The sequence below is a fragment of the Pelobates fuscus genome, chromosome 3, assembly GCF_036172605.1.
Source record: "Pelobates fuscus isolate aPelFus1 chromosome 3, aPelFus1.pri, whole genome shotgun sequence".
Classification (NCBI taxonomy): Eukaryota; Metazoa; Chordata; class Amphibia; order Anura; family Pelobatidae; genus Pelobates; species Pelobates fuscus.
Genome location: NC_086319.1, coordinates 395546745 through 395618833, shown reverse-complemented (window position 1 = coordinate 395618833; position 72089 = coordinate 395546745). Strand labels below are relative to the sequence as shown.

General features: G+C 40.1%; 1 protein-coding gene across 1 annotated transcript; it reads right to left on the bottom strand.

Annotated features, from left to right (window-relative positions):
- Positions 1–13595: 13595 nt before the first annotated feature.
- Positions 13596–70933, bottom strand: LOC134601889 (uncharacterized). The gene is made up of 14 exons (XM_063446393.1): positions 70683–70933; positions 65724–65933; positions 60923–61211; positions 55119–55919; positions 50697–50924; positions 44449–44572; positions 38996–39911; positions 38270–38317; positions 30007–30216; positions 26123–26411; positions 24187–25005; positions 19721–19948; positions 15965–16088; positions 13596–14533 (listed from the first exon to the last, which is right to left on the bottom strand). The coding sequence occupies exons 1-14, from the start codon at positions 70931–70933 to the stop codon at positions 13608–13610; spliced, it is 5463 nt and encodes a 1820-aa protein (XP_063302463.1). The 3' UTR covers positions 13596–13607.
- Positions 70934–72089: the final 1156 nt, after the last annotated feature.

Genomic DNA, 72089 nt, shown 5'->3' with positions numbered 1-72089 from the left:
AAAGTCCCAATCTGTTCATAGATGATTTTAAAGGGCCAGTAGCAGCCATATACATTATTACATGCCCAAATATAGTTTTTATAGAGCAATATGTCCAGGGGCCGTAGTCCAAAGGCAGCAGGCGGGCAACCAGGCTCCTCCAATCCAATGTGGCGAGATTGGTTTCGTCACATCTCTCCCCCTTTCCAAAAAGACTAACAGGGTACCTGACATCCTGCCGGTCAGTGCCCTTGTTAGTCCAGCAACCCACCCATAAAGCAAAAAAAACAGTACAGCCCACCCACAATAAATAGTTACTACACCTGGGTAGAGGAGAAGTTTGTCCATGTCCAGGTGCCTCACCACGGCTGTGTAGGGGACTGGTAGGCTGCCTTGGTGGGTTGCTGAGTGGGCAGAGACCAGCGGTACTCTGTCCTGGTGCCAGCACTACCACCGGAGTAGTCTGGTTGGAGCCTGGTTGCTGGAGACGGACTGTCTCCCCCTTAGTTGCATAGCTCTGCTGCTGAGTGGGGAGACCGGTTGTCTCCCCCTTGGATACACAGCTCTGTCGTGGGGGGGTAGGACCGACCGTCCCTACCCCCTGTGTGGTAAGTGCAGAGACCACGGTCCCATCTGCACTGGTGGGGGGTTTACAGTCTCCCCCTGGTACATTAAGCTGCCGCTGGGGAGAGGGGGTAACAAGCTCCTCTCCCGATAGAACACTCTGCCCATTAATGATCCGCCGCTGGGGAGAGGTGGTAACAAGCTCCTCTCCCATACATATTCCTAGTCTTTGCGGAGGGAGACCGACTGTCTCTCCTCCCAATACAGAGTCCTGCCGCTGGGGAAAGGAGACAGGGCTCTCTATTCCCTGCTGGATACTCTGCCGCTGGAGAATGGAGACTGGGCTCCCAATTCCCGAAAACTCACGCTGCCGCTGGGGAGGGAGGACGCTGCTCTCCTCTCCCTGTATTCCACATTGCCCTCCTGGCATATCACTCTGCTGCTGGGGGGCAGGAACAACTACCTCTGCCCCCTGTAACTCAGCCTGCCGCTGGGGAGGGAGGCCACTGCTCTCCTCTCCCTGCACTTCACATTGCCCTCCTGGCATATCACTCTGCTGCTGGGGGGCAGGAACAACTACCTCTGCCCCCTGTAACTCAGCCTGCCGCTGGGGAGGGAGGACGCTGCTCTCCTCTCCCTGCACTTCACATTGTCCTCCTGGCATATCACTCTGCTGCTGGGGGGCAGGAACAACTACCTCTGCCCCCTGTAACTCAGCCTGCTGCTGGGGAGGGAGGACGCTGCTCTCCTCTCCCTGCACTTCACATTGCCCTCCTGGCATATCACTCTGCTGCTGGGGGGCAGGAACAACTACCTCTGCCCCCTGTAACTCAGCCTGCCGCTGGGGAGGGAGGACGCTGCTCTCCTCTCCCTCCACTTCACACTGCCGCTGGGGAATGGAGACTGGGCTCCCAATTCCCTGCAGGCTCGGTGGAGAGACCTCGGTCCCATCTCCACTGGCCACCTGGGGTTCTTCCCAGTAAAATTGTACAATATCTTCCCAGCTGAAGGGGTCTGGATCTGGGTCTGCGCTTCCCTGTTGAGCCTTCTCACTGGAGTGGAACAGATTTTGGTAGTCCTGTTCCAGCTCCATCTCTCGGGTTACTAGGTGGACCAGGTCTTGCTCAATTTCATGAGTGTCGTCCCAGTCATACCTGCTCTCCCTCCACTCAAAGAGATCACTGAACCGGGCTTGTGTGGGGCTCCCAAATTCAGGCTCTGAGAAAGACTCCCATAACAAGCCAGGACCATCAAACTCCTCTCCCTCTGGCTTGTCATGCTCGGCTGTCCAGGGCAGGTGCTGTGCAACATACCACCAAAGCGCCTGGTAGGCATCCTCCAGCCACATCTCCTGCCATACCCGGAGCTCCAATTCTTTTACCCATTCCTCCCTGGGCTGCTCTCCCAGGAAGGGCATCCGCAGGGCTAGTCGCTCCTGCAAACGCTGATCTTCCTTGGGAAGTCTCTCACCTCGTTGGTATTCCACAATGTCCAGTGCCTGGTACCAGATGCCTTTCCTTAATGCCTCCCGGTCATCCATGTCACCCTCATCGTACTCCACTGCTGGTTCCATGCTGTTGCTTTTAGGGTCGCTGTACTGGGACATGCGTTGCCCTCAAATTGTAAAAATCCAAAGCAATGGTGTTCTGTAGCTGTCCTTCTGGCTGTAGGAACGATCCCGCCGCTTGCCACCAATTGTTACGGACCGTTTCAGCATAAAAGGGGAAAAATCCGTTTAGGCGATAATCCCCTTTTTCCCAAAAAGGCACAGCTACTGTAAAAGCACCAAAACTCACGAACTGGATATAGATGAATAAGGTAGCACTCCAGCTGGAACCTCACGAATAGCTGCTAGCAGATGAATAGGAAAAGCAGACATCAGCTTACACTCCTTAGCAATCAATCTCCAACAGCATACAGTGAATCCCCCCAAGAACGAGACAAGGCTCCGTGTTGAGGGTCAAGCAGTGGTCTGAGGTGCTGGGCACCCAGCCTGGTTTTTATTACATGAGTACACATACAGGCCACACCCAGGGGGAGGCATAAAATAACCAATCACATACATGGTTCAGCCCACACATCCCCTCCCCTCAGATAACATTAAACCCAATTATCCGGTACACTTTTCCAGACAAGTTCTGGATGTACCCCAAAAACAGGGGGTACACCTTTAAATCCAGCATCGCTGGATAGCCCTTATTCAGGGGGGAAACATATCCAAAATTCAAGTCATTCGGATGAACAGTTCGGCAGATATGGGTTTCCAAAGATTTGACCGACCGCATGGGTAAAGTATCCGAAAACAGTTCCATGCATTTTGGCCCTGCGGTCGGTCACAAACAAGGGAATGAAAACAGACGAATTGCCTGTGTTATAGAGCCTGGAGAGGGTTTGAATGAATTCCCTTGTTTGTGGGGTTCTTTCTACCGAACGGCGGGTCATTCGGTAGTTTCCATACGAATTTCTGGAAGTATGGAGGTCTCAGCGGTGTTTTCCTAGTCAAGTGTCCGATTTTAGTTCCAGACACTCGACGGCAAAACACCGCTGTTCGGTAGTTTAAGATGGCCGCCGCCACGTGTTTGTTTCCCGAATGGCGGCCACCCAGAGGACAAAGGATACATTACATGGATTGCCAATTACCCGTTTGCAACATTGTTGCAAACGGTAATTGGAGGCACACTTATTCCTGGGTGGTCTGGTTCGGTAGTTTCACTCAATATAATGAATGGAGTGATTCTACCGAACAATCAGCTGAATGCTGCATACATATCGCCCAGGTTAAACTTAACACATGAATACATATACAATATTACAGGCAGTACACTAGAATATGCTTCACAGTCTTAAAGGGACAGTAGTCCCAAAAGTCCCAATCTGTTCATAGATGATTTTAAAGGGCCAGTAGCAGCCATATACATTATTACATGCCCAAATATAGTTTTTATAGAGCAATATGTCCAGGGGCCGTAGTCCAAAGGCAGCAGGCGGGCAACCAGGCTCCTCCAATCCAATGTGGCGAGATTGGTTTCGTCACATCTCTCCCCCTTTCCAAAAAGACTAACAGGGTACCTGACATCCTGCCGGTCAGTGCCCTTGTTAGTCCAGCAACCCACCCATAAAGCAAAAAAAACAGTACAGCCCACCCACAATAAATAGTTACTACACCTGGGTAGAGGAGAAGTTTGTCCATGTCCAGGTGCCTCACCACGGCTGTGTAGGGGACTGGTAGGCTGCCTTGGTGGGTTGCTGAGTGGGCAGAGACCAGCGGTACTCTGTCCTGGTGCCAGCACTACCACCGGAGTAGTCTGGTTGGAGCCTGGTTGCTGGAGACGGACTGTCTCCCCCTTAGTTGCATAGCTCTGCTGCTGAGTGGGGAGACCGGTTGTCTCCCCCTTGGATACACAGCTCTGTCGTGGGGGGGTAGGACCGACCGTCCCTACCCCCTGTGTGGTAAGTGCAGAGACCACGGTCCCATCTGCACTGGTGGGGGGTTTACAGTCTCCCCCTGGTACATTAAGCTGCCGCTGGGGAGAGGGGGTAACAAGCTCCTCTCCCGATAGAACACTCTGCCCATTAATGATCCGCCGCTGGGGAGAGGTGGTAACAAGCTCCTCTCCCATACATATTCCTAGTCTTTGCGGAGGGAGACCGACTGTCTCTCCTCCCAATACAGAGTCCTGCCGCTGGGGAAAGGAGACAGGGCTCTCTATTCCCTGCTGGATACTCTGCCGCTGGAGAATGGAGACTGGGCTCCCAATTCCCGAAAACTCACGCTGCCGCTGGGGAGGGAGGACGCTGCTCTCCTCTCCCTGTATTCCACATTGCCCTCCTGGCATATCACTCTGCTGCTGGGGGGCAGGAACAACTACCTCTGCCCCCTGTAACTCAGCCTGCCGCTGGGGAGGGAGGCCACTGCTCTCCTCTCCCTGCACTTCACATTGCCCTCCTGGCATATCACTCTGCTGCTGGGGGGCAGGAACAACTACCTCTGCCCCCTGTAACTCAGCCTGCCGCTGGGGAGGGAGGACGCTGCTCTCCTCTCCCTGCACTTCACATTGTCCTCCTGGCATATCACTCTGCTGCTGGGGGGCAGGAACAACTACCTCTGCCCCCTGTAACTCAGCCTGCTGCTGGGGAGGGAGGACGCTGCTCTCCTCTCCCTGCACTTCACATTGCCCTCCTGGCATATCACTCTGCTGCTGGGGGGCAGGAACAACTACCTCTGCCCCCTGTAACTCAGCCTGCCGCTGGGGAGGGAGGACGCTGCTCTCCTCTCCCTCCACTTCACACTGCCGCTGGGGAATGGAGACTGGGCTCCCAATTCCCTGCAGGCTCGGTGGAGAGACCTCGGTCCCATCTCCACTGGCCACCTGGGGTTCTTCCCAGTAAAATTGTACAATATCTTCCCAGCTGAAGGGGTCTGGATCTGGGTCTGCGCTTCCCTGTTGAGCCTTCTCACTGGAGTGGAACAGATTTTGGTAGTCCTGTTCCAGCTCCATCTCTCGGGTTACTAGGTGGACCAGGTCTTGCTCAATTTCATGAGTGTCGTCCCAGTCATACCTGCTCTCCCTCCACTCAAAGAGATCACTGAACCGGGCTTGTGTGGGGCTCCCAAATTCAGGCTCTGAGAAAGACTCCCATAACAAGCCAGGACCATCAAACTCCTCTCCCTCTGGCTTGTCATGCTCGGCTGTCCAGGGCAGGTGCTGTGCAACATACCACCAAAGCGCCTGGTAGGCATCCTCCAGCCACATCTCCTGCCATACCCGGAGCTCCAATTCTTTTACCCATTCCTCCCTGGGCTGCTCTCCCAGGAAGGGCATCCGCAGGGCTAGTCGCTCCTGCAAACGCTGATCTTCCTTGGGAAGTCTCTCACCTCGTTGGTATTCCACAATGTCCAGTGCCTGGTACCAGATGCCTTTCCTTAATGCCTCCCGGTCATCCATGTCACCCTCATCGTACTCCACTGCTGGTTCCATGCTGTTGCTTTTAGGGTCGCTGTACTGGGACATGCGTTGCCCTCAAATTGTAAAAATCCAAAGCAATGGTGTTCTGTAGCTGTCCTTCTGGCTGTAGGAACGATCCCGCCGCTTGCCACCAATTGTTACGGACCGTTTCAGCATAAAAGGGGAAAAATCCGTTTAGGCGATAATCCCCTTTTTCCCAAAAAGGCACAGCTACTGTAAAAGCACCAAAACTCACGAACTGGATATAGATGAATAAGGTAGCACTCCAGCTGGAACCTCACGAATAGCTGCTAGCAGATGAATAGGAAAAGCAGACATCAGCTTACACTCCTTAGCAATCAATCTCCAACAGCATACAGTGAATCCCCCCAAGAACGAGACAAGGCTCCGTGTTGAGGGTCAAGCAGTGGTCTGAGGTGCTGGGCACCCAGCCTGGTTTTTATTACATGAGTACACATACAGGCCACACCCAGGGGGAGGCATAAAATAACCAATCACATACATGGTTCAGCCCACACATCCCCTCCCCTCAGATAACATTAAACCCAATTATCCGGTACACTTTTCCAGACAAGTTCTGGATGTACCCCAAAAACAGGGGGTACACCTTTAAATCCAGCATCGCTGGATAGCCCTTATTCAGGGGGGAAACATATCCAAAATTCAAGTCATTCGGATGAACAGTTCGGCAGATATGGGTTTCCAAAGATTTGACCGACCGCATGGGTAAAGTATCCGAAAACAGTTCCATGCATTTTGGCCCTGCGGTCGGTCACAAACAAGGGAATGAAAACAGACGAATTGCCTGTGTTATAGAGCCTGGAGAGGGTTTGAATGAATTCCCTTGTTTGTGGGGTTCTTTCTACCGAACGGCGGGTCATTCGGTAGTTTCCATACGAATTTCTGGAAGTATGGAGGTCTCAGCGGTGTTTGCCTAGTCAAGTGTCCGATTTTAGTTCCAGACACTCGACGGCAAAACACCGCTGTTCGGTAGTTTAAGATGGCCGCCGCCACGTGTTTGTTTCCCGAATGGCGGCCACCCAGAGGACAAAGGATACATTACATGGATTGCCAATTACCCGTTTGCAACATTGTTGCAAACGGTAATTGGAGGCACACTTATTCCTGGGTGGTCTGGTTCGGTAGTTTCACTCAATATAATGAATGGAGTGATTCTACCGAACAATCAGCTGAATGCTGCATACATATCGCCCAGGTTAAACTTAACACATGAATACATATACAATATTACAGGCAGTACACTAGAATATGCTTCACAGTCTTAAAGGGACAGTAGTCCCAAAAGTCCCAATCTGTTCATAGATGATTTTAAAGGGCCAGTAGCAGCCATATACATTATTACATGCCCAAATATAGTTTTTATAGAGCAATATGTCCAGGGGCCGTAGTCCAAAGGCAGCAGGCGGGCAACCAGGCTCCTCCAATCCAATGTGGCGAGATTGGTTTCGTCACAGTTTTGAATCAACATATTTATAGTATTCGCTTGTTTTTTGGTTTGGATTTTAATCATTAGTGTTTACGCAAGGAGACACTAAAAAGGATCTGCATTTTTGTGTGCAATTTTCACTCTGCTCTTTATTAGTGATGTCGCGAACATAAAATTTTTGGTTCGCGAGCGGTGAACGCGAACTTCCGCAAATGTCCGCGAACCGGCGAACCGGGTGAACCGCCATAGACTTCAATGGGCAGGGGAATTTTAAAACCCACAGCGACTCTTTCTGGCCACAATATTGATGGAAAAGTTGTTTCAAGAGGATTAACACTTGGACTGTGGCATGCCTGAGGGGGATCCATGGCAAAACTCCCATGGAAAATTACACAGTTGATGCAGTCTGGTTTTAATCCATAAAGGGCATAAATCACCTAACATTCCTAAATCACAATGGATATGGATTGACACCTGACATATGACATATTGACACCTTGACATATGGATTGACACCTGTCCTCAGAGACCCTGATACACACTGACACAGAGCAGAATAGGGACTGTTCCTCCTACATAGGGTCACTTGGCAGATATGGATTGACACCTGTCCTCAGAGACCCTGTACACACTGACACAGAGCAGAATAGGGAATATTCACTAAATGCCAAACATTGTTATACAGGGGAATATTCAGTAAATAAGGATAAGGGAGGGGGATTTACTGTTCTCCCCCCCGGCACCCACCCCTGCGCGGTGGGTGGGGGCCATAAATCACAATGGGGGGACCTACTGTCCTCCCGCCCGCCCCCACCCATGAGTGGTGGGTGGGGGCCATAAAAATAATGAGGAGGAGGATCGACTGTATGATGTTGTATTGATCAGGTAGTGTAAGGGTTTCGCCCGCTTCACAGTGACAGACCAAACTCCCCGTTTAACGCACCGCAAACAACCGCAAACAATCCATTTGCACAACCGCAAACTCCCCATTTGCACAAGGTTGGATACCAAGCTAGCCATGTCCCGTTCCTTGTCCTCACTGATGTCATTGAAGGTCTCTTCCTCCACCCAGCCCCGTACAACACCAAGGGTCCCCAAAAGGTAACAACAAGCCCCCTGGGACGCCTGCTGTGTTTGGTCTTCCACCTCCTCAAAGCCACCTTCCTTCTTTGACTCCTCTTCTTCAGACTCCTCTCTCTGCGTTGAATCTTTCTGCGTTATTATAAGGTGTGTTAAGTAATACTATTCTTATCAGTTTAATCCCTGTTACGAGTAGAGGACTATTTCATTGTTTCGCCAAACCCCTTCAAAGATGGAAAAAGCGGTATGAGTGGAAGAAACGAGGAAATGTGGTCAGGTGGTGGTGCCAGCCCCACCGAGGGCTTGTACCCAGGTATGCCTACAAACTGAAAAAAGAAAAAATCTCCCAAGAAGGAGATCTAAACCTTGCATAGGAAAAGGTTAGACAACTATAATAAAAAGGTACCTACAAATCCTAGTGAGCATAGGTGTATAATAGAGGGAGAAAGGGAAAGCAGAGTAATGCTTCCTAATACCGTGGTTAGTACCCTTTGTTAAAGTAAATTGAGTAATGGACAAAAGTCTTTATCGTATCATTTATAAATAAAAAAGGGATACTATACTCATTCCCCTATAGTGGCTAATTGTGTAATAATGGTAATACTATTACCTATTATATAATATTGGCAGGTGCAAGGACATCCCCTCTAAATAGATGGGTATAGGCAGAGAGTATGAAGACCGGAGTGATAAAGTGTCAATAAGGTGATATAAAGTTAAATGTATCACAGACACACAGACACCCTTTCTCTTAGCTAGTTCCCAGAAATGATGGATAGGTAGAAGGGCTATAAAGACCCAGAGAGGTCTAAGAAGAATCCTCTAAACTAGCCCTAATCTCCTTAAACACCTTCAAGGGTGTTGTAAGCTAAAGCTCAATCTAAACGTTTAGATGACTGCCTGATTTCCCATCACAGATGCTGGCTAGGAATAACAGTGTGCAAGACAAAGAGTGGGTCTAAGTGCCCATAGTGCAGTAAAGTGTCCCTAGTGAAGTGAAAAAGAGAATAACGAGCTGGCGCCCAAGAGAATAACAAGCTGGCGCCCTATCAGGGGACGTGTATATGGTATCGATTTTAGGAACCGGGAGATGGAAAAAGATGCTTGGTCGGTCCTCCTACTTCAAATTTGGGGCACTGCGCGTGGCCAAAATGAATGTAATTTGAGGTTCACTATATGCGGTGTTATCCAAAAAGAATCTGCATGCTCGTAGGCCTGCCTCATGTGGAATATTTGTATACAATGCGACCACGTCCAGACTTGCCAACAGAGTATATGGTGGAACTGTCATGTCCTGTAGTTTTCGAAGTGTCGATTTGGTGTCTTGTAGGTAGGACGGTAATGTAAGGACCATTGGATGAAGAATTTTCTCAATAAATTTACTGAGAGCTTCGGTAAGGCAGTTGTTCCCAGAAACAATCGGTCTGCCAGGAGGGGGACGAATCCCTTTATGTAGCTTTGGCAGGCAATAAAATGTCGCGATAGTGGGATTTTTGTGCAGTAACAGATACCGGAATTCGTCTTGATTAATGACCTGTTTACCCAGAGCGTCGTTTAAGAGTATCTCTAGTTCACTTATAAACAGACTTGTGGGATCAGAGGGAAGAGTTTTATAGTGAGTAGAGTCACTAAGATGTGCCATGCACATGTTGACATATTCAGACCTGTTCATAAGAACTATGTTGCCCCCCTTGTCAGCTGGTTTGATGATGACCTCTGTCTGTTGTTGTAAGTTTGTTAGAGCCTTACGTTCCATATAGCTTAAATTGCTCCCAGTGGAAGCTTGATCAACTGTATCTTCAAATTCGTCCAAAGAGATTTGGACGAAAAGGTCAACATGGGGGGTATCAACAAACTTTGGAGTGAAATAACTCGGAGGTCTTACTTGCTACAATTTGTCTGACTACCGGATAAACCGTTTACTTTTTGAGAACTACAATTATAGTGTACTACCGATACATATGATCCTACTCAGCACTGGAGTAATAGTCCACGTAACGGACCGACTTCATTATCCCTGTTAGGTGTTAACACTACATTGGCTTAGTGCCACATTGACAGATTTGTTACATTCTATTTGACTTTCCGACATTATTATGCTTCCATTTGTGTATACACTAACATCTGATACAATTGTGTCAATGAAGCAAGCTAACTAGATTTAAAGTCAACTCTTTAGTGACCCCTAGTGGTCAATTACCATATTGCGCTATTAGTACACTGTAAGAATTGAAATGAGTTTTTTCCTCTAGGCACTGTATATTTCACTTAGCCTAGTTTCTTTTACCCATTTCCCCCTCCCCTTTCCCCTATACTCGCTCTTCCCTTCCTATTGCCACTGTCCATTACACTGGATTAGACTAGGAGCAAAGGATAGGGTGGATTGATTATTATTTATTATTTTTGTGTTTGTGCTCTAGTCTCTACACTATGTGTTTTTATTATTAAGAAAGTGTTATTACCTTTTGACTACCTCCCTACCTTTGTTTGTATATATACACCTATTTAGGTGAGTGACAGATGTCTCCTCTCTTCTTTTCACCAATCTAACTAGGGTTACCCCCTCATCTGTCCTCCTGTATATATTATCATTTGGCCATTCTCTCTCTTTCTATGCAATCTAATGTGCCACCAGATAGGAGTGGTGTGTTAAGTAGTATTCCTATTCCTATCAGTTTAATCCCTGTTATGTGCCTTTTTTTTGGTTTGGTTTTTGAAGCCACAGTGCAGCACCAGAGGCCCGAAAAATTAGGCATGTACACATGCCTGAAAAATTAGGTATTGTTGCAGCCGCTACTGTAGCAGCAGCCAGAAAATGTGATGTTTGTTTCCCAGGCAGAAAGTTCCCTAAAACATTGCGGCTTGAACCCTAGTTGGTGGCGGATAAGTTACGCAAGTCAACCAGAATTCAGAGCTAAAATACAGCAGTGTGTGGACCATTTGTAGCCCAAGGCAGCTCATCTCATCATTGCTTTTTTAGTCGAATGTATCGCCCACTGTCAGTCACTTTGGGATCCATCCCTCATTCATCTTAATAAAGGTGAGGTAATCTAGACTTTTTTGACCTAGGCGACTTCTCTTCTCAGTGTCAATACCTCCTGCTGCACTGAAGGTCCTTTCTGACAGGACACTTAAAGCGGGGCAGGCCAGAAGTTCTATCGCAAATTGGGATAGCTCAGGCCACAGGTCAGGCCTGCACAACCAGTAGTGAAGGGGTTCATCGCTCCTCAGAGTGTCGATATTTGCAGTTAAGGCGAGGTAGTCTGCTACCTGTCGGTCGAGTCGTTCTCTGAGGGTGGATCCCGAAGGGCTGTGGCGATGCGTAGGACTTAAAAAGCTCCGCATGTTCTCTATCATCAACACGTCTGTCCCCTCACTATTGCTATGTAGATTTCTTTTATTTGGGGTGTGTCTAGGGGATAGGGTACCACTAGCCATCCCAAGGTGAGGAGACTGGCATGCCAACTCCTCCTTATATCATTAATAGCCCCCATCTAAAGCCCAAAGCACAATTATTAAATACACCTTACCCACTGTTACCCTTTACCCCACCTGCTGGTTAATGGGGGTTAATTTTTAGAGCCCACACCAATTGGCAAGGTTTTAAAACATTTATTAAATAAAATAATGCTGCCTATGAGTAGGGTATTGGGGACAGTCTGGTTAATTTTTAGAGCCCCACCTTCGCTCATGAATTTGGCCCGGGGGATGCTGTTGAAAATAATAATAGTAATAATAATAATAATAATTAATAATAGCACTTCTGTATTCTTCTCTCTTTCTCTGTATCAACTCCCACTCTGCATTATGTTTTTTTTTGTTTCTTCTTCTTCTTATTATTATTTCTGTACCCCTTCTCCAAGCACTCACGAATCTTGGTACCAATGGTTCCATACAGATGCCAGTCCTGGCCCAGTGAATCAGTTTACCAGAATATACAGGCACAGGAATATACAAACTTGGTACTTTCAGGAGAGTAACTTTTATTCAGAAAACTGCCCAGGACTTGGTACAAAACTGCAGAATTTGTTCAATGGCAATATTGATTAACAGCAATCAGGTTACAGTAGTCCATCTTCACTATAACAACAGGATCCTGACAATATGTTTTTCTACGGTCACTGATGATACTCCTGTGACATCCCCTCCCCCTCAGTTGTAATATTATTATTATAACACACTCTGAATTAAAAAGATATGTTTACATTTTACAGAGCTCTATTTTCTTCCAGTCGTCATCCTTTAATAAAACAAGTCAAATTAAACTAATTATATACTTTAGTGCAAAGGTGGACAAGAGCAGTACTAATATCCAGTAGACTAGTGTGCCCCTAGTAGTCATTTTATCATGGGAAACACAGATTCAATATGCATGGGTTATGGGAACACCTGTCTCCCAAGGTAATCCTAAGATTGTCACCCCTTAGGAAAGTGTCTAGTGATAACATTGATATCCGTAGCACATATTGCTGATACAATAACCCCTAAATCTGATCTGTCTCTCTCTTGAGCTAAAACACCTTTAAGATGAAAACTTCAGGATCAGGCCTCGGGATCTTACTTCGGTGTTGGCTCCCCAGAATCTCAACCTTCATTTGTTTATTTCTGGTATTTATAAAGGGTCAACATATTCTGTACAATTGGGAAAAAGACAACACGATAAGAACAGACCAATACAACAGGTAGAGGGTCCTGCCTGTGAACTTACAATCTAAAGGTTAAAATGGGGAGGTGAGACAAGAGGTAGCAGAGGAATTTGTATGTGATGGCAGAGAGAGTTAATAGGATGATTGCAGTAACTGATAACATGTGGAGGGAATGAGGAGGTGATTGAATGTGGTCCCAAACAGATGGAAGATCATGCTATATAGTTAGAAGAAACCAGGGTGAGTGGGCAGAGCTGAGTATAATTAAGTGGCGTTGGTGCAGGGATGGATGCAAAATGTATGACTGTTTATGTTAGGCCTAGCTGTCTGTGATGGACATATAAGATTTAACAGCCATGTAACCATAAGGATATAGTCCTGGTGAAAATGATCAAATCAGAGCTACAGTTCCACCCATCCTTTTCAAAGCCTACAATGAACAATTAATTATCACAACACAGAATTTATAAAAATATTATTACACACTAAAAATTACTAAAAATTACTTTATTTCTAACATATTTGACGCTCTTGGAGGATGTATGCTGCTTGCGAATCTTTCTAAGAAAATGCCTTCCAATACATGACTTGTTAACTAGGGAGTATTATTGTGATTGTAAACAACACCCATTGAACTACAAGATACCATCTCTGGAAGAACGCTCAGCTCTAATGTAGTAGTTGACAGTCCAGCTCCTTTATGTATAGGTATAATTCAATTTCTGCAAATCTGTATCCACAATTGCATTAGTGTTTTCACATTTATTGCCATTATATATTATCTGTTATATATAAAATGATTCACCATACTTGATCTCAAATGCTTACATTTTGGATTTCGACAGCATTAAGTTATATATTCACTTATATTATCTGCTGGTGAATTATCTGTGACTTTCAGATAAAGTGAAGGTGATTCCACTGCTATGAAAACGTGCTTGTTTTCTGCGATGACCCTTTGCCAAGAAGTTGTCCTCGTGTATTAAGATCAGGTCTGAATATTATAATGTAAGATTTAGGGAGGAATATACAAACTAGGACTCCAGCACTAGATGATATGATGGCAAATATTTCTACGGAGACCATGTATTTACCCTGAGTGCTTAGATACGCAGGAACGAATGAGATCCAAACACTCAGGAATATCAACATGGAAAATGTGATCCATTTGGCTTCATTGAAGTTATCAGGTAATCTCCTGGCCAGAAAAGCTACCAAGAAGCTGACACATGCCAAGAATGCCATATATCCCAGCATGCACCATAGCAAGGTGTCTGAACACTCATTACATTGGAACACAATGACCCCTGTCTTGATTCTAATATTTCTTTCAGGGAAGGAGGGGCAGCTAAGTATCCAGTAAAGGCTGATGAGTAATTGGATGAGGGTACAGGTCGAAATAATTAAAGCAGGTATTTGGGGGCCCAAACACTTCCTCATGTTGCTATTAGGCTTGGTAGCTGTGAAGGCAATGACAACCATGATAGTTTTGGCTAAGACAGAAGATACACTTAGGACAAAAATGACACCAAATGCCCCTTGGCGAAAAATGCAAGTATATCTTTGGGGTTCTCCAATAAAAAGCAGTGGACAGAGAAAATTCAATGACAGGGAAGCCAGAAGGAGGTAGGCAATATCACGATTATTGGCTTTTACAATGGCTGTGTCTTTATTTCTCAAGAATATGTACAAGATGCTAATGGTGATGAAGGAAAATGCCATGGTTACCAAAGTAAGTATGATTCCCAAGGGTTCCCAGAAAGACAAGAACTCAACAACCTTTGGGATGCAGTTAGTATTGTTCTCATTGGGCCAAGTCTCAGGAGAGCATGCGAAACAGTTATTTAAATCTTGAAAGGAAAAGAAAAAATAGATAAAAAACATTTTAAAGAATAAATATGACATTGTTTTGTAAACTTCACATATAAATCAAAGCTAGGTAAGCTAAAGTTCTACTCTTATACTAGAAGAACATAAACCACTTTGGCCAAAAAAATGAACGTTCCTTCTTTTGTTTCTCTAGATCACTGTTTGGCTACTAAATATACTAGCCACAAAGGAGATCGAGCTAAAATAAAAGTACACAGAAACAGAACAAGTAGATAGGATAGATTTAAAGATGTTCTGGGCATTTTGTTCTTTAAGCTCAACGATATACTCAAAGAGGTGGTTTCTGATTTGAGTGATAGATTTATTGTTTTTGCATATATATTGTGTCAAAAATATAGTAAAGGCAATTTTGTATTCATATAATATTTCAGACAAAGATGGGTCTTTCTTCACCTTACATATTGATTTTATTAAAGTGAGTTAGGAATGTTGAATGAAAAATCCTAAAAAGTCTGCATTTTTTTCTATAATATTCGCACCATTTTTATCAGAACTGCCCAACTAAATGTAAGTTTATCAAAGGGCAAGAAAGTGTGCTCTATAGTGCAGTTTTTTTTTCCCACCCTGGGATAGATGTGACCTTGTGTGCAATTTGCAATTTGGGCCCTGATTTAACAAACTTTCCAAATTATTCAATACTGGTCCTGATTTGATCATTTTCGATAACCTATTCAAATAATCTAAAAAAAAAACATTTTAAAAAAACTTTTAAAAATATGTATATATTTTTTTCAAAATATTAAAATATTACATCATTTTAATACTTCATCCAAAAATCTGAAATCATTTGAATGGCTTATTTAAAAATATTAAATTGGGTCCTCTATAATTGGTGAATAAGCATGATTTAAGCAAAAAAAAGTGGTGACTTTTCCCTTCACTTCTTGAAAATACTCAGCTGCTGTGCGCAAATAAAAGAGTAAATGCCAGGTTGCAAGTACGTTACATTTTACAGCTTCATGGTATAACATGACATACAATCGTGTATATACAATCTTTGGAAGGACCATATATCTGCAGCCAAGAAAAAGAAAATAGTTTGGGGAACAGTGTGACAACAAATGATGAGGTTCGGAATCCTAGCACCATAGCTTGCCCGTACACCTCAAACAAAGACCTCAATTTAATAAGCTTTCCAAATGTTTCAATACTATTAGAATAACTTTTCAAATAATTACATTACAGAAGTCATTATTTTTGTCAATAAACCATTTGGAAAGCTTATTAAATTGAGGCATTGGTTAATAAAGAAACAGTTTGATCAGAAACTCACATTTTATAATTTATATCTGCATATTGATAATGTGAGAGTAGACATTTGATAGTGTAGGTACAATGTGGCTATTGAGGATACAGTCTAGGGAGATGTATAGGTATAACTGTGCTATCACCTATTTCATTGGATATTTCTCCCTCTGAACATGGGATACAGTCAAAGCAGCAAGGGGGCTGACCTTCCTGAGTAGCTTTCCGAAATCCCGGGGAACAACTCTCACTGCACACAGAGCGAGGGATCTGGGGAACATGGATATTAAGCAGTATTTAGCGGTGATAAATAATTAGAGACATTAGAAGGATGTGCTAAATCAATTCAAAGATTTAAATAGACTAAATCAAATAAGACTAGTGTCTGTGGTGTAAAAAGTAGAAATGTATAAGAAACAATGTCATGTATTATTGCTTTGTGTCTTTCATTCTCTCTTTCTTTCTTTCTTTCTTTCTTTCTTTCTTTCTTTCTTTTTATTATAATGAATAATAATAATGATCTGATTTTGACAAAATGTTTGTGTCATTTTCCATGGTGCTTTTCTGCCATCTAGTGTTCAGTTTCCAGATATAATATTTAATATTTCAACGAATGAGTTGTGAATTGAATTTCTCCATAAAGAAGAAAATTATTCATATTAACTAAATTAACCCTTGAAACATTTTTTCTCTTTCTTTCTTTCTTTCTTTCTTTCTTTCTTTCTTTTTTTCTCCCTTAAAAAACAATGTTTCGTATAGATAAAATCTTTATGGAATGCTAATAAATTTTGAGTTGGAATTTCACAGTCAAAACATATGATTTGGGGTATTCCTAGTTATTTCACCCCATATGTTATCTAAGATAGCAATGTAGCAAACGATAGCAAAGACCCAAGGGTTTGGAAAAAAATGTACCTGTAGGCATTATAATAGTATTCCTTCTGACGAGGGTTTCATTTTTAATTAGAGGATACGTTCAACATGCATGCATGAACAATACTCTCCTTCCTTTTGAAAGGACCTCATATCATATATGTGTCAATGACATATCTATTAGTGCACCCAAGGTACAGCGCTACAGAGTTTTTTTTTTGGCACTTTATAAATAATAAAATAACAATTATAATATGCAGTCAAGAAATAAAAAATGGTGAATCAATTTGGCAACAAATATGGAGGTTGGGAATCATAGCACCATTGCTTGCCTTTTTATTTCTAACCAAGATCTTAATTAAAAAGCTTTCCAAATGATTCAATTTATCTAGAAATTATTCCAAATTATTTATCTAAAGAAGTCACCATTAAATGGGAATTCTATGGGAATTTTTGTAGATAAAATATTTGGAAGTTTTTCGAACACTATTCAATCATTTGGATAGCTTATTAAATCAAGGTTCAAGTAGGAGCTATTCAGACCCTGGTATTAGTATTGGTGATGCTGTTTTAGGACTCTGCAACGAGGGGACACATGATTTCTGTACCCTATTTGAAAAGAAAGGCAAATTAGAGTGAATAACACAAATAATAAGGTGACATCTTTTTTTTGCCCTACTTTTGGTAAGTTAAGTAGGTCAGCGCTACTAAATGTGACAGAGCCTTGACTGAGGTCTCTCTGGAGCTTTTCAACCCAAGCCAAGCAAACACGTGCTCTCCATCCTCATTCTCTGCCTCTAATGACACAAAGAGTAGGGTTTGGTAGTGACTAGTCCCTGGGTTGCCTACTTTTATAGATTCTATGCCATGATGGGGGTAATTCTCATTCATGGGCTGCCATAAAGTCTCAAAGGCAACATAGGCCCAGCAAGCCAATCTGGCAAACTGAAATGGGCAAGCCCTACATTTGACCCTGCAAATTTCCAAAATACCATTAAACCTATACACCTGTACACGGGGGAGAGGGGGAGGGGGGTACTGTTGCACTTTTGAGACATCACTGAATATAAATATGGTTGTTTTGGAGCAGTAAAATGTATAATGACGATTATATCATCTATAAAAGGCAGTTTTTTCTGAGTAATGCAAAAAACTAATGTGAACACTAACTTTGGCCAGGATTTGTGACTGAGTATTAAAAAAGACTAGACATATCCCATTTTGAATATTCCGTGTTGTCTACTTTGCAAATAGTATGCCATGATGGAGGAAATTTTCATTCCTGGGCTACCATAAGGTTTCAAAGGCCACATAAGCCCAGCAAACCAACCTGGCAAATTTCAATGTGTAAAAATTGAAGTAGGCAAGCACTGTATTTGGCTATGTAACCTTCTAAAACACTATGAAACCTGTACATGGGGGAGATCATTGTACTCATGGGACATCACAGCATACAAATATGTGTGTTTTATTGCAGAAAAAGTATTATGACATTCACAGTTAAAATGCAATGCTAAAGTTAGAAAATAACATTTCTTTATTTTTCTCTTTTTTTTAGATTATATACATAGCAAATTGTGTTCCATATTGTTACAAAGTTCCTCTGTCTGCTACCTTTTGCTGCTTTGTTTGCTACTTTGTTGTTAAAAACCCACGAAAAACCTTCCCAGGACCGATCACCCGACCCTGGCGTGTGCCGCCACTTAACCTTGTTCACCTCTAAAATACCGAACAAACTATGAAATGACTTACCACCCTACCTGAAGAGTATGTCCCTTATTAACCACCCAGGAGTTGCAGTTTTGTGGTTAACCGCAGCCTAATTGGCAGTTGACGGGGTGGTCGTCGTTCGTATGAAAGTGTCGAACTACATACCAAACTAAACACCGAACAACCTATTGAACGACCGGTCACCCTACCTGAGGAGTGTGCCCCTGATTAACCACCCAAGAGCAGCAGTTTTGTGTTTAACTGCAGCCTAATTGGCCGTCGACGGGGTGGTCGTCGTTCGTATACACGAACACGTGGTTGTGGCCATCTTTAACTGCCGAACTCCCAGAGGGACCTGGTCGACAATCGCCTGGTACTATTTTCGGAACACTCGTTTATATGAACCCTGCTGGGATGGCCCGTGCCATGTCCGTTCGTGCATTGCGCACCGGACACCGTACCGTTCGGTACTTTAGGACTATTCAAGTTATAAGGACCCCATATAGGACACTATGGAAAAGTATGTCTGGGCTGATAGTGCAGAACAGCCCTAGAGACAATGTTTTATCCCTATGGTGTTTCCACTCCATTCGTGAGATCTGAGCGCCTTTCGGATATTTTGTGCGCTCAGATCCAAGCTGTCTAGAGATATGTTGAATTTATCAATTAAAGAATATAATGTATGATTTATGGATTTTTGTACAGTTTTCATGTATTTGTAAAAATAGAATATTGCCTGTACCTGGAGATAATTAGGTTATTGTAATTGTTGAAAACTAATTATATCCAGGATACAGGGGAGGGTTTGAAAAGGTGCACTTTGATCCCATTGGTTGTTGTCCCTTGTCACCCTGTGTACCATCAGGTCCAGAAGGGTGTACCTCTGGCCTGAAAATGTGTATTTAAGCAGTGCCTTGCGATTCAATGACCAAACTTTTTACCCTCAAATCGCAGCCTCGACTCATGTTGTAGGGAAATGTTGATTGCTGATTCTGCTAAGAACTATATGAATACTTTACACTTACAGGAATATCGCTAGATGTGGAATTTGAACTCTCTACCACTCTCCAGGATCGGGGACGAGGACATCAAAGCGGTCCAACCCTCAGCTAGCCTGAGGCATATCGTAACACATATATAAACATCTGATGTGAAATGAAAGCCCTATTTCTCCTGAACAAAATGATAATCTAATAAGTGTGGGTTCACTTAATATGAAAGAGTTATCTTATGGTTGAACAAACACATGGCTCAAATTCTAGGTTTTGTTTTTGTCAGAACTTGTACAATTGCCTCCTTCCTTAAAGGGTTAAAATTACCTCGTGTTTTCCTGTAATCCACTGAATGGCAGATGTATTAATGCTGAATTCTGTGCCTTGGGATTTTTGGTCACTGAAATGTCCAACTGCAACAAACTCAATAGAACCATCCAAATTCCGCTGCCAGTTAACAACATCATATTCAGTTGGAGGGTCTCCATTAACATCAAAATACATCTCACTGCCCATCTTATTTAAAAAGTGTATGTTTCTCATGTAGTAAAGAACCTAAAATTGCAGAAGTATGTAAAAAAAAAATATTATTAATAATAATGATGTTTGGAATAGTGTTTATCTTTTGCCTTTAAAATAAGAGTTGGTGTTTATGGTTAGGTTTTATGGTAAGGTAATCTTTTAGGGTTAGGGATATTTCACATTTTTGGGGTTAGACGTAAAGGTGAGTGCTAGGGAGCTGGATTTTGGGGTAGAGTTGGAGAAATTTATAGTTAAGACTGAGGGTTTTAAGGGTTAAGGTTAAGGCTGGGTAACCATAGAGGAATTTAGGATAGGAGGGTGCCTTGAAGGGATGCTCCAAGCACAATAACAATTTTAACTCATTAAACTGGTTTATTGTCTGGAGTTCCCTGGTGCTGCTTCTCCATAAACCACTGAATGAGGATCTCTTGCCACCCACAGCCTGGACCTATTGGAGGTATAGATAAGGCAGAAAGTACACGCTTAATTCGCCATACTAATTCATAGCAGCAATGAGCAACTGTAATAGGCTGAAGTGGTCAGCTGACACTCAGTCAATCACCACCACCACTTACTGCTCCTCAAGATAATGTATCCTCGTTATTTTGAACAGCACAGAGGGAATGTGGGGGACAAGTGTTTAGTATAAAACCTTTAAAATTGGTTCAACACTGAGTGGAAGTCCAGACCATACATCCACTTCAATGATATGGAGCAATTACAGTGCCTACAGTGTCCCTTTAAGTCTTCAATAAACTCTTGACTGCCAAAATTGTGTATATATGTTTTTATTAACTTGTAGTTGCTTTGCAAAACTGATTTTAGTCCATAAAACCTCATATACCTTCATTTATACTTAAAGGGACACTATAGTCACTTTAGCTTAATGAAGCCGTTTTAACGTATAGAACATGCCCCTGCAGCCTCACTGCTCAATCATCTCCCTTTGTTTATGAACTCTAGTCACAACTCCCTGCATGTGTCTTGCACAGCCTTCCATAAACACTTCCTGTAAAGAGAGCCCTATTTACTCTTTCTTTATTGCAAGTTCTGTTTAATTAGGATTTTCTTATCCCCTAATTATGTTAATAGCTTGCTAGACCCTGCAAGAGCCTCCTGTATGTGATTAAATTTCAATTTAGAGATTGAGATACAATTATTTAAGGTAAATTACATCTGTTTGAAAGTGAACCCAGTTTTCTTTTTTCATGCAGGCTCTGTCAATCATAGCCAGGGGAGGTGTGGCTAGGGCTGCATAAACAGAAACAAAGTGATTTAACTCCTAAATGACAGTGAATTGAGCAGTGAAATCGCAGGGGAATGATCTATACACTAAAACTGCTTTATTTAGCCGGAAAGCAAGGGGCCCGGTCGCGGTGTTAAAGAGAAACAGCGCCTGACCGGGCCCCTGCTGATACAAGCCCTCTGGGTGGCCCTAAGTGCATGGGCCACCCGGTGGGACTCAGAGGACGGGGGTAAAAGAAATTGATGAGGGCAGTGGGGCCCACAGGGCAGGTGCCTCGGGCCCCCCAAGAGAAACTGGGCTCGGGGCAGCTGCCCCGTTTGCCCCGCGTTAAAGACGGCCTTGATCCTACTTACTACTTACTCCATAACCAATATGGCCAGCTGTTGTGGTCACGGAGCTTTGGGAATTTATTTAACTGTATATACTGTACGTGTACATAATAAGTAATTCTATTTTGAAGTTGATTATTATTATCACTCCCATTCTGAGATACTCAGAATGACTGGCATCCGATTGGCTATACCTGAAAACCATATGCAGATGAGGGTCATGTATGACATCATCACTCCCCCTTCTTATCCTAGTATTTAGTCATTTACAAATGATAGGTTGATTGTTTGCACCAATCAGCAGAACATATGGGGGTACATATTTGAGTACCTGACTCTGTTCATTCCAGCCTTGAAGAGCCACCTGAACGGCAAAACGTAGATCGGGGCTCACCTTGGTTTGACCCTAACAGCTCACTATCTATAAATCATCTCACTGACAATATATATAGACTTTTGTTAAGATTTAAGCTGTTATCGGTCTTATAAGCAATTGATAAGAATGGCTATGTATGTTTGCTTTGTCTAGACTAGTCAGATTAGGCACAGAATAGTTTAAAATCTTATTGCAAACTTAAATACTAATTTTTTTTTTTATTCGTTATCCTGCAAAGTTTGAATTTTCTTTGATTAATAAAGTGGTTCCCAAACTTTTTAGGTTCGAGGCCGACCGTAGAAGCCATCAAACACCCACCCAGGCACGCATGTATAGCCTCCAGGACGGGCATCGACTGAGGCAATATGGACAGACACGTGGTGAGGCCCACAGCCCAAGACCCTGCACACAATGCAGAGACTCTCTCCCTCCAAAGCTCACTGTATGTCAGACTCACTCCACTTGTTTGCTTGTGCTTAGCTCTACTCTGCCTCATTTTGATATTTATTTGTATGTTTTATGCGCAAGATAGGCATGTACCATAAATACTGGTTTGCATTGCATTGCATAATGCTGCTTCTACTAGCTTCTCAACCTGTCAATCCCACCGCTATGCGCATGAGGCGAACATATCAAACTAAATGCAAACCACATATTTAGAAACGTAAGCGCAACTAATATAACTATAAGCGACTCTACACTAGCAGGTTATACCATATAAGCGAACTGTCTAACATCAACAGGTACACATGTGTTAGCTAAATGTTGTCACTAGCGTTTTACTACACTACCTGTACTAGCTATGTTGCCTCTAACCTAATTCACGCATGAACCAAACCTGTTTGTATAATATATTTACATTTCAACTGATGCTTTAACGTTATATTAATTATGCCTGTTAAAATATAAAAATTGTGCCAGTTAATCGTATACCCCGCATGTTAAGCCTGGGAATCTCCTAAGGATTGCTTTTGGGCCACCTCAAGCTTACCTGTCTTATTTACGTGCACTACAAAAATAAAGAATTAAAAAAAAAAAAAAACATCTGTATGGACTCTGATAAAGCCAACTCTTGGCAGAGAATTCCATATCCTTATTGCTTACTGTAAAAAAAAAAAAAACTTTTCTTTGCCTTAGATGAAATCTCCTTTCTAAATGTGTGACCTCGTGTCCTATGTATAGCCCTGTTTATGAATAGATTTCCAGATAATGGTTTGTACTCTGAATATATTTGTATAATGTTATCATATCCCCTCTGAGGCGCCCAATTTTCCAAAAAAAAGAGATTTAAATGTTTTAACCTTTTTTCGTAACTAAAATACTCCATTCCTTTTATCAATTCTGTAGCTAGTCTCTGCACTTTTTCTAGTGCCATGATTTCCATCTTTAAAACAGGTGCCCAAAATTGAACAGAATATTCAAGGTGTGGTATTACCAGCGATTTATAAAGAGGCAAAATTGTATTTTCATCCCGAGAATTTATGCCCCTATTTATATGACAAAACCTTACTGGCCTTAGCAACTGCAGATTGACATTGCATATTGCTGCCTAATTTGTTGTCTATAACAATTCCCAAATCCTTCTCGTGTGTGGTTATCCCTAATTCACTACCATTTAGGGTGTAAGTTGCTTGTGCATTTTTTAACCCGAAGTGCATAACTTTGCATTTCTCTACGTTAAATTTCATCTGCCATTTTAGTGCCCTGTCTTTTGTGTATTTTTGTCACACCTACTATATGTGACAAATATAATATTTTTTGCTTTCTAATAAGATTTCACATCCTGTGAGAAATAGTGCAAAAAATGTGTGCTCTCTAAAGCTTTTAATTTCCTCATTATTTCTATACAGGATGATCAAATGAATAAAAAAATAAATATAATGTATGTCCATTTGCATAATATTCATTTTTAAGTTTGCTTGACCAGCACTCTGTAGACAAAACTCCTATTTTCTTATTCGTATGTGCTAGCTGTGCACCCTATGTTTCCTATAAATGTTATGCTACAAATTTTTTCAAACAGAAATTGCATAGTACTGAAGCCTAAAGAGTGCATTGAACCCAACTTAAAAATATAATTAACATAAATAAAAGATCATTCCAGCCACAATTCTGAGATAGACTGGCAAATAGAAAATAAATTAAAAAAAAAAAAAGTGGTTTGCTATTTTTTTTCAAAGATATAACTGCATCTTGCTTTTTGATGACTTGTTAAACTATATTGAAAAAAAACATTTGCTTCTCACAACCAGCATTCTGCAAACCAGAAAATGCCAAAAGGAGTAAATGCCCACCAAACCTTGAGATCAGCAAGTAGTACCTGCCATGGTTTAATGGTAATGGGATCTCTACACTCATCATGAGATAAGGGTTTGTTGTTAGGTGTACATAGGTTAAATTGATTGATGGCATGGGCAATTACATATACTGCATCATACACCAAGTAGTGGATCCTAAAATCAAATTCATCATATTCAAATTCTTTGTTTTTGAATGTCTCTAGTTTCTCATGCCCTGTACACAACAAGGTCTTATTCTCTCCACCAGTCCAACTGCAATCGTGCACAATTTCCCACAAATCTGGTAAAAAGATGTCATCTGGAATTAAGGTGGATGGTTGAATGGCCAAAAGATACTCCTTAAATCCCTTCATTTCCACTTGACTGTATGAAAATCCAAGGGTTCCCATCATTATATGACTATACATTGTTATGGAAACAATAGGTGAATTGGACCATCCAGTACATGCCACCCAGATTTTTCCTGTGTCTTCCTTTTCTATCAATAAATCTGCAAGACGATTAATCAAAGGGTCCCTTGAGAAGATGATAACAACCATAGCAGATGAATGAATGACTATATTTTTGATGAACTGCATCTTTTTCATAGAAGTTTCTGTTCCAAATACTTCATGGTAAGCCAGACAAACACCCAAACTATTCAGCTCCATTTTTAAAATTTGCGATCCAGAGATTCCAAAGTCATCATCAAGAGAGAGCAAGCCAACCCAGTTCCACCCCATGTATGACACCAGTCTTGCCAATGCACGGGACTGTTTTCCATCACTTGGAATAGTGCGGAATAAAGAAGGGTACAAGAAGTGGTTGTTTGGAGAGGATGCAGAGGCAAGGTAACTAACCTACAAGGGCAAAGAAAGTAATACAAGTCCTGTTTATTCTCAAGCATGAATACTGTAGATCCAAAATGAACTTTTTCAATCATCTAAATAGAGGGAAGATGGCACTTTTTTGGGACCAAAACACTTTTTTATCTATTAATATCTGTGACAGTCTTGGTTCAAAAGCGTAATGTAAACCAAAGTCTGAATACTATAGTAGTGATGGTTGTATTAAAATAATTGTAACCTTAGTTTAATCAGTGATTAAAAAGGACCAATAAAATAATGGCCATTTTTGGTCATGGCAGTATCAATAGAGTGCCTAGGACAGAAACCAGGTTGATGAAATCAGAAAACTGAAATTATGTTCCATGTTACATGTTATGTTCCATGTTACATGTTATGTTGCTAATTTGTATCAGTGATTTATTGGCTTCAAATAAGCCTTTTGTCTGTTCTGTTCAAATTGATGTAATTACTGCCATTAAAGGCTTATTAGAAGCATGTATATATATATATATATATATATATATATATATATATATATATATATATATAGATATCACTTTGAATTATATTGAAGCACATGTATTGGCCTTTTTTCATTGACTAAACCTGTTAGTCATTAATAAAAAAGCCTATAGGAGTCACTATGATCTCCACGTTAGTACAAGAGATTTTTAAGAACCTCCCCATGCCCATATTCGCCAGTGGCTGCTAGCTGTAATAAAAGGCTAGTGACTGATCAGCCATTGCATCTAGTACAAGCGCTAACCATTCCCCCACATGTGGGCATCAGTTGAGGCTTAAATTTAAAGAAAGGGTTGATTAGATCATTGTCAGGAGGTTATTTTTCGAGCAGCCAACCTGTTTAACAGCTGGATATACTGAATCATTTCCAACAATGTTTTTCCCAATATAATGAAATTAAGGCCCTTGTCTTGTAATATGTAATGTATAGGTGGAGAACTCTTTACGTATTTGCATTTAATAAAGCTTGTAGTAAACATTGTGGCTTGCTGAGACACAAAAAAAACTTAATAGCCCTTAAAAATATAATAGGGTTGGGTTTGATAAAATTTTACAAAAAAAAGAGGATAAAAAAAAAGATCAAAATGGAAAACTAGGATACATCTACCTGAGGGTATCGATATACACCCAATAAAGTTGCCAAAGCAAAAGATGTGGTTGATATAGCATCCCCTACAATAGCTAGAGGAACACTTGGATGGCACTGGTAGTTGAGAATAGGGCTGTCTTCACCAGAAAGGGTCCAGAGTGTTCCCCAAAAAGTTTGAGAAATATGCACACAGGTATCAAATATTTGAAATCCCAGAGAGATATTTGGAAGTAAAGTTTTATCCTTATTAATTTCGTCAATGGCAAATCTCATTGCCTGCATCCAAGAATAAGACACTGTGCTGTATCTGAAAGAAGATTGAGAAACCTTAAATAAAGAAGGCATATCATTAAATAAAAAACTGTATGAAATAAAAAGCCCACATTGTTCTGTGTTACAACAATGTTTTTAAAACTCACATTACTCAAGTCTTTCGATAACCAGCAAACTATTTAGGTTAGCTTTAAACTGCTCGGATAACTAGTGTAAATAGAAACAGAAAGCAAAAACACACACCCAGATTAAAAACAATACTCTCCTGGTGCGCAACCATCCAGAATGGCTAGAGACAGGGTTCTCCAAAGGGTGAGACAAATTCTTGCTTATGTGACAACAAATTGCCCTTTTTATAATTGTGTATATTGACGTAAGAATGGTGGAGCATTACAAAGAGAGAGAGAGAAAAAAAATGGGATACAGAGGGAATGCTGCTGTCCTATTTAGGAAAATACCTCTTACCTAAAAGTGCAGTTTCCATATAGTACTGAATACCCTATATATACAGGTTCTATGAATTTAACAACGAACAATGCACTCATAACACCATATGTGAGATCAAAAGAAAAGACTAACCATAAACAATTGTGAAAAAGCTTACAATTTATGAATTGCTTAATACTTAAAAAAATATCAATAATGTAAATGATGCTAAACAGTGTAGATAAAAATATGGATATAAAAAGTAACAAAATTAGTAGGACCTTCACTTTCCTTTTTAAATGTTCACTGTCATCTGCTCAAAACAGCTGTGTTGTCCTGTATGCAGTGTCCGAACCGCATCTGGGATGGTTCAGTGTAAAGCTATCTAGAATTCCCTTCTTGTCTTCTAGACAGGGTAGTGAAAGTGTCCTTCTGGATATCTACTCTGTTCAAATGTGTTTTGCCTGTGCTGGGTGTTATCGATCATACCATTTTTTATTTTTTTTACTGAGCCCCCTGACTGCTTAACTTTTTCAGTGAGGAGGGTTCTCATCTCTATTCCCTAGTGCTCCACTGGTTGGTTGAAGATGGCTCTGAATGGCCCCTTTTAGTGAGCAGCACAGAGCTGTGTAGGAAGATCTGTAGATCTCCCCACATACCCATGAAGCTGCAGGGGGGCTCGACAGAGCCAGTACTGTAATGGTAGCACTGGCACTGCTGTGTGGAGAGCCATTGCAAATTAAATTAGTTTACAATAAAAGAACTTCATAAACAATGGTTAAAATTCTGTACAAATGATAGTGGGGTATGGCTGCATAATTTGGTAATCATGTATACTTGAATAATGGTATGAGGGCCAGCCTTAGGGGCGAGTGAGCTGTGCAGCCAAACAGGACGCCATGGCTGCTGGGCCACCAGATGACCGACCTAGTTTACACAAGCAGAGGCCGTTGGTGCAGTGGCAAATTTCAAAAGCAAGCCACAAGTAAGAGGGCAGGGGCAGAGCTAAATGTGTCCTGTACCGACTGCCCAGTTGCTGCTGCACATTGATTTGTAGCAGGAAGGAGTCCTTGCTTCCCCAACAACTAGGCACCAGGAACTGCAGTGCTTCCACTCCTCCCCCAGTGATCATAATGGAAAAAGGTAACTGTCTGTTAATGTGTGTGTGTGTGTGTGTGACTGTCTCCCTGTAAGTGTGTGTGCATGTGTATATGTGTGTGTGTGTGTGTGTGTGACTGTCTCCCTGTAACTTTGTGAGTGTGACTGTCAGCCTGTAACTGTGTGTGCCTGACTGTCTGCCTGTAACTGTGTGTGACTGTTTGTGACTGTGTGTGTGACTGTCTGCCTGTGACTGTGATAAAGATAGAGGAACAGCGCAAACGTAAAAATACATTTTTAAATGTTGTAACGCTGCTTAAAATCACCTATCTCAGTAACAAATCTGGGGATTCAGTTCATATTCAAAGTAACAGGCCCTGGGGTTTCTAGTTACAACCCTGGTAAGAGTGATATATTATGCATTTTACATTGACCATTTTCAAGATCATCGCACTCAAGCAGCACAGTCCCCCCAACACCAATGCACATTCATATCCTGCATGGTTATATATCTGCCTGTCTGCAGTTCTTCAAACCGGGTTCTAGTTCCCTCTAGTTCTTTCCTGAAGGCAAGCAGAATATATTATATACAGTTTTTTTTATTATCATTATTAATATTTTCATTTATAAAGCACCAACATATTCTGCAATACTTTACAATTGAAGGCTCAAAAAAAAAAAAACTCAAGAAATAAAAATTAAAAAATAAATATTATTTTTTATAGCTTTAAATGCTCTTGCAGATTATTATTATTATTGCAGATTATTATTTTACATGCTTACGTGTGACATGTCATGGAAGGTGAAATGTGCTGGAATTAGTGCTGGAATGGGGGCATCATGGACTTGAATCTGAACATTAAAATGGTCTTCATTACAATATTTGAATTTGCGTTTCTGGTGTCTAGTGCTTAGCAGAGCATGTGCATGACCACATCTGTATATTTTCCACATGCATTATTACATCAAAATGTCACCAAATCCATCTTCACAAGAACAACATAATTCCAGCCTTACTAAAGATGCCACTTTATGGGTCGTGATGCAAAGAGTGTGTGGAATGGCTTGGAACAAAGCATCCAATCTTTGTTCCAAGCCATTCCACACACTCTTTGCATCTGTACAATGGGCCTCAGACTTATTTGGATCCCTCCTGTTGTTACTGATTGCACAGATCACATACATATTAGTATATACAGATTCAAAAACACCTTTGACATCAGATATTATGGACTTTGTTTCCCATAATGTTGAGCAAGGTCGCAGGGATGCTATATGTGTCTCCCTGACCAAATGCTGTGATTATGGCACCTGGAATAATCATGGGGGATTGATAGGAAAATTAGGAGACATTTATGGGACAGCTTGAGGAAACAGCAGCAATGCATCACAAAATATTATGCAGTTTGTGTATATAACAAAGTGTAGGCCTTTAGCCTCAGCTCAAATATGGCCCTAGTTTGAACTCTCATAGTATCAAGTTAAAAGGAATATGACTAGGATCTCAATTTTCGCACACAAAATGTTGCTCTCCAAGCATCTGCTGACTGTTTATATGGTCCAATTTACTACACTCTGGATGCAACAAGGTGCACCTATGTTTTGAAATTATAGAAATCAAATTTTTGGAAATCCACTAGATGGAAAGACAGACAACAGCCATGAATGGCAGGACAGAAGAGTACCTGGTGGTATTAAGGACATGGCTGGTCTATCTCGGTACTTGGGCATGACCCCTCTTAATATGGGCATGTTTAACCTGACATTCTTGATCGAGGTGGAGGGACCCCTCACTCCTCACCTTCAAATATATTTTTTCTCTCTTTCGTTTCAGATTTGGCTCCTATGGAATATTTTTACATTTCTATAAAATGAACTAGCATTTTCATGTTTTCAGTTGAGCTTCTATTTAAATTAGCTTTTTTCTATATTCAGGTTAAAATAGACATCTGAGATTAGTTTGTCTGAATTGAGAATAGTTTTGAACATCTTGACAAGGAGCCATTAATGAGTTGTATGTAATGCGGTCTCTCCTCCTTTATATATAATATATTCCTCTTAAAATTATCTGAAAATGTATAATTTACTACAAGAGTCAGACTTACGAATCACATATAGCAGGCAGTTTCCTCTCTCTGAATGAATTCTTTGTATCCTTCCAATATGTATGAATTGGGAATAGCCCTCCAATCATAACATCTCCTTTTTGTATGTATCCTTTCTGCCGGGGGCTGTAGAGGGAGCAAGGAGAGAACTGTCCAAAAGAAGCAAGTGATAGAAGAAAACAGAAGTAGAGGATGGTTCCCAGGATCATTCTAGAGACAGAGAAGCAGTAAAAGAAGATAAATTATATGTGTATATATATATATCGATTTCAAGGAAATTGAAGATGGCATTAAACATTCAAGGACATTTTGAAGGAATATAATTTATGTTGTCCCATGTTTTGAATAATGATAACTATCATGTATTTTTTTTTATATAAAGTATACATTATATATTTTCTATGTATACTTAATTTATTTCTAGAAATGGTTTAATTTTTTTATTTATTGTTTACTTTCTTTTAATCGTTTTTATTTATTTTTTTAAATTTTTAAGTAAGCATTTATCTACATATTTTTGCAGTGTATAGTTACTGATATTATTATTTTTTATTATTATTTATAAAGTGACAAGTTCCGTAGCACTGTACAATGAATTATGAAATTCTGTTAACCTCAAAGATGTTGAGATACATGAAAGAAAATCTCAGAAAAAGAATCAAGAGGACAGAAAGAAGTGAAATAGATAGAATACTTGGAAAATATTAAAGTTAAATTATTCTTGATTCTCATTCTCCTATCCTTTTTTTTGCCTATTTTATTTTATTATTATTAATTTCAATCTCACCCCTTTTTTTTCTGCCTCATCAGCATCTATATCTTTTTTCATGTTTTTCTATTATTTATTCCTCAAACTTTCTTTTATCATCAGTTTAGTTTCTTCTATTTTGTATTTCTTTATATTTGATATTTTTTTTTTCGGTTTTCTACTTTATTCTTTGACTTTCCTCTCGTTTGTTCATACATATTTTCTCATTGACCTCTTTTTATTCCATGTCTTATAGTTTTGAGATCCTATCCCACAAATGTACAATCTGAAGGGGGAACAGATCTTGTGCAAGGTACAGGGAAAGACGTAGAAGACAAGAGCTTTAGAACAAATGCCTAAAAAAGGGATGCGGGTGGAGTTGACCGGAAATACTATGAAAATAAACAGGATAATAAAGTTAAAAATGAAGAATATTGTAAAAGAAAATGGAGAAATGCAGAAATAGTTCGAAATGATGACTAATGAATGAAAATGTTCTGTAGCTAAGAAAATAATGGTAGACCAGGCTGTTATAGTAATAGCATTGATGATGTGCACCTGTCGATTACATTTGAATGGCATCTACTTACTAGCCTACCTGTCCTTTAATTTCCCAGCCTAAAATTATAGCGGACGTACAGTGAATCGGAGCTCAAAATCAAGTTCTGATATAGTGGCAACATTCAACAATTCATTCCTATTGGTTTGTGCTACAAGTTGCAGGGAGCCTTGGGCAGCTGCTTGTGAATTCTTTAATATCTGTTGTCTTTATAGTGATGCTACAGAGACTAAACAAGTCCGAAACAGATAAAAACATTTTAGCAATACATTGGCAAAGAATTTGACTAAATTGTTGCATCGATAAAACTGTGATGAACATATTTATTATAACTTTATTTTTACTTTTGTAAGTGTCCCTGTGCATCTGCATATCTGAGGAGTAGAGAGAAACGTGACCATGATCTCTCTACATAATACATCTTGCAGACAGTTTAGGACAGTTTAGGTGGTTGACATGTAGATTTTTTACACTCTCTGCAGAGCATTAAACTACTGATTACACCATGGCACAGAAATCACAAAAAGACCCAATTATAAATGTATGACCCCCTCCTGTATATATTGACTTAAGCCCATCTCAAAACCTAGCTTTATACCATACCACAAGTTAACCCTAAACCCAAATGTGTTCTTTGAATCACACTGAGACATCTACAGGTTTTTTAATAAAGTGAGAATTCAAAGTGAATTTCAATTAGCCGAACTTAAGGTTTTTTAATAAAGTGAGAATTCAAAGTGAATTTCAATTAGCCGAACTGGCTACTATAGTCTTAAATTTGAAATTCATTCTGAACAGAATTTGAATTTCATCAAATATTTGCAGGGTTGTGCACTAAAGTGAGAATTCAGAGTATTACATGAAATTGTATAAATATAAACCTGCTGTATTAACCCCAAACCATGCTTTATTAACCCATCGCCGTACTAAATAAAAAAATCTGCACTCAAAGCAATACCCCAACACTGTGCTGTATAACTCATATAAAAAAAGTGCATTAAGGTGGTACTCTCTCAAATTATATAATTGCATGTGTTATGTCTTCATCAGTATTACAGGTGATTTAAGACTAACAATGAAATACTACAAGAAATTAGACCTGGGGTTTTTTCAGGTTTCCGATCCCTGTCATGCCCCCTGCACCAAGGCTTAACCGTATTTTTCCTGGCCACAGATATATGATATATTTGACAATCGTTTTATATAAATTACTCTTTTCAAACTAGCACAGAGTACAATGATGAGTTCGTGTGCACTCTACTGGGCAAAATGTCCATGCACCTGGACTAAATATCCACTTGTCAAAGGCTAAATGGGTATTGAAAATGTTGAGCCCTGTAATAATGTATTAACATGGAGAATTAGAATGTGTATTATTTTCTTTTGATAATGTCTTTCTTTTTCCTTTAATTTCATTATTTCTATATCTGCCCCATGTTTATTTTCTTACCTTTATTTGGAGATATCCCGCAGTATGTGGTCTGGAGTGAATCATTCAAAGCCACACCGTAACTAACTACGTTTTGAGGCTGAACTTATATAGCCATCACTATTTACTGGGATTCACTGCCTAACCCATAGGGATAAAACTTCTAATTGGACTTAATATTTCTTGCATGCAATTATATTGTTATTCAAGGGAAAGTGTCATAATCATTTGAAAAGATAATTGTCTTTACTTATCCCAGCAGAATCCTCCTTAACTCTTGCCTGACAGACAAAGATCCTAAGTGATTTATCACTGCAGACCTAGCTATATCATAGCATAATGTATTACATATCATTGTAATGTATGAAGGCTTGCAGTTAAGGTCAACAGAACACCAGTTCCCATTACATTTTGGTGTCTCTGACCAAGCAGCTGATTCCGAGAGGGTTCTTTTGATACAAAACAATGCTGAGAGAAGGCATGGCTTGACTAAACTTGAGAACGACCGACATTTCTATAAGCTTGTGAGACTTCTCTAAACTGTCCACCATAACCAGCGGCAAACATTATTAAACACATCACACTCCTCTACAGTCAAAATAGTATTAGAAGATACCATCATTGATATTGAGCTATAGAAGCAACCGTAATTTGTGGACTTCCCCCTCAAACTCACCCTCAGGACCATGATAGACCTGATTTTACTTGCACTGTGCAGTTAAAGCACAACTGTAATCAAGCTTTCACTATTAATTTTTTTCAAAAGTTTATTACATTTAATAAAACGTATAGATATTTTTAAATGATTTATATTATTATTATTATTTTTTTATCTGACTAAGCAGCCATGTTGAGTCACAGTCTACTGTTATCTGTCCAACTTCTGCACAACCTAACGTGCTGCCTGCTGCAGTTTCGCGCAAAGCTATCACAGCAGCAGGGAAGTTAGGTTGCTCAGCATTTGGTCACATAACAGTTGACTCTGACTCAACATGGCTGCTTAGTCAGATAAAAAGTGGAATCTTCTAAAAATAAATAAATCAATATGCATAATTTAAAAAAGTTTCAGTTCAGTTCCGACACAAACTGGAAAAGTGTTTTCCTCCTCTTCTATGTATGTTTCTCTTTGATGACTGCCTATTGCAAAGGGCAGAGCTTAAAACAATCAGTACTATTCAATAAAGTGAGAGTTGTCAGGAATTCAGAATGAATTCATAGTGAATTTCAAATTTAAGACTAATTTAGCTGATCTGGAGACATTTTCCAGTTCAGCTATTATTTCCTTAAATTTTAAATTCACTTTGAATTTACTTTGAATTTTTCACCTTAGACCCAATTCCACATCCATCTGAAACAAATCCACTTCATTTATACTCAGCTCTACCCGCCCACTCTGGTTGTCTTTAACTATATAGCATGCTCTGTTTGGAATCACAGTCAATCACCTCCTAATTCTATTCACCTGTTATCAGTTACTGCAATTATATGAATAATTCTCTGCCATCACCTACACAGTCCTCTGCTACATCTTGTCTAATCTACCCATATTAACCTTTAGACTGTAAGCTCACGGGCAGGGTCCTCCAGCTATTGTATTGGTCTGTTTATATTGTATTATCTTTTTCCCAATTGTACAGTGCTGCAGACTTTGTTGGCACTTTAAAAAGGAATAAATAAATTTAAAAAAAACCCAGAAAGTATAGCATAGCTGCCGTGGCTATTTTGGCCTTGTTACTGAACTGCAGCTCTGCCACTATGAAGATACATTCTTCTCCACTTAAGAGCGGTACTTACACTCCCTGGGGTTTCCCCTACCCTTCACCAGACACATCCCCAAAGAGCACCCACACTCCAAATCCAACCGGTGTCAGGGTAATTGTTGCATAGGCTGGGACACAACCTGGGGATGTTCTTCATGTGGAGGGGGACCATCCTCATGGTCCTCCCTCTCTCCTCAGCAATGCCAATGCATCCGCTGTTGCTCTGTCCCTTTTCATGACACGCCGCATGCGTGATTGATGACGTCATGGCCCTCCAAAACGTCTGAACTCAAATGTTTTGTGGGCGTGGCTACAAAATTAAAGAGCCATAATATTAAAGGTTCTCATAGGTCATTGCCCTATTGTGGTTCTAATTTTGGTTCCAAGCGTTGTATGCTCTGTGTATTTTTGGTTATTTGACCTTGGCTATTCTGACTATTCTCCTTTCTGTTATCCTGTGACTCGGCTTTTGTACCTCGATTCCCTGATTTCTGGTTTCCCTGACTCAACTTTTCTCTAACTATTCTCTGTCTATCAAATCTAAAGCCCGGCTACTCTAACGACTGGTATAAGTACTTCTATTACCATTCACACTCTATATGTTTGGTCACTTAATAATTGTGGCACCGGTGACTGAGCCTCACAAGGAAAGCCACAATCTTCCTAGTGGTCACTCTGGCTCCGATTGGTTCTAATTGCACACTGTGGATGCGGCAAGAACGATATTTTCACCGAAGGAGGTGGAAGGGATTGCTATCCAGGGATATGGGACATGTTATTTATGTTTTTCATGTGTTTTTGAGGTATATTGTAATGGTGCCCTGGTGTCTGAGAGATAATTAGCAGTTACTGATCTAGTTACCTCCCAGACTCAGAGGCACCAGGGTAGAATTTTCACTGTTCAAATCATGGATCCCCTCTTGAGGTCATGCGTTAAAAGTGTGCCTTGTTTCCAATAAAGCAGTTGTTTTTCACCCTTCACTAAGTCTCAGCTAGTATTTGGGTAAGACAGCTATAGTCACTCCAGGTTTATAGTGCCGAAAGAGAGAGACCCATGACGGAGATACTCAAGCGGTGGGCTGAGCTTTGTAACAGGTTTTACATTTGAAATTCCCTTTGAATTCACTCTGAATTCCCAACAATTCTCATGTTTCTAAATAGCCCTGAACGATTGACAAGGAGCCAAGATGGAAATGCCCAGTTGCAGAATGACAAGGTGTTGATTTGTAAATTAAATGTTATTTTTTTACACTACAGAAATATATATCTGCAAAATTTAGGGGATACTATCATATTAAACATAATAGTACCTAATATTAGAAGTCCTAGTACCCTTTTAAGCCCTTCATGACTGAGCATTTTCCAAAAGTCTTTAGATTTGTGCCTTTTTCTTCACGACTAAATGCGGGCACCCCCCTAATATAAATGTGCCCCACTACTTTTTTGACTGAGAGACACACGCCGTCATTGACACATGCCCTCTTGTTATGGTAGTTCTCCTTCTTTTAAATATAGTCTCCTCCTTTACTGTGTTGATTCTCTTTATGTATTTAAATGTTTCTATCATATCCCCCCCCGTCTCATCTTTCCTCCAAGCTATACATGTTAAGTTCCTTTAACCTTTCCTGGTAAGTTTTATCCTGGATCCATGAACCAGTTTGGGTATGTAACCAGACACCAAGGATTCATTAATTAGGGTTGCGACGGGTTTAGCAATTGCCGACACACTGAGCTTCAACAGCATTGCTGGGATTTGATCAGGTCCAGACTGGTTTTTAATTTTTAGATCATTAAGGTGTTTTTTAATGACACTAATAGGTACAGGTCTAAAAAGGAACTTGTCTATATTGGGCCTTTGCAAATTAAATGGGGCTTGAGCCACATTTGTAGTTTCAGGTTGTTTATAAGAAACATAGAAACGTAGAAACATAGAAACGTAGAATGTGACGGCAGATAAGAACCATTCGGCCCATCTAATCTGCCCAATATTTCAAAATACTTTTAATTAGTCCCTGGCCTTATCTTGAGTCTAGGATAACCTTATGATTATCCCACGCATGCCTAAACTCCCTCACTGTGTTAACCTCTACCACTGAGGCTGGAAGGCTATTCCATGCATCCACTACCCTCTCAGTAAAGTAATACTTCCTGAAATTACCGTATATACTCGAGTATAAGCCGACCTGAATATAAGCCGAGGCCCCTAATTTTACCCCCAAAAATTGGGAAAACTTATTGACTCGAGTATAAGACTAGGGTGGGAAATGCAGCAGCTACTGGTAAATTTCTAAATAAAATTAGATCCTAAAAAAAATATATTAATTGAATATTTATTTACAGTGTGTGTATAATGAATGCAGTGTGAGTGTATGAACGCAGTTTGAGTGTATGAATGCAGTGTGTGTATGAGTGCAGCGTGTGTATGAGTGCCGCGTGTGTGTATGAATGCAGCGTGTTTGTATGAATGCAGCGTGTGTGTATGAGTGCAGCGTGTATGAGTGCAGTGTGTGTGTATGAATGCAGCGTGTGTGTATGAGTGCAGCGTGTGTGTATGAGTGCAGCGTGTATGAGTGCAGTGTGTGTGTATGAATGCAGCGTGTGTATGAGTGCAGCGTGTATGAGTGCAGTGTGTGTGTGTATGAGTGGTGTGTGTGTGTGTGTTGCAGAGCCCTGGTGGGGGGTGGGCAATTTCTTTTAATTTTTGTAATTTTTTTTATTATTTATTATTATTTTATTTAATTTAATTATTATTATTTTTTAATTATGATTTATTATTTAATTTAATTATTATTATTTTTTTATTATGATTTATTACTTAATTTAATTATTATTATTTTTTATTATTACTATATATTTTTTTTGTCCCCCCTCCCTGCTTGATATATGGCAGGGAGGGGGGCTCTCCTTCCCTGGTGGTCCAGCATTGGCAGTTCAGTGGGGGGGAGAGGGGGGCTGGCAGAGCTGTAACTTACCTGTCCTGCAGCTCCTGTCAGCTCTCTCCTCCTCCGCGCCGTCCGTTCAGCTCTTCTGTCAGCTCACACTGTAAGTCTCGCGAGAGCCACGGCTCTCGCGAGATTTACACTGGGAGCTGACCGAGGTGCTGAACGGACGGCGCGGAGGAGGAGAGAGCTGACAGGAGCTGCAGGACAGGTAAGTTACAGCTCTGCCAGCACCCACAGCCCTTGTCTGTATTATGGCAATGCAAATTGCCATAATACAGACTATTGACTCAAGTATAAGCCGAGTTGGGAGTTTTCAGCAAAAAAAATGTGCTGAAAAACTCGGCTTATACTCGAGTATATACGGTATTTTTAAACCTTTGCCCCTCTAATTTAAGACTATGTCCTCTTGTTGTGGTAGTTTTTCTTCTTTTAAATATAGTCTCCTCCTTTACTGTGTTGATTCCCTTTATGTATTTAAAATGTTTCTATCTTATCCCCCCGTCTCGTCTTTCCTCCATCACTACGTGATTCAACAAAGAAGGGTGACAATTTTAATGGATGCAATGTGTTCCTTGCCAGGTGTGCTTTCCAAAGTGCTTCCCAAATGTCCATTGTCAAACCATTCTTGAACAGTTTGACATCTTACCTGGGGTTCATTGAGTGCCGCTCCCCACTTCCACTGCAGCCAGCTGTGAAATAAGCTCAGTGGTTCAAGCCTTCAGAGCTTAGCTCATTGGCCAAGACCAATCATTTGATGCTCTTAGCCTTAATGAGTTAGTGTGCAGTGCAGAACTTAGCTCAGGAGACCTAATGGACGCTCCTTACAGGAGCTTCTGGCTCTCTTGAAGCTGACGTGTAGACAAGGAGTGGCACCTGAGTAAGACCCAAAATATTTTTATAAAATATGGCATATTATATTACCTATGTGAGCCTGTATGCTTTTTGAAATTGTCTTTTCAAGATGCTTACACATGTCACCCTGTAACTACAAATCCAATCACAGTTTCCTTTTCCAGCAGATGTCAGGAACATGTAAATGTACACCTGGTGTAATTTAGTATATCTTATCTGAACACTGTATTATAACAAATCATTAATGAAAATGTTATTGCACACTTAAAGACAACTTTATTTTTAACATCTTCAAGTTTTTTTTTAAGATCCATGTGTAGGTTGTGAGTCTTTTTGAAAAAATGTCTTTCCATGCATGACTTGTTATAATACTGGGTATTATTGTGGTTGTACCACTTTTTTGTTCCCTAACAACCCTTGAAATACAAAATACCACATCTTAAGACTGGTCAGCTCTATTATAATAGAGTGTATCTCCTTTATGCATAGGTAAAAAAAAATGTCAGCTGTTTTTATTCCACAATTAGATCCATTTATTCACATGAATTAATATAATATATATCTGTTATAATAACCTGCTTAAATTATTTACTATACTTGATATCAAATGCTTATATTATAACTCTCTACTGACACAAATTCAATTTTATTGGATGTCATCTGCAGGTGAAGTTAGTTCCACTGCTATGAAAAGACTACATGCTTGTTTTCGGCAATGACCCTTTGACAAGAAGTTGTCCTCGTGTATTCCGGTCTGGTCTGAATATTATAATGTAAGACTTAGGCAGGAATATACAAACTTGGACTCCAGCACTAGATGATATGATGGCAAATATTTCTACGGAGACCATGTATTTACCCTGAGTGCTTAGATACGCAGGAACGAATGAGATCCAAACGCTCAGGAATATCAACATGGAAAATGTGATCCATTTGGCTTCATTGAAGTTATCAGGTAATTTCCTGGCCAGAAATGCTACCAAGAAGCTGATACATGCTAAGAATGCCAAATATCCCAGCATGCACCATAGCAAAGTGTCCGAACACTCATTACATTGGAACACAACGATCCCTTTCTTGATTCTGATATTTCTTTCAGGGAAAGGAGGGCAGCTAAGCATCCAGTAGAGGCTGATGAGTAATTGAATAAAAGTACAGATGGAAATAATTAAAGCAGGGACGTGAGGGCCCAACCACTTCCTCATGTTGCTATTAGGCTTGGTAGCTGTGAAGGCCATGACAACCATGATAGTCTTGGCCAAGACGGATGAAAGACTAAGTACAAAGATGACACCAAATGCCCCTTGGCGAAAAAGACATGTATATCTTTGGGGTTCCCCAATAAAAAGCAGAGAGCAGAGGAAACTCAGTGTTAAGGAGGTCAGCAGGAGGTAGGTAATATCACGATTATTGGCTTTTACTATGGGAGTGTCTTTATTTTTCAGAAATGTGCACAAGATGCTCACAGTGGTCAGGTAGAAGAAGATGGCAGCCAAGGTGAGAGTGATGCCCATGGGTTCCCAAAAAGAAAGAAACTCCACCATCTTTGGGATGCACTTAGTATTCTTCTCATTTGGCCAAGTCTCAGCATGGCATGGGTGACAGGTACTCAAATCTGAAATGGAGGTTAGATATTTATTGATAAAACTAATACAAATCAACAGACAAACTATTTGATGTTGATTATTGCAAAATAAATAGTTGTTTATGTTTGATAGATAAATGCAAAGCAGTTTTAAGGTCTGCTCTAAGACAACAGTAAAATAAAAGAAAAAGCAGAATATGTCTTCTCAGTCCCTTTGTTTCTGTTAGACTGTCTCCTTTTAAACATAAATTTATGTGAAAAAAGAGGAGACGTCTAACACAAATATTATAAAAAGAGTCAAAGCTACATTAAAGACAATTGAAGGAATCAGATTATCAGGAGCCTAATATAGCCCCTTTCCCAATTATTGCCAACCCCCAAAATAAAACAAAAAGCAAACATTAAAAAACTACATTTCACAAAGTGTGAAACATCTTAACGTAATATACTGTATTGTGAACTGAATGCTGGTTGGGTGTGTTCTATACACACACAACTGTTTTGCCTCGTGGAGCCCCTCTTTTTTGATATCCCTTTTTTCTTGCTTCTTCCTTTAATGGACTTAAAACCCTTTTCCTTTTTTTGAAAACCGTAAATATGTCTGTTTATTACCGCAATAAAACTTGTTTCTCTTGCACACTTTGTATGCAGTTATACTGATGCCTTCTATTTTTGATGCTACATACATTTGAACCTATTAATTAATAAATAATGTATTTTTCTACAAAAAATAAACTAAAAACAACGACCTACATTACACCCTGACTCCCCAATAATGTTACTAATCTGCCTGGAAGAAAAAGCAGACAGATAGATGGAGGGCAAACCTTACCCTAAAGCAGGGTTCTCCAAAGTCTGGCATTCAAGCTGTTGCTACAACTCCTTTGATTCTTTGAATGAAATAGATAGCCAGAGAATCATCTGTGTTGTAGTTCAGCAAGATCTGGAGGACCAGAGTTTTAGGAAACCCTGCCCTATATAGTGGCCCCTGGTGCAGTAGACAGGTGGAACAAACAATGCAGCATTGGTCTCAAATCAGTCCTGTTCGTATAACAAAGAAAAAACTTTGACACACACGCGGCAACCTGGCACACACAACCATTAACATACACTTTGCACTAGGGTCACAGATGCCTGGGTGCAGAAATATTTTTTGGGCACTCCGGGTGGGCGTGACCATATTTACTAACCCCTCCCCTTTGCAAATGTTCAGTCCAGACATGCATGTTTCTATGGCAATGACTCCACCTCTCATATACAAGCCCCACTCCTTTATGTAATCAGACACACATTCACTGACAGTCACACACACATTTGTATTTACTTTGTATCACACAGCCTGGTTACAATGCTGCTACCCATCCCATGTGTTCCCTATTAAGGGTTAATAAGTAAAGGGGTGTATATAAAAAATACCCCTTTCTGTCTCATTAGAGATATCTTTGCCAGAAGCTCAAGGAAGCAGGCTGAAGGGTCAGTGTTAAGACCCGCTTAGGGGGGTCTGCCTTGACGTTGGCAGGCGGGCATCCCTCCAATGGCCATTGGAGCAACTAAATGACCTCCATTTGTCTAAATATACATAGGGATTAAGGAGAAAGCGCAAGTAACATTTTCTTTTCTTTGGTTTTTACTATATATTGGGGCTGATGTGTGTTGTAGTCCTTGCTGCTTAAGCGCAGGACTTCTCTTTTTGTATTTGTATTTACTTTGTATCACACAGCCTGGTTACAATGCTGCTACCCATCCCATGTGTTCCCTATTAAGGGTTAATAAGTAAAGGGGTGTATATAAAAAATACCCCTTTCTGTCTCATTAGAGATATCTTTGCCAGAAGCTCAAGGAAGCAGGCTGAAGGGTCAGTGTTAGGACCCGCTTAGGGGGGTCTGCCTTAACGTTGGCAGGCGGGCATCCCTCCAATGGCCATTGGAGCAACTAAATGACCTCCATTTGTCTAAATATACATAGGGATTAAGGAGAAAGCGCAAGTAACATTTTCTTTTCTTTGGTTTTTACTATATATTGGGGCTGATGTGTGTTGTAGTCCTTGCTGCTTAAGCGCAGGACTTCTCTTTTTGTATTTGTATTTACTTTGTATCACACAGCCTGGTTACAATGCTGCTACCCATCCCATGTGTTCCCTATTAAGGGTTAATAAGTAAAGGGGTGTATATAAAAAATACCCCTTTCTGTCTCATTAGAGATATCTTTGCCAGAAGCTCAAGGAAGCAGGCTGAAGGGTCAGTGTTAGGACCCGCTTAGGGGGGTCTGCCTTGACGTTGGCAGGCGGGCATCCCTCCAATGGCCATTGGAGCAACTAAATGACCTCCATTTGTCTAAATATACATAGGGATTAAGGAGAAAGCGCAAGTAAAATTTTCTTTTCTTTGGTTTTTACTATATATTGGGGCTGATGTGTGTTGTAGTCCTTGCTGCTTAAGCGCAGGACTTCTCTTTTTGTATTTGTATTTACTTTGTATCACACAGCCTGGTTACAATGCTGCTACCCATCCCATGTGTTCCCTATTAAGGGTTAATAAGTAAAGGGGTGTATATAAAAAATACCCCTTTCTGTCTCACTAGAGATATCTTTGCCAGAAGCTCAAGGAAGCAGGCTGAAGGGTCAGTGTTAGGACCCGCTTAGGGGGGTCTGCCTTGACGTTGGCAGGCGGGCATCCCTCCAATGGCCATTGGAGCAACTAAATGACCTCCATTTGTCTAAATATACATAGGGATTAAGGAGAAAGCGCAAGTAACATTTTCTTTTCTTTGGTTTTTACTATATATTGGGGCTGATGTGTGTTGTAGTCCTTGCTGCTTAAGCGCAGGACTTCTCTTTTTGTATTTATACATACACACTTACTGACAGACAAACTCACTGACAGTCACACACTGTCACTTATTTGAAACACATACACTAACAGACATATTCACTTACAGAAACCCTCACTGACAGACACGTTCACTGAAAAACACACTGACACACACTCACTGATTTGAAATACCCACTGACAGACACAAATATATACACTGACAGAAACACTCACTGACAGACACACTGACACACACTCTCAGTGACAGACACACAATCTCACTGATTTGAAACACAATCACTGAGAGACACACTGGCACACACATACACTGACAGACACGCATACACTGACAGACACACTCACACATTTACACATTCTTGCACACACACTCACAAATTAATTTTATCTCTTGTGGGTTTTTTTTTTTTAGGCCCATCCAGACTCCCTAACTTTGGGAGAGTTGGCGTGGGTCCTCTCCCTGGGGTCAGTGTGGATCTTCTCCCAGGGGTCCAGAGGTGAATGGATTTTCTCCTTGGGTTCCATTGGGGCTCTTCTCCCTCTCGAGTGAGGATCCTGTAATCTTACAGTTCCTCACTGCTTCCTCTCATGCGAGGACTGGAGTAATATCCTATTCTAGCTCCTGGCATCGCCATGGCGTGATGGAGCAGTGAGGAACAGAAAGAGAGCACTCCCTCGCTGCCGCCTGTCTCCTCTGTCCTTTAGGTATATTTCAGCAGAGTAGACACCTGTGATCCAGGTAAGCATGTGCCTACTCAGCCTCAGTTAATAATTGCCCATTTTGGTAAGTTGTTAGGCCAACCACCTCCTGGACACCTTATGACAGGTCATTGACCCACTCCTCAAGGCACCCTCTACCTTCTGCCACCTAGGCATGGTAGATCAGTCCTGCACTCACAGCAACCTCCACACACAGCCTTTAACAAAAATACAGCAGTCCCCACACACAGTCTTCAACACACACAGAATATGGCACTCACATAGACCTTGATCTAATATATTCTTTTTAACCTTTTCAAATTATTTCACATTTTGGAGGGGGAAAAAATAAATATACAGGTATCAATATATAAAAAAAAATCAATATATGAAAAAAAACACAAAATATATATTAATATATAAAAAAATCTAAATATTATAAAATTGTAATTGTTTTAATATTATTGAATCATTTTAATATTGTATCCAAAAATATTAAATGGAGGCTATATGTGGTATACAAATATGCTAGCTATATACATTAGCACAGAAATCTAAGCAATGAAACAAGAGTGACTAGTTACCAAGTCAGGGGAGGATATCAAGGCAGAAAACCCATGGAAAAGGGAAGGATTGGGCACAATACTTTCATTTAGGTTTTAATTATTTTGAATATTTGAAAATTCCATTTAGTTCAGCATATTGTATTCCACTCTACAGATTGCTGTTACAAGACAAGAGCTACTTAGTTAAATTAAACAGGTGTACATTGAACAATGGATCATATTAGAAGGTTATTCCTTAGAGGAAATGGGCACCCACACCCAGACGTGTGTTATATATCCCAATATCCTTACTGATGTGTCCTTGTGCCGGTCACTGCAAGTTTCCAAATGATATGCAAGGGAAATGAAAACTCCATTAATTTTCAGGCTAACTAAGAAGTATCTCCTATTCTAAATGCTTAGAATATATATATATATATATATATATATATATATATATTTTGAATATGTAGGAGGATATATGTAATTAAGTACCTGTCTGGTTAGATATTTCTCCCTCTGAGCATGGGATACAGTCAAAGCAGCAAGGGGGTTGACCTTTTTGAGTAGCTTTCCGAAATCCCGGTGAACAACTCTTACTGCACACAGAGCGAGGGATCTGGAGGGAGAATGAGAGGATTAAAAGAGGAAAAGTGAAAAAAAATAGGAGGGAATGAGCAATATATCACTGTATAAACAGAGAGAGGACAGACTGAGCTAAGTATCAAAGTTGACAGGTATTTATATCAGGCATTTTGTGGTAAGGTAGAAATTAAAAATGTATACTGTAAGTCACCACTTAGCAGATGTGACTCCATTTTGAATCAAAATGCGAAGACAGGCACATTATGTTTCATTCTATTGACTGACCAAAGGAATAACATAAACACTGATTAGAGATAAGGTTTCTTCTTACAATAAACTTAAGTAGGAACAAAGGGGGTTGAAAGAGCCTAGCCCAGACACACCCACATATATATCCATATATACTAACTATAATTGTAGATTATGCTAACGTAGTGTACCTATAATCTTAATTTTAATAATGACAGGAGGCAAGTATTTTGCATAACTTTCTTTACTTATGCCTCCAGCAGCACAAGACAATCAATCAAAACTTTTAACCAATCATAAGCCAACATAGCCTGTATATAAGTCCTTGATGGGCGTGTCTATTCCTCTTTCTTTGATGTTGTAAATCCTGTAACGTCAGGTGTATTATGAACTTTCTAAACTTGACCACTGTTAACTTGAACGACCATAACTGGGATCGAAACCTGAAGGGTCCTTTTAATCCGATTCCCGAATCTTTTATGCTGAAAAGAACAGAAATAGGTGAAAGGTTGTGGAAATTAACTATTGTCCACATATAACCTATAGACATGTCTTTAATTATTCAATATATTGCTGAAATTGACTATTCCATAGAGATGTATACTATTTCTCCTAATTGCAACTTAATTCCCTTTGTCTACGTTACCGTCTTAAACAATATGCATGTTATTGTCTACAATGCCAGAACTATAAATATGTACCAAAAATAAACTGTCATCGATTGACATCCCACCATACCAATAATATAATGTTCTCGTGAAAAAGTTGGAAATCTGCGAGTATCTAGGGAGGGACAACCCAAAACCTATGGGAGGGAACATACTCGCCTCCTGTCATTATTAAAATTAAGATTATAGGTACACTACGTTAGCATAATCTACAATTTTATCACATGACACGAGGCTTCCTATTTTGCATTTTTAACGCTGCGGTAACAACGAAAAAGATGTGTGTGATGTCTGTCGGAAGTAGAAAACCCTGAAGGTATTTTCTCTAGTCCAGTCCGCCGAGCGCAAAATATCCGTTAGCGATGCTCCCGATGAATATGCACGTGAAGCCGCCGCCCCGCGTACCGAGTGGGCCCCGAAACCGGCTCTACCCCTGCCAGGGATAAGAGTCAACGTATCCATCTAGCCATCGTGGTTGTAGTTATGGGTTTGTATGGTTTGGTATACAATATCAGAAGTTGCCCCGATCTCGAAAAACTGAGAGACTCGGTTACTTCTACGTACCGTAGGAGTGTGTTCACGACGCATAGCCGAGGAACCGTCAGAAAAAACGGGTAAGACATGGACGTAGAGTCCGTCTTGGTCCTGCGAGACACCGTGAAGGTAACTCCTTCTGGTGTTACCGTAAAACCGTCCACGTCGAAAGCTCTAACGTCCGAGACTCTTCGAAACGAAACTAAACATAGTAGGAGTGTAAGTTTGGCTGTAAGTTGTCTTAGAGATAAGGCCGTGTCGTCCGGCCAACTTTGAAGAAATCGGATAACCAAATCTACATCCCATAGACTATTATACTTCGGGGACGGAGATCTGGACAGTTTGATGCCCCGAAGTAGACGACATATCAAAGCGTTCTGACCCACTGGTGTTCCGTTTATCGGAGTGTGAGCTGCCGAGATGGCGGATCGAGTGATATTAATAGAACGGTATGCTCTCCCTTCGGAGAATAAATTGGACAGAAAATTTGGAATGTAGGGAATAGGTGCTGTAAAGGGATCGAGGTCCCTTTCCATGCACCAGCGATCCCATGTATTCCATGCTGATAAGTAGCTGTGTCTAGTGCCAGGTGCCCATGAGTCCCATAGTAGGTATCTAGTTGTCTGCGATAGGCCTGAGACGTTCCAGGATCCCCGGAAAGACTCCAGGCCACTAGTTCCAGCCGTTCCTGTGTAATTAATGGGTGAGGTTCCCCTTCCGGGTTCGTTAGGAGGAGCGGGAACACTGGTAGGACTAGTGGATGGTCCTGCGACAGTGCTAGTAGGTCTGGGAACCATGCTTGGCTCTTCCACAATGGTGCGATCAGTATCAGCGATGTCTTTGATCAGCGTAGGTGATGGAGGACTCTTGCCAGCATTGAGAACGGCGGGAATGCGTACGCACCTTTCGGTGGCCATGGTTGTAGGAACGCATCCACCGCTTCGCTCTGCGGGTCCGGTAGCCAACTGTAGTACCTCGGTAGTTGCGTGTTCGTCCGTGATGTGAAGAGGTCTATGTGTAGGGGACCTCTTACCGTACAGAGAAGTATGCCAGCGTCCAAAACCTTCAATCTCCCCTTCCCACCTCCCAGGGAACCCCTATGCCAACTCAGTGCCCCGAAAAAACGTGCGTGGTCACGGTAAAGTGCCGTGATCGCGGGTAGGGCAGATAGAAGGAGGATGCAGTACAGGGTTGAGAGGATAGGAAGGGTTGAGAGTGAAAACAATAGATTAAGATATGGAAAACAATGCAGTATATAAACAGTAATATGTAGTAACTCTGAATAAAGCACTCTGACCTGTGTCTGTCTGGAAGCAGCAAAGAAAAAGGGATAGACACGCCCATCAAGGACTTATATACAGGCTATGTTGGCCTATGATTGGTTAAAAGTTTTGATTGATTGTCTTGAGCTGCTGGAGGCATCAGTAAAGAAAGTTATGCAAAATAGGAAGCCTCCTGTCATGTGATAAAATTATGTTTAATCATATATAAATAGTAGCTATGTTATTAATATTGAATATTCATGGATAGAATCCCAATCAATAAATGTTAATATTATAAAACTAATATTAGCTGAATGTGTGTAAAAAGACATGTATATATCACGTGTCACATTTTACTAATAGACACAGTTTCACACAATCAGACAGTAGCTAAGAAAACAGGACACAGGATTATCAGAAAGAGATAGTACCTAAGTAATTAATGTTACCGTATATACTCGAGTATAAGCCGACCCGAATATAAGCCGAGGCCCCTAATTTTACCCAAAAAAACTGGGAAAACTTATTGACTCGAGTATAAGACTAGGGTGGATAATGCAGCAGCTACTGGTAAATTTCTAAATAAAATTAGATCCTAAAAAATTATATTAATTGAATTTTTATTTACAGTGTGTGTATATAATGAATGCAGTGTGTGTGTATATGAATGCAGTGTGTGTGTATGAGTGCAGTGTGTGTGTATGAGTGCAGTGTGCGTATGAGTGCAGTGTGTGTGTATGAGTGCAGTGTGTATGAGTGCAGTGTGTATAAGTGCAGTGTGTGTGTGTGTGTATGAGTGCAGTGTGTGTATGAGTGCAGTGTGTATGAGTGCAGTGTGTGTGTGTGTGTATGCAGTGTGTGTATGAATTCAGTGTGTGTGTGTGTATGAGTGCAGTGTGTATTTGAGTGCAGTGTTTATATAAATGCAGTGTGTGTGTATGAGTGCAGTGTGTGTGATGTAGAGTGTGATGCAGAGCCTTGGTGGGGGTGGGCATTTTTATTATTATTTTTAGTTATAATAATTATAATTTTTTTGTTATATTATTTTTTATTATTATTATTTTTTATTTATTTTGTAATATTATTATTTTTAATATTTTATTTTATTATTATTATTTTATTATGCCAGTCTACTAAAGGCTGACAAAATCCCTTTAAAGACTGACAGATATTTGATAAAGGGTACCCATAAAGATAGGATTTGTGATGTCAAACGCATCACGAAATTCTGTACAAAGTGTTAGTTGGAATTCATAATGAGTAATTATTGTGGTGTTACAACACCATCCATTGATCAAAGTCTAGAAGACAATCGGTAGAAGAAGGTACACCCACCTAATCCAATTGGTCACTTTAAACTATTAATGTAAAGAAACATATGATAAGGCTTTCTTTAAAAATTGAGGACAGCATGACACATGAGATCAATGATCAATAACCAAAAAGCAAAGAGGGAGATGGGCTAAAATCCAACTCTCTATGGACAAATCCAACTCTCTGTCTTTTCCAAATCAAATTCTGGAACTTTTAAAACTTACTCTACTCTGTTGTTCCCAACTTAATTCTGGGACACTATATTCCAGAACTTTCCAAAACTTCACAATTTTCTATCTATACAAACTCGCATTCACCATTGACGGAATATATCTCAAAGCCTAAAGGATTTCTACCAAGAAAGCTGGTAAGTATGCTGGTTTAATTTAATTTAATATGTGAATTAATTAATTTTTACTAAAAGCAGAAATATACCTGGATAATGCTGGTCAGATTTCAAACCTTTGAAATCATAATTAGCTGAGGAAATATATTGTTCCACATTCCATATCTGCAGGTGGAATAAGTCAACAATATATTTACTGGTAATTTGCAAAGTTTAGCATATCAAGCTGTTATCCAGAGATATTTACTTATCTGAATTTAGGCATAGTTAATCTTTAATCATGAAGTTAATCATCTGCAGTGTAAAAACGTGGTTGAATTATTCCTATTGGTTTACTGGAGGGAAAATTAATAGTTAATGGACTTCTTGTGTGAGGAATATTGTATATTTTTAGTTGCACTATTAAAAATGTTTTTTTTTTTCTGTGAGAATTGTAGCCAGCAGTGAATAAGTTAACCCAGTATGATTCAGACAGATAGAACAGTTTTCTGTTGTCTTGTTAAAATTGCATCTATGTGAAAATAACTGTTGATTAAATTCGAGAGGAATTATTTATAATTTTGCATGTAACTCCTTTAGAAGTTAGATTAACATATGTTGCTATTAATCTACCTATAATTGTGTCATAACTGTTGCTATATTGTATACTTATGTTATACCTAAATATTCACTGATTATTGTCGTGCATGTTACATATTATTGATTATTTGTCACAATAAATTGTACTTTTATAATCGGTTGTGATTAATGTGTGAAATACAAATATTCTAATAAATGTACTTGAGGGTCTATATGAGTTAAACTAGTGGGTTACTCTTCACTTTAATCAATCAGGTGGAAACAGTGCCAGTATATACAATTTTTATATAATAAAGATTATTACATTTATTTAGATAATTTTAATAAAATATTATTTTTAATATTTATCACACCATAAATATCCTTACACTGTATATACAGAGAGAGGACAGACTGAGCTATCTATAGCTGTATATACAGAGAGAGGACAGACTGAGCTATCTATAGCTGTATAAACAGAGATATGACAGACTTCTTATATTTAAAATACACTTTGAATCCATGTTGCATTTAATAGATTGTGTCCTCATTAATATGCTGTATTTTGCCTGTTTTAATCTTTATAATTTTTGCATAAAATAAATGTTTTGCTGAATGCTACACCACAAGCCTACCTCTTTAGCCACACCCCATCACTCCAGCAAAATACTTCCCTATCAAAGGTATGTACACAGCTCAGCTACTGACAGCGCTGAGTGATCTGAACTATAATACAACTTGCATTAGAAGGAGAGGACACCCAGGGATGAATATATATCTGACGTCCCTAGCTGTTTGTAGTTTCTCTGACTGTCTGCAGCCAAACTGTGAATTAAAAGCCACTCACTCAGTGCTGTTGGGACTGAGACTGTACATTTACATGTGATAAGACAGTCTTTTTGGCATGAGGGGTGTGGCTAAAGAGGCAGGCTTATTTTGCAGCGTTCTGCAAAACATTTATTCCTTATTTTTTTTTGTGAAATTCATAAAGAATTGAGCATGCAAAAAAATACCGTATATTAATGAGGTAAAAATCTACCTATTGCATTTCAGTTGTATTGTTGAGTGTCCCTTTAACACAGGCTTCCTAAAACTCTGTCCCCCTAGATGTTGCTGAACTACAACTCCCATGATTCTCAGCCTATCTATTTCATTCATAAAATCATGAATAACCCTGACAGTAAGGATCTCAATTTTGTAGTATATTTTACTTCTTAACACTATTACCATTTCTTTTCCTGTAATCCACTGAATAGCCGATGTGTTGATGCTTAGTTCTGCACCGTCACTTTTCCTCATATTATAACGTCCAATATTCACAAATTCAATCAACCCATTCACTCTCTGCTGCCAGTTTATAATGCTATAGTCCGATGGTAGCTCCCCACTAAGGTCATAATATATATCGTCACTCATCCTGTTTTGAAAGTGGACATTTTTCACATGATGAAGAACCTATAAAAGCAGAAATATGGTAAAGTCATTAAAATTTCTTTTTGAGTTTTGATCACCATTGTGCTTCCAAAATGGAATTATGGTTGTGTTGAGAAAAAAATTGGTTAGCACATACCTCCAAAGTGTTCCTGTTTAAGAGGGCTCGTCCCTATTTTAGGCCCAAATCTACCTGTCCCCGTTTTCTATCCTAATGTCCCTTTTTTGAGGAGTTTCATATTGTTTGTGCATCTCAGTTTATAGCAAAGCTTAAAGGAACACTATAGTCACCTAAATTACTTTAGCTAAATAAGGAAGTTTTAGTGTATAGATCATTCCCCTGCAATTTCACTGCTCAATTAACTGTCATTTAGGAGTTTAATAACTTTGTTTCTGTTTAGCCACACCTCCCCTGGCTATGATTGACAGAGCCTGCATGAAAAAAAAAAAAACTGGTTTCACTTTCAAACAGATGTAATTTACCTTAAATAATTGTATCTCAATCTCTAAATTGAACTTTAATCACATACATGAGGCTCTTGCAGGGTCTAGCAAGCTATTAACATAGCAGGGGATAAGAAAATCTTAATTAAACAGAACTTGCAATAAAGAAAGCCTAAATAGGGCTCTCTTTACAGGAAGTGTTTATGGAAGGCTGTGCAAGTCACATGCAGGGAGGTGTGACTAGGGTTCATAAACAAAGGGATTTAGCTCCTAAATGGCAGAGGATTGAGCAGTGAGTCTGCAGGGGCATGTTCTATACACCAAAACTGCTTCATTAAGCTAAAGTTGTTCAGGTGACTATAGTGTCTGTGACGAAGTGCCCTTCGCCACTTTGTCCTGGAGAGGCCTGCTTGCCTGCCTCCTCCCCTGCGACTATGGTCCTGGACTGTATTGCACTTTAAACACTATATTTGGGCATATGGATTTGTATTAGGCTGACTCTAGTGTAATATAACCGAACAGCCGGGGGATTTATACGAATATATTGCATGGGAATACCATTACGGGAGAATGCAGCCGTTCGTATGATTTCATACGAATTCTTTGTGCTCTGAATAGGTGGCCGCCATTTCGGGACTTTACACGTGTTCGCGGCCATCTTGCGCACGAACAGCGGGGTTTGCCTGTGAACGCATGGAACTAAAATCGGATACGCAAACAGGCGAACACCGCTGAGACCTCCATGCACCCAGAACTTCGTACGGAAACTACCGAACAACCGGCCGTTCGGTAGTTATACTTAACTTGGTATGGGGATTCTAGCGATCACGGAGATGCGAATGGATGGCAAGAATTTCGTATCTTTTGTTCATACGAACGGAGACCGACCGCAAGGCCAAAACGTATGGAACTATTTTCGGCTAGTTGGTCTGTGCGGTCGGTCAAAACTTTGGAACTCTGTATCTCCCGAACCATTCATCCGAAGGGGCTGATTTTTGGATATATTGTTTCCCTGAATGAGAGCTATCAAGCGATACCAGATTCAAAGCTGTACCCCCTGTTTTTGGGGTACATCCAGAACTTGGGTAAAATATTGTACGTTATAATTATGTTATGTGTTTATCTGAGGGGAGGAGACGTGGGGGTGTTACCATGCGTATGATTGGTTATTTTCATCCTCCCCCTGGGAGTGTCCTGTGTGTACCTTATCCTAATAAAAAGCAGGCTGGGTGTTCCAGTCCTCAGTTCTTCTTGACTCTTCAAAACGTAGCCTCGTCTCGTTATTGGAGGGAATTGCTGTATCACGCTGGGGATTGCTATGCTCTGCATATTCCCCTGAGCTTAATCACTTAGCTCTTTTAAGAGCTTGTTCTGGATACGCTCTCCTGGAGGAGAGGTCTTCCCCACACGGTCCTGGAGGACAGAAATCGATCCAGGGTGGAAGGAAGACGGCGCGGCTCCAGTTAAGCTACGGCGGTTGTGGAGTCTGCGGTGGTTGTGGTGTCGTCTGCAGTGCTTGGAGTCCTCTGTAAGAGCTAGGAGCATCCATCAACGGAGGGTACTCGGTCGGAGTACACGGAGCTCCGTTACAGTGTCCCTTTAACAGCAATAATACTCACAGTAATAATTATGTTACTTATCAGTATGTGCAAATAAGATGCATTATTCTTGTTCTAAATTCTATTTTAGTTGCATAAATTATCAGTTAGTCACCTAAAATATCCCAGGACAGCCACACATCTGCCCACACCACCACCCACAGCCCTAAAATCAGTGTTCCTTGTTGTCCTTTTCAAATGTTGGGAGGTATGTTGGTATGATTCGGAGTGTAAATAGGAATTAAAATTAAAGTGACCTAATTTTCTGTAACGTACACAGAATTGAAAATTGTTCGTAACTTTTGAGGACCATGCAGTCTTCACAATATTTGGTGAAAAAAGATTAGCCTATCAAAGGTTACAGAAACCCAAAATGAACGCTTGAAGTAAAACAGACATTAGGTGCATGGACAAATCCATTATAAACTACCTTGGCAGATACATTGAGTAGACAGCACTGAAAATGGGGTAATCGTTTCCAAATAATCATACACAGATCTGCCACAACATTAAAACCGCTGACAGGTGAAAAGAATAACATTGATTACATGATTACAAAGGAAGCTGTCAAGGGGTGGTCTATATTAGGCAATGAGTGAACAGTAATTTTTTGAAATTCATGTGTTGGAAGCAGGAAAAATGGGCAGGCAAAAAATATCTGAGTGACTTTGACAAGGGTCAAATAGTTTTGGCTAGACAACTAGATCAGAGCATCTCCAAAACGGGAAGTCTTGTGGGGTGTTCCCAGTATGCAGTGGTTAGAACCTATCAAAAGTGGTGCAAGGAAAGACAAACAGCATCAGGGTCATGAGCTCATTGATGCATATGGGGAGCGGAGGCCAGTACGGCTGGTCCAACCACACAGAAGAGCTACTGTAGCTCAAATTGATTAAAAACCTAATGCTGCTCATGATAAAAAGGTGTCAGAACACACAGTGCATTGCAGCTTGTTGTGTAAGGGGTCAGGTAGCCATAGACCTATCAGAGTACCTATGATGAACCCTGTCCATCTCTGAAAAGCATCTTCAATGGTGACATTAGCATCAGAAATGAATAATGGAGCAATGAAAGAAGGTAGCCTGGTCTGATGAATCATGTTTTCTTTTAGATCAGGTGGTTGGCCAGGTGCATGTGCATTGTTTACCTGGGAAGGCATGGCAGCAATATGCACTATGGGAAGAAGGCATGCCGGCGGAGACAGTGTTATGATTTAGGCAATGTTCTGCTGGGAAACCTTGGGTTCTGGCATTCATGTAAATATTACTTTGACATGTACCACCTACCGAGAGATCACTGCAGACCATGTAGACCCCTTCATGGCAATTGTGTCCCTGGATGGTATTGGCCTCTTTCAGCAGGATAATGCATTTGTCACACTGCAAAAGTTGCTCAGGAATGGTTTGAGAATATGAAAAAGGTTGCTTTGGCCTCCAATTTCCTCATATCTCAAGCCAATTAAGCATCTGTGGGATGTGCCAGAACAACAAACCTGATCCATAGAGGCCCCACCTGACAACTTGCAGGACCTGAATGACCTGCTGCTAATGTTTTGGTGCCATATACCACAGGACACGTTTAGATGTCTTGCGCAGACCATGCCTCGATGCAGAGCTGTTTTGGCAGCACGAGAGGTACCTACACTATATTAGGCAGGTGGTTTAAATGTTGTGATTGAGCAATGTATATACATGCATGCAAGCAAGCAGATGTGTAGTGAGCAATGGCTCCAAACTTACTAGCTGACCTTTAGTCTTTTGCCCAAACTAGTTCTGTAGAACTAGACCTTTCCATTGGGAGGAATATTCAAATTTTAGACCAGATGGAGGACCACATGTTGTTTATCACTGCTCTATAAGCTACTAGAGGCATTTAGTTCTAGGATTTTAAAACACTAGATAACAAAATTAAAAAAATGCTAGTCAATCAATAGAAAAGGCAATGGCAGTACTTACCAATAAAATAAATAAATGTGAAGCTAAATAGTATGCTCTCAGATAGTAGACACCAAGACCCTCTGAGAACTGAAAATAAATACATTACAAGATCTCTAACCAGGCTAAAGTACTAAAGTGTGAAGTAGAAAAAAAATCACTTAATTCAGAAAAAGATTTCAACAATTAAAAAAAAAAAAATTCTTATTAAAATAAGATAAAATCATTAAACATGCCTTACATACCTGCCATGGTTTAATGGTCATGGAATCTGCACATTGCTGGCTGGATGTACAGAAGAAGAGTTTGTGGAGAGCATTGGCTACTGAGTACACTGCATTATATATGCGATAGTGGTACCTGAAGTCAAATTCATTAAATTCATAATTTTTATTTCTGAATCTGTTCAGCTTCTCCTCCCCAGTGCACAACGCGCTTTCATTCTTTGTGTCAGACCAACGGCAATCATGCACAATCTCCCAAAATCTATCTATAAAGATGTCATTTGAAAGAGCGGTAGAAGGGCGGATGGAAAGAAGAAACTCCTTGAACCCTGGCATCTCTGCTGCATATGTTGAAATGCCAAGTGTTCCATGCATTATACTACCATACTTTTGAATAGCAACAATTGGGGATTGTGACCATCCAGTGCAGGCCACCCAAATCTTTCCTGTGTCTTTTTTTTCATTCATAAAATCCATTAGCTGGTTTATAAAAGGATCTCTTGAGAAGATAATGACAACCTTAGCTGATGACTGTACAACCATATCAACGATGAACTTCATCTTTTTTAAAGAAGTACCTTTTCCAAAAGTCTCGTGATAAGCAAGACACACACCCAGTTTCTGAAGCTCGATTTTAAGGCTTTGTGAGCCTGATATTCCAAAATCATCATCGAGAGAAAGCAAACCTACCCAGTTCCACCCCATGTATGACACCAGTTTGGCCAGAGCACGAGACTGCTTGTCATCATTAGGCACGGTACGAAGGAATGATGGATACAAAAAGCGGTTGCTCAAAGATGGAGCGGTGGAATCATAGCTTATCTGCACAGTAAAACAGAGGCCAAAAAATTTCATCAATAAAATAGAAAGGAGATATAAATTATTTTTATGATCACATTTCTTCTCCAAACTCCAGATCATGCTGCTTTTGTAAGATACAAAAATGATACCCTAATGCTTGTTTCAATTGTTTAGATCTCTATTGTTTTATTATGACTTAATATACTGTAGTCACAGTTGTCAGGGAGCATATTATTCTGCACAATTGTAACATGAAACATGTAATACCTCCCTCCTGACTTTTTAAAAATTGGGAGACACAGAATTTAATTTTCAAATACAACAATTTAAGTCTGCTTTATTTTCCTCTTTTAAAAGATGTATCTAAGGACCATAACCACTACATAGAGTTGTACTAGTTATAGTGTTGTTAAGCTGTGGATGCTATCCACTGATTCTGGGTCAAGCCTTTTTGAAGCACTCACAGATGTGCAAGACAGCTGGCAAACTCATTCAATCAATGTCATTCAAAATATAGATGACTTTGATATTGCAGAATATAGCTTGGTTGCTTCATCTAAGTGTTGCTTCTAAGTGTCTGTGGTTGGAGATATTCTGGAGATAAACTGGAGGTAATCTGAGGTATTCAGGAGGATAAATAAAAAGTTAAGATTTGTTTGATTTAAATAATTCATCTCATTGGAATGGCAGACTTAGTTCAGTGTAATAGTTGCTGTGCATTTGTTTCGCGTTCCACTTTTTGGAGGTTTGGTTGTTGTGTAATCTGTAGACAGTTCTCTATCTTGTGGAAGGAGATTGTATTTTTGAAGTCTGAGATTTGTAAATTATCTGGTAAACAAATTCAGGCTGGAACTGCTGCAAAGCCACTGCCACAGAGACATACTAGGAATGGAAGATGGATTACTGTAGGATCTGGTAGACTTAGAGTTGTGGATAAAAGGCATATTGCACAGTCTGTTGTTCTACATAATGAATTTTATGCACTTTCAGAGTGTAATGGTGTCATGGAGACAGGCACTGAGGCTAGTGGTGTTGTGCAGAGAGGCACTGAGGCTAGTGGTGTTGTGCAGAGAGGCACTGAGGCTAGTGGTGTTGTGCAGAGAGGCACTGAGGCTAGTGGTGTTGTGCAGAGAGGCACTGAGGCTAGTGGTGTTGTGCAGAGAGGCACTGAGGCTAGTGGTGTTGTGCAGAGAGGCATTGAGGCTAGTGGTGTTGTGCAGAGAGGCATTGAGGCTAGTGGTGTTGTGCAGAGAGGCACTGAGGCAGAGGTGTTGTGGAGAGAGGCACTGAGGCTAGTGCTGTTGTGGAGAGAGGCATTGAGGCCAGTGGTGTTGTGCAGAGAGGCACTGAGGCTAGTGGTGTTGTGCAGAGAGGCTTGAAGACTATGGTGAGGCCTAATAGAAAGCAGTTGTTGTTGGGGGATTCCATCATAAGAGGTGTGGAGATGGACAATGGTGGTCTTGTGAGGTGTCTTCCCGGAGCTACTGCTCACAGAGACAGGAGACGTATCTGTAATATTGTTAAGCAAGCAAAGCAGGAAGGGGAATTGGATGTACTTGTCCATTTAGGGACAAATGACTTGGCTTGCAATGAGGTTTCAGAGGTTAAGGAAGTTTTTAGTGTTTTTGCCAATGATATACGGCAGGTTGCTTCCATACTGTCATTCTTTGAAGTTCTGCCTGTGCATAACACTCAGAATGACAGGCGGATGCGTATTAGGGACTTTAACTTGTGGCTTGGTGAATGGTGTCGGGAGCAAGGATTTGGCTTTATTGCTCATGGTAGCTCTGTTTGGAATGGAAATAAACTGTACAAAAAAGATGGTTTGCATCTTTCTCAAAAGGGAACAAATGTTCTCAGTGAGCAGTTCAGAGGTTTTGCTAGGATGTATTTAAACTAGGAGGGGGGGGGGGGCAAAAGGGTGATAAAACATCAATCCAATTGTCCCCCAAAACAAGGACATAAGGTGCCTGTAGCAAGTGTGTTAAAAAAATGATAAGCTTAGAGTCATGTCTACAAATGCTCGCAGTTTAGGGAATAAGATCCATGAACTTGTGGCAATAATGGCAACTGATAGTGTAGATTTAGTCGCTGTTACGGAGACATGGTATAATGAAAAAAATGACTGGGACATAGCAATACCAGGGTTCTCTTTATATAGAAAAGACAGGGAAGGCAAGAAAGGGGGAGGGGTGGCCCTGTATGTGAAGGATAGCATAACATCTAGCCTAATAAAGGTTAGTGAGACGAACATAGAGTCCATTTGGGTTACATTAGAATTTGGTAATCACACAGTAATTCGTGTAGGTGTGATTTATAGGCCACCAGGACAAATTGAAGAGTTAGATAATCTACTAGTTGAAGAAATAGCTAAAATGACAATGAAGGGGGAAGTTATCATCATGGGTGACTTTAATCTTCCTGATGTGAATTGGAAAACAAAAATAGCTACTTGTGCTAGAAGCACACATATTCTAAAATCCCTACTGGGATTGTCTCTAAAACAAGTCGTTGAGGAGCCAACTCGTAAAGAGGCCATACTAGATTTTGTGTTAACAAATGGAGATTTGGTATCAGATATTACTGTAGGTGAAAGTTTAGGATCCAGTGATCATCAGTCAGTGTGGTTTATTATAAGAACAGTGAGTCACACCACACAAAACAAAAACAAAAGTTTTAGACTTTAGAAAAACAGACTTTTCTAAAATTAGAATATGTGTAAAGGAGTCATTATCAGACTGGAGCAACTTAAATGGAGTCCAAAAGAAATGGGATTACTTAAAAGCTGCACTACTGAAGGCAACAGAAAATTGCATTAGGCTTGTCAGTAAAAGCAAAAAATTCAAGAAACCACTGTGGTACTCCGCAGATGTGGCCAAAATAGTAAAAAACAAAAAGTTAGCATTTAGTAATTATAAAAAAAACCAGAGTGAGGAAGACAGAATGACCTATAAGATTAGGCAGAAAGAGGCTAAGCAAGTTATAAGAGCTTCCAAATCACACACAGAAGAGAAAATAGCACAGTCAGTAAAAAAGGGGGACAAAACTTTTTTTTAGATACATAAATGAGAAAAGAAAAGTAAAACAAGGATTAGTTAGATTAAAAACAAAAGAAGGAAGGTATGTAGATGAGGATAAAGGTCTAGCTGACTGCCTCAATGAATATTTTTGTTCGGTATTTACAGCTGAAAATGAAGGAAAGGGACCTCCGTTAAAAAAAAAGGATAAATGAGTCATTTATTACACGTGAGTTTACAGAGGAAGAGGTTCTATTTCAACTGTCAAAAGTAAAGACAAATAAGTCAATGGGACCTGATGGAATACACCCAAAGCTATTAAAAGAGCTTAGTGGTGTACTAGCAAAACCATTAACAGATTTATTTAACCAATCATTGTTAACAGGAGTAGTCCCAGAAGATTGGAAGTTAGCGAATGTTGTGCCCATTCACAAGAAAGGTAATAGGGAGGAGTCGGGCAACTATAGGTCAGTAAGCCTTACTTCAGTAGTGGGGAAAGTGATGGAAACCATGTTAAATGATAGGATTGTTGAACATCTAAAAACACATGGATTTCAAGATCAGAGACAACATGGGTTTACTTCAGGGTGATCATGCCAAACTAATCTTATTGATTTTTTTGATTGGGTAACTAAAATTATAGATCAGGGTGGTGCAGTAGACATTGCTTACCTAGATTTCAGTAAGGCTTTTGACACTGTTGCACATAGAAGGCTTATCAATAAACTGCAATCTTTGAGTTTGGATTCCAATATTGTTGAATGGGTAAGGCAGTGGCTGAGTGACAGGCAACAGAGGGTTGTAGTCAATGGAGTATATTCGAAGCTTGGGCTTGTCACCAGTGGGGTACCTCAGGGATCTGTACTTGGACCCATTCTCTTTAATATTTTTATTAGTGATATTGCAGAAGGTCTTGATGGTAAGGTGTGTCTTTTTGCGGATGATACTAAGATATGTAACAGGGTTGATGTTCCAGGAGGGATAAGCCAAATGGCAAATGATTTAGGTAAACTAGAAAAATGGTCAGAGTTGTGGCAACTGACATTTAATGTGGATAAGTGCAAGATAATGCATCTTGGACGTAAAAACCCAAGGGCAGAGTACAGAATATTTGATAGAGTCCTAACCTCAACATCTGAGGAAAGGGATTTAGGGGTGATTATTTCTGAGGACTTAAAGGTAGGCAGACAATGTAATAGAGCAGCAGGAAATGCTAGCAGAATGCTTGGTTGTATAGGGAGAGGTATTAGCAGTAGAAAGAGGGAAGTGCTCATGCCATTGTACAGAACACTGGTGAGACCTCACTTGGAGTACTGTACACAGTACTGGAGACCATATCTTCAGAAGAATATTGATACCTTATAGAGAGTTCAAAGAAGGGCTACTAAACTGGTTCATGGATTGCAGGATAAAACTTACCAGGAAAGGTTAAAGGATCTTAACATGTATAGCTTGGTGGAAAGACGAGACAGGGGGGATATGATAGAAACATTTAAATACATAAAGGGAATCAACACAGTAAAGGAGGAGACTATATTTAAAAGAAGAAAAACTACCACAACAAGAGGACATAGTCTAAAATTAGAGGGACAAAGGTTTAAAAATAATATCAGGAAGTATTACTTTACTGAGAGGGTAGTGGATGCATGGAATAGCCTTCCAGCTGAAGTGGTAGAGGTTAACACAGTAAAGGAGTTTAAGCATGCATGGGATAGGCATAAGGCTATCCTAACTATAAGATAATGCCAGGGACTAATGAAAGTATTTAGAAAACTGGGCAGACTAGATGGGCCGAATGGTTCTTATCTGCCGTCACATTCTATGTTTCTATGTTTCTATGTTTCTAGAAATTAAACTTCTGCGTTATCAGTTATGGAATTCTGGTCACGAGGGCTGGACTGCAAGTGTCTTGCAGATAGGGCCATAGTTTAAATGTAAGCTTTGGGCCCAGACACTACAGTAAAAACCTGAAAACAAACATGATATTTAATCAAATGATTTCCTTACCAGAGGGTATTTGTAGATACCCAGCAGATTTGCAATTGCAATAGATGATGATGATAGAGTGTCTCCAATAATGGCAAGAGGCGTACTTGGATGGCACTGGTAGTTAAGGATAGGATTGTCCATCCCAGAAATGATCCAGAGAGTTCCCCAAAGTGTCTGAGAGATGTCTAAACAGGTATCAACTATTTGGAATCCCAGGGAGATATTAGGGAGTAAAGCCTCATTTTTATTAATTTCATCAATGGAATATCTTATCACCTGCAACCATGAATAAGATATTGTGCTGTATCTGAAAGACATCAGAAAGATTTTTTTATCAACCCCCCAAAAATATTCTAAATATATACTCTAGGCATTCAAAGTACAAGAAATTGTATTAGAGAAAACGATTTAAAAATGCATATGTTTCTAAATAATGCTAATTTGTTAGCTGACTTAGAGATCCATTTCTTGGCTGAAGAGGATTTATTCACTGAATTAAGTGATTTTTTAATCCTGTCATTATCAGTAAATATTGTCAGAAAATAACCATTTTAGTGAGATTCCTACCTCAGATATCATACATACATATCTGAAATGATAATATTAACACAATATTTAACCAGGAAAGGTCCATTCAATAGAGATGTCGCGAACATAAAATTTTCCGTTCACGAATGACGAACCCGAACTTCCGCAAATGTTCGCGAACGGGCGAACCAGGCGAACCGCCATAGACTTCAATAGGCAGGCGAATTTTAAAACCCACAGGGACTCTTTCTGGCCACAATAGTGATGGAAAAGTTGTTTCAAGGGGACTAACACCTGGACTGTGGCATGCCGGAGGGGGATCCATGGCAAATTACATAGTTGATGCAGAGTCTGGTTTTAATCCATAAAGGGCATAAATCACCTAACATTCCTAAATTGTTTGGAATAACGTGCTTTAAAACATCAGGTATGATGTTGTATCGATCAGGTAGTGTAAGGGTTACGCCCGCTTCACAGCGACAGACCAAACTCCACGTTTAACGCACCGCAAACAACCGCAAACAGTCCATTTGCACAACCGCAAACTCCCCATTTGCACAAGGTTGGATACCAAGCTAGCCATGTCCCGTTCCTTGTCCTCACTGATGTCATTGAAGGTCTCTTCCTCCACCCAGCCACGTATAACACCAAGGGTCCCCGAAAGGTGACAACAAGCCCCCTGTATTTTTTTTTTAAATGTACACTACTGTTACACCAGATATGAGTTGCACTGGTGTGACACTGTGCCCTGGCAGGCCCTGAAACGCACACATGTGAAGGAAACTGACTGCTATTATTTCACAGTCAAATTTCTAGTTTTTTTTTTAATGTACACTACTGTTACACCAGATATGAGTTGCACTGGTGTGACACTGTGCCCTGGCAGGCCCTGAAACGCACACGTGTGAAGGAAACTGACTGCTATTATATTACAGTCAAAAATTATTATTTTTTTTAATGCAAGCTATTGTGACACCAGATATGAGTGGTGGCACTGGGCAAGTGGGCACAGTATACGCTGTGAGCCTGACACACACGCTGGCAGGCAGGCAACTGCAATTAGATTACACAGAAAAAAAAAAGCAGACTGATGTTCTAGCCCTAAAAAGGGCTTTTTGGGGTGCTGTCCTTACAGCAGAGATCAGATGAGTCCTTCAGGACTGTAGTGAACACTGAATATACTAGCCTAGCTATTGATTTCCCTATTAAATCAGCAGCAGCTACACTGTGCCTCCTCTCACTAAGAATGCAGCTTCCGGGGGGCAGGGCCTAGCTGTCATGGAGGAAAGACGCACTTCGTGTGAGCTCCCTCAATATCTCACTTTAAGCAGCTATCAACAAGCGAATTTCACCCCAGAAAGGGATGACCCAGCAATGTTGCTCCTACCTGACCGACCCGACATGCTTAATAGCGGTCAGCAACTCGAGAAAGTATTACTTACCTCCGCGTCGCAAGTGTGGCCTGGTGCTCACCGGGCGGGAGAGGCGACCGATCTCCCAATCCTGGGATGCCCAGGAGCAGCTACTTCCCGGCAGGAGCTCCGTTACCCCCCCCCTTGGACCGGTGGGGATTATCCCGGTCCACCCCTGTGAGGCTGTCTGGAGCTAATGGACGCACAGAGCAGCCGCCCAGGCTGACATACTCATCTGCGACTCTCCCAATATGGCGGCAGCAAAGCAGAGCATGGCAGGATATTGAGTCTAAGCTGGACAGACTCTTTAATCAATTTTGGAAGCAAATAACAAGCAGGAAGCCCCAACAAACTCCACCACAGCCCCAACAAGCTCCACCACAGCTAAGCGAAGCAGTCCCCATTAAAATCCACCAACGCAAAAGGCGTCCAAGACGGGACCGGAGGTACAAACAGAAATGCAGAGCCTGCCCCACGTCAAGCACTCGCCTTAAGCCACCACAATCCCGCCCCGGATGTGAAGCACCACCGGGACAGATCCGACCACCTAACAAAACAAGCTTCCACCAAGCCGCGAACCCGGCACTCAGCCAGAGACTTGCCTTTGTTGTTCCAGGTATCAGGGACTTCCAGGGTATGCACCTGGTGCCCAGAAGGGATCGGGTGAGCACAAGCATTAAACAGCAGCCTGCCAAGCATGTCCCACTATAGCCTATCCTCCACACCATGCCTTTGATCACATGAACTGCTCTCTGCACATTAACTAATTGTAAAGTATCAAGCGTTTAAACATGTCATTATTTCACCTCCTAAAGAGTTTATTGTCGTAGTTCCTTACATGCCTTTACCTTAACCATTCATGTATTATGTTATTCACTAGTCTCATCTCATGGGGCGACACACACTTGATTTATAACTAGTGGTGGAGCTGCTGATATAAATACACAGTTGATAACGTGCAAGCTACACCCTAAACATGACAGCCATCTTTCACAACAATGTACTGCTATATACTCATACCCTCAGTGCAACTAGCCATGATATACACACGTTCAGCCTAGCATGCTCAAATATAACACACTTCTGTCTAAAAAAAAAAAAAATATATAATACAAAAAAAAGAATGCAGCTTCAGAATTAATCTAAATTGTATGCTGTCTAGGAGGTGGTAGGGTCTGGGAGGGAGGGTCTGCTGCTGATTGGCTGGAATGTTTCTACTGACTGTGAGGCACAGGGTCAAAGTTTACTCAATGATGACGAATAGGGGCGGACCGAACATCGCATATGTTCACCATCCGTGGCGAACGCAAACAAGCTATATTCGCCAGGACCTGTTCGCCAGCGAACTGTTCGGGACATCACTACCATTCAATTATTATCTGGTTTCAAAGTACGTCTTGGGGATGTTATTTTTGCCCAATATCCAGGGAGTTACTAATGAATGGGTTCTGATCATATTTCATTTTCAGTATGCATATACTGTGCTTAACACCAATATTTTGGAATTGGTCCAGAAAAGAGAAACCCTGGAAAATTAAAATTATATGATACGATACTGAGCTCTCTGAGAACCAATAGATTTACATAATCTGATATTGACGTTTTTGCTACATTAAATGTATTTAATTGCTTTTTTAATTGTTACTATGTCAGCCAGCTACATCTAGTTTTTTTTTATATATATTTTTGTTGTTTTGTTGAAGACTTCCTCTACTGAAAGAAAATCCAAATTATACCACAAGATGCAATCACTGAAGGGAAATTACAGAGATTGGTGATATTTCCATAAAGATGACAACCCATTTTAAAAAAAAAAAAGCCTAAATTAACCTCTTGAGCACCATATGTTAGTAAAATGCCTTTACCATAACATGACTTGTATGTCATCGGCCATTACATAACAAAAAAATGTCTAAGGGTATTTCCTCTGTTTCACTGGTGAGCTAATATACCATACAATATTAATTCTTGTTTGTTATTTGTTTTTGTTTTTTTAATAAAGCTAAAAAAACACAACATTTTAAATCATACTATAATAAAACAAGCCAAGCTCTCCAAAATGATTAAGATTAAGATTACAACTTAGATTAAATCGTCTATGTAATATAAACAATCTAAAATATGAGAGAGAGCTTCATTCAGGGTGGATCTTTGAAGAAGAATTATTGGATGTCACATAACATTCTACTGTTGTTGTTAAATTATACTTGATTTCCTATTAAGGTCATACTAAATATAGTTGTGTTGCCTTTAAAGCATGTTGCCTCTTAAGTCAAGACCACCAATTGGTACTGAACTAATTTAACCCCTTAAGGACACATGACATTTGTGACATGTCATGATTCCCTTTTATTCCAAAAGTTTGGTCCTTAAGGGGTTGATGTTTAAATATCAGGACAAACAGAGTTCTTTCTAATAGTAAATCTATCTATTTCTAGAAGCATTTCTAAACTAGAAAGATGGTATCTTGTTATATATCTTTAGATATAGCCTAATACTGTATGCTCTCATAGAAGGATAGTGAGACACTTTGCATGCTCTACAATTTGATGTATTAGGATGTGCACACTAAGATCATATTTGGTTCCCCATTCATTCACTTTTTGAACTTGTAGTGCTTTTTTCTTTTTGAACCTTTTTGCATTTGTGTGTGTTTTTTATACTTTTTCTAATGAAGCTGTTTCAAATTATCTTCTGTCTAAGAATGATCTTGAAATTATTGGTAATTCAAGGGAAGTGGGGTTCCCCCCATGTTTATACGGGAGGTTCTTTTTTGCTGTAAATCTGTCTCTGTTAATGTTGTCCTATTCTCATGACCATATGACATAAACACAGTCATTTAACTGTACAGAAGATTGTCTTGTTAAAGCCAGTCTTACGAATCACAGATAGGTGGCAACTTCCTCTCTCTGAATGAATAATCAGTTTGTATCCAGGTTGTATGCATTGGGATTAGGCCTCCGATCATGAGATCTCCTTTCTGGATGTATCCTTTCTGCTGGGGCCTATGGAGGGAGCAAGGTATGAGCTGTCCAAGGGAATCGATTGAAAGGAGAACATGGAAGTAGAGAAAGACTCCTAGGATCATGCTACCAAGAGACAGAGAGGCAGAGAGAGAGATAATGACATATTACGATTAAACTTTTTTTCTAGCCTGTCCATTTTTATCTTACAATCTTTGCAATTTGTTTTTCAAGCCACCCCATTTCACTGAATTGTAATAAATACCACTGAGTTGGGGTTATTAGTTTTTTTTCATGCTTCTGTTTGTTGATAGTTTTTTTTGTTGATGGTTTTTATTTTTCACTTGATTTTCTATTATACATTTAATTTCATTGTATTGATTTTTAAAAAATCGTTAGTATTACTGTTTTGTTTTTTTTACAAACATATCATTTATATTTAAACATGTTGACTATTACTCACATTGTTATCATTTTGCCTTTCTTTCATGGGTTATTTTTTTTACCCCTTAAGGACGCAGCTTCGAAAACTGGGCTTGACCTTAAGGACACAAGCCACTTTTGCATTTTTTGCTGTTTGTGTTCAAACGCAATTTGCGTCTCTGTCATTTATTGCACCAACACATATTATATACTTTTTTTTAGAGGACAAAGATGTGACATATACATAGATAAATTCTCATTAATTATAAAACAAATGCCCCCCAAAAAACACAGTTTTGGCTATTATAGCGTGTGCATAATATGTCCAGTCTAGAAAAGTAATTCAAAATAAATGCATTTATGTTTCTTGATTTATAGAGTACATAATATGTATAGGATTTCAGCTTATTTTGAAAGTCACAGGTCACAAAATAAAATGACTAAAATACAATTTCAATGTCAAAATATTTTAGAAGTTGGTATGTTTGTCTTGTAGGTTTAGTAGCCATAACAGAAAACAATATTGCCATACAAAAGTATATATTTATATAAAGTAGACATCACAGGCTATTTACGTAAGTTTATTTTGACACTTTTTACGTAGCCAATTCATCACCAATCTCTGCTAAGTATTGGAGTAAAATTTAGTTTTTTCTCAATTTTGGCATATACACATATAACAAGGTTTTTGTAATGTGTATTTTGTAAAGCTGGTGTGTGCTATCCCTGTACAGATTGTGTTCAGCTACATCTGCTGAGTATAACGATACCCCCATTGTATGTCTTCAGCACTATTCTGTGAAGCTACAATGCCATATAAGAGACTTTTTGTTTTACTTTTTAAACTTTCTTTAAACTTTTTTTACACTTTTAAAATTTGTATAAACTTTTTTTTACCGTTAACCCCTAACTAGCAGTAAGCAGCACTAACAGTAAATCCCCCAATTTCCCATAACTCCCACCCACCACAGCTAGCAAAATATATAATTTTAAAATATTTAAATCACTTAATGTAATAAACTGAACCCATGAGGGCTAAAATAAAAAAAAAGTTAACCCTCAGGGGTTAAAAAAAAACAAAAATCGGTTCACAGTATAATACTGTGATCTATATCTTGATCACTATAGGCAGTAATCAACTTTTTTTAATGTTATTAAAACACTTTTTTATAACTTTTTTTTACTTTTTAAAGCTTTTTTAGTCAGTGATCAATTGGCAGGGTGCACTTCACACTGACCGCAGAAGCACAGGGAGGCAGATCAGAAGTCCCTGCAACACATGTGCTTGCTCTGACAGTCAGAGGCAGACCGGAGGAGCGTTAACCCCACAATCACTGCATTCTGGGGTTAATTTTAACTCATTACGGACAGGGTCCGTCATCCGGCGTTAAGTGCTTTCCCAGCATGACGGACCCGGTCCGTCATCCGGCGTTAAGGGGTTAACTGCACATTTGAAATATGAAGAAAGATAAGAGAAAATAAAAGAATGGTAGAAAAGGCAAACGGACATACGAAGGGTAGAAATGAGAAACAGAAAGATGAAAGTTAGAAAGAGTAAGAACAGAGGTAAAAGAATACCCAAACTCATGTTTATAGTTTCAGTTACTAATTTTCTTCATGTTATTATTTCACAATTTTTTTTTAACTGCATTCTTTTCAAAACGCTACAACTAGTACCAAGCTCCTCATTCGCCTGGCCTTATCTACAAAGCCTTCAAGTGTCTTTCTACTATACGGCTGAGTTTGCATTATATATTAATTTATCAGTCTACAATTTAATCTACGTTAGCAAAAAATATATTGTTATTACACTGTGTAGTATTTATTAGAGCATTTTGCTTCCTCTACCTCACATATAATCTCAATGTCTGAATCTCCCATTTATTGTCTTACCTTTAGTCGGTATGTGTTCTGCTGGGTATCAGTCTTAGTCATAATTCTTAGCACTTTGTTCAATGGTATATATATATATATACATCTGATTATTTACTGGGAATTACCCATACTCCTCAGAGATTTGGTTTCCAATTGTACTTAATATTTCTTGCATGTAATTATATTGTTATTGAAAAAAATATGCCATAATTATTCAGAGAGAAAATTTTGTCATGCGAAAACATAATGATTCTTAATTTGTAACTGTCAACTGGTTTATATTATTTTTTTTTTGTCCCACTACAATACAAGGTAATTGAAGTGTTTAGTGGGGTGAAATATGCAGTATGAATAAGTAATAAGATGGAATTAGCACCATGCAACTTGTGTCAATGTCTTGCATTATACCTTAGTTCCTCATGTGACGTATTCTTACTCCCGTCACAGGTTTAATGATCTCTTTAAAATGTAAATTTGTAACAGTGTGAAATGTAAACTTGTAAAAAATATAAACTTTGACGTCAGTGTGCTGTAATAATAACAACATTAATTATACTTGTTAAACCTATTTGTTTGGTGCTACCCCTATTCCAAGTTTTACTGAGAAACGTTTGGGTACCACTGACCACAACACCCAACTGGCAATAGAAGATGTACACGTAGATAAAAAGGGAGCTCTGTGCAGAGGAAAAAAAGCATATGAAAGCATATTAATGCATGTTGGAATAGTTCAAATGAAGCAATTGCTATAGCAGAATGAGTTAAAATCCAGGGATATGAGGCCCATTCTGGCCTGTCAAGAGCACTGTGTAAAGGAAAAGCACAAAAAAAGAACTCTGGTCAGGTATGTATGTAGGAAAAAAAGTGAAGCTAAAAGGGCCATAATCAGTCAAGGATTATACTACAGAAAAAAAAAGATGTTAGTTGCTATGGCCCTGTGCAGCACACTCACTATACCTATCAAGGTGGTCTGGCAGGAAAGGATTCCATGACCCATTGCAGACAGTTACTTTGTAGAATTGTGAAACCATGACAAGAGACAGGGAAGTGAATGTAGTTATGTGAACATGAGGTCACTATTCATCCCCTTTAATTTCTAAAACACTAACTTATTCACTCCTGGGAAGGCTAGCCTGAAGAGAGTGCAGTCTATAGCCTCCAGTAAATTGGCTGAGAGCCAAGCCTCTGCTGTCCTTGATGTTGGAGAGCAAGTATCCTGCTGATCTGCAGCAGAATGCCTGTAGCTGAGCTCCAGTACCTATCAATTATAGGTATCTCCGCTGGTGAGTCCTCATAGCTGAAATAAGCAGTATAATAATCTAAGACCCTTTCCCCCCAGCAACTAGATGACACATAGTTCTGGGAGTCAACTGGTTTTATTTTGGCCACACGTGGCTTTTATGCACAGACCCCGACATGGGGTCTCTTATACAAAAATACAGGGCTTTTCCTCCCCAGATCCTCTGTGCCTGAGAGATAATTGCATGAGAAAATATATAACTTAATTATCTCTCAGGTACAGAAAAATCTAAATACTTCAGAACCCGACGAACCTCGTATCACCGAATACCTTGGATCTGAGTGCACACTTTGATGAAATATAACTCAGATCTCTTTGGTGGTTTGGGAATGCCATTTGAATGAAGTTGTGACTGGTCGGCCACGAGGTGATGCCTCAAAACAGTTCCAGAGAAAACAAGGCAAGGACCGGTCATCTTTCGAGGGTTCTGTTACCATACGAAGACTCCCCCTGATCGTTAGTTTATGCCTCCCTAACACCGTTCTCCTAACTGTTCAGGAAGTTGGATGGGCAGCGGTACCAGTTTACCGGGTGTGTGTATCCAAAATTAGTTCCAAGTTGTCAACGACCATGTACCGCTGCCCGGGTTCGGAAAACAAGATGGTTGCCAATTGTTTGAACACGTGTGTTCAGGTATATGAACGGTGGCCACTCAGGGGAACACTTGAACTCATTACCAATTTGTGGCTAACAGCCAGGGGCGGTCGGTAATTAAAAGGTGTGAACAAGGGGACACACAGAGTTGATGTGGTAATCGAACAGGGCTGTACGGACAGCAGAATAAAGGGAATAAAAGTGTAGCTAGAGCATCCACTCCGCTACAATGCCCAACCCCAAAAAGGTAGAAATGACAGGCTGGCAGGTCCGGACTTGCCTTCGGGCATACTGGGCAAAAGCCCGGTGGGCGGCGATTGCATAACTGCCCTTTAAAAAAAAATGTATCTGCTTTTGTCCTATTAAAATACTCTTGCTACTTCTACTAGGGCACCTTTTATTTCGGAAACTAAAGTACAGTCACTGACACTATGAAATGGATGTGTGGAAAATCTTTTTTCTTCTAAGGGTAGAGTTTCTATTCATTAATATGGTACCCTCATATTGTTCGGAGCACCTAAGCACCTGAAGTAACAGCATACATGGCTAGAAAAAAAGTAAATAGGAAGGAAGACATGTCAGAGTGCGGCTCACCAAATGGGCGATTTTAAGGAGCAGATTCTGACACAGTTTTCCCCTCTGTGTTATTGAGGGGGATAGGGTCCTTGTGGTCTGGAACTTACCACTCTGTGAAGAAGTTGGGCCTGAAATTTGCCTGTATGAGCCTGACGAGGCACAGCGGCTCCTGAAACCACCGGTCCCATTGGAGACCTTCCTGGCGAAGACCATCTCCGAAGGGGTCCAGAATGGCTTCCACATGGGACTCAGGTTTAGAATCACATTGCAGAGTCTGGAAAGGCGTGGGGCTGGGATCAGGGGATTTGCCTGCATACTCAAACTCAGACTCAGACAGCGCAAGCAAATTTATTAACATGCTTGCGCTGTGTTTCCCTGTAACTCATCTGCAGTTTCTCCATAAGTGGGATACCAGGAGATAAAAGGGCCATCAAAGAGTATTGTGCATGTGTTTGGAGCCTGGGTGTTGGATTGCGTGTATGTAGAGTGAGCTAATTATTATTATTATTAATAATATTAATATTGCCATTCATATATCACCAACAGATTCCATAGTGCTTTACAATATTACAAGATGGGGGGGGGGATTTAACTATAAATATGACGATTGCAAGAAAACTTACAGGAACGTTAGGTTGAAGAGGTAATTGTGGTGTGGTATTGTGTAAATAGGTCGGTTACCATCATTTTGTGTTTGTGGTGTAATATGTGTGGCATGGGGCTGTAGAGAGTGAGAGAGTGTGTGTATATAGGGGGCATAGTGTGTATAGGGGAGGTAGCGAGTGTGTGTATAGGTGATGTAGGGGTTGTAGAGAGTGTGTGTTTAGGGAATGTAGTTTGTGTTTGCTTACAAAGAATCTAGTGTGTGCATAATCATAAAAAAACATCAAGTGCCAATCATACAAAACTCACAATGAAAAAGCCTTACCTAAGAAAGCAAACTTGGGATGAGAACCTGAAGCTGATTTTGTTTTGTTTGTTAGTTCAAACTGGTGTAAAAAAAAGTTAATGTATGACCTGAAAACCTTGAACTCTTATCTAGTGTATACAAGGGAAGGTATGAGGTAATGTTTATTTTGACACCCTGAGCCATATTTGACCTTACAAATCAAACATGAACACTTTACTCCAATGATGTCACTTTGCTGACTTGGAGTGGATGTTTACGTACCCGTACACATTCCAGTGAATTGAGGTAAATCAGTAATGGTTGAATTTAGAATATCATGTGATTGTATATTACATTTCCCATAAAGAGGGTCTTTCTTCAGAATTCAAAATTGATAGTGGTAAACAATTTAAATATATAAACTAAACATTAGCAGGAAATGCTCGACATGGAAATTGTGCAAAGCTGAAAATTTTGGATTGGTTAAATCATTTTAAAAAAGATTTATATATTTTTTTGGGTCCTGCAATGCTCACTCATATACCAGTTTGGGTCGTCCAAAAAATTGTCCATGAAAAAAAGAGAAAAATTCTGCCTTTTTGCAATGCCGATTCTGAATTTTATG

What these genes read in the sequence shown, in the direction of transcription:
- LOC134601889 (XM_063446393.1), bottom strand. Translation starts at nt 70,933, where the DNA reads ATGTTAATAAATTTGCTTGCGCTGTCTGAGTCTGAGTTTGAGTATGCA. An exon ending in TGACCATTAAACCATGGCAG is followed by an intron (nt 50,925 to 55,118) that starts GTATGTAAGGCA and finishes CTGCTTTTATAG; the next exon opens with GTTCTTCATCATGTGAAAAA. An exon ending in AGAAATATCTAACCAGACAG is followed by an intron (nt 39,912 to 44,448) that starts GTACTTAATTAC and finishes CCTCCATTTCAG; the next exon opens with ATTTGAGTACCTGTCACCCA.